We start from the raw sequence: 72,089 nt of genomic DNA, 5'->3' as shown, positions 1-72,089 counted from the left end.
TTGGTTAAAAGTTTGTTACACTCAGAAAGAAAGTTCTGTATGGTCTCCTTGCACGTTGGTATGCGACAGAAATGACAGCAGTTTTCTGCTTTTTTTTATTTGGTTGCGTTATTCTAATATGTGTTTTGTTTTAACTCGATTCAGGCGATATCTTAGATAGATCTGTCTATATCGTGGAGCCGGGAATTTTAGCAAGTACTGTTCAGAAAATCTAAATTTCTTCTCTACAAATATAATATCTTTATAAATCTTATACTGCTTATATTGGTCTATAGTCCAGATCCAATCTATGCGCCACAAATTGTTCTTAGCATTCGTAAGATTGGAAACCAGTGTCTCTGCTGGTTTTCCCGCCACATCCATTACATTAGTGGCAAGAAGTCGCCATTTACAAGGAAAGGCATGGTCTGAAGTAAGCATGTAAATGGCAAGTTCATCAATCAGAAGGTTAGCTTTTGGGTCCATGATAAGCTTCCTATATAGGCTTACTACCTTCCAGCAATAGATTGCATATAAGGAAGCGAGTCCTAATTCATATCTCACTACAGACATCAGTGTACTTTGTGGAATACCTAAAGTCCTCCTCCGAAATATTCCCTCTAGTCTTGTCCAGAATTGCTGCGTCTTTGGAAATGTGGTGTCTGATCCATATAACATTATTGCTGTGACTTTTTGTGAGTAAAAAGTCATGATGGATGAATACGAAAACTTGCCAAATGTATATTTAAGTATCAAAGCCTGTGATGTGGCTGTTTGCATTTTATTTCTAAGGCTTGCAGATATGACACCCCTTACAGTGGTTGCTCACGTTAATTCCTGGAAATTTGTATTGCTGGATTATGTCAAGTTAATTCCCATTTAGTCACCATTTATAATTGCATGTCTGAACCCGTTTAATGGGAGTATTTATTAAGATCTTAGTTTTGTTGACATTAAATTCCAAGTGATTTTCATTTGCATAATTTTCCAACGCGGTTATTAATTTTTGGAGGCCATTCAGTGTTTTTGACATTAAAAGCAAATCATCGGCATAAAAGAGTCAAACTACCAGATGATTTTGTGGAGGGTCAGATATTATAGAAGAGAATAAATTGCCCATGTTAGCAATGAAGAAATTAAATATGATGGATGCAAGGACACATCCTTGCTTCAGGCCACGTTCAGTTTGGATTGGAGCTGAGAGTTTGCCATCTGATGCTAATCGTATAGATGTTTGAGTCTGTAGTTGAGTGATCAAATTCAGGAAGTTCATAGGGCAGCCTGTAGTTAGTAATTTTTGAAGCATAAGATGTCAGCTGATAGAATCAAATGCCAACTAAAAGTTGACAAACGCCATAAATCTTGGTTGTTTGGATTTATTGATCTGTTGTTGTATGGCAGTTATGGTGAGAAGATTAATCGATGTGCCCATACCAGGTTTGAAGCTTGTCTGATGTGAATCAAAACGTTTGTTTTGGTTGATCCAAAATGTTAAGTCCCTAAGGATTAACCTGGAGAACAGTTTACCCGAGGCATCGAGTAGTGCTATCGGCCGATAGCTTCCAGGATGTTGGTGGTTCCCTTTTTTTGAAGATGGGGACTATTATTGATATGCACAAGCTTTTAGGAACACGTTGAGTTGTCTTTATCTCCTGAAAAATTGAAAATAATATTTCTGCCCAATGCTTTGTGTTGGCTTTGAAATCTTTGGACAGACAACCAGGCCCTGGAGCCCTTGAAAGGCTCAGTCTGGCAATATAGGTCTTGATGTTATCAATATCAAATATAAGTGGAGGATTCAATGGTACAAGAGCTTTGATGCGAAGAACATTCTCGTCTTCACTGGAATAGAGATGCGTAAAATATTCAATACAGCTTTGCTCTGTTACAGCATTTATTTGTAATGATGGTTGAGAAGTTAATGAAGTGCTGTTGAGCAAATGCCATATTGCTCCAGAATCTTTAGAAGCTAGAGCTCAAAGCATGGTTTTCCCGACTTGCTGCTATAAGTATGATGTTCTGGAAGCTACCCAATTTTTATATTCAGACTTAAGCGCTTTTATTATACAAAACCTGTTGTTATCATTAAAAGGCACTTTTCATATATATTTCCGGAGCTGTGTTTTTTTCTGCTTGAGATCAAAGCCATATTTATGCTTGTATTTATATAGGGGCTTATGAAATGAACTAGTCACTTCGAGAAACAACTGTAAGATCGATATATAATCCTCATCGAAAGACAGGCGCACCTTGGTGTTATAAATACTAGATTTTAGCAATTCATGCAGATTTTGTAGTTCTTCTGGATTCTACAATAGACTATTGCTGCCACTGCTCCACTCCAACTATCCACTAGGGTACTGAGTCCTGGTATATATTTCACAAATGATTGTAGCTTGTTGATGTTCATGGTGCCACGTCAAACGAGCCAGCAGATCACCCTCTACTGCACCATTGAGCTTTACCATTTGTCAATTCTTCATTATATTTGACCACCTATATGCTCTGATCGTATGATGTTGCTTGGAATCAAATAGACTCTGCAAATTTAAATCACCTGATATGATGATGGTTGAAACTGCTTGATCAGCAGCAATTAAGACTAATACTGATTCCATATCGTCAATGAAATCATCGTCTCTGATGGCCAGGTTGCAATACAGATTAATTAATGGAACACAATATTGGTGTATTTTTATTCTAACTAGCTGTATAAAGTTGTTTTGGGTGCGCTCACTCGTGCAAAATTATGCCCCTGGAATTTTTCATAGCAACAAGTAGGCCATCCATTGGTCATCCTTTATATTGTGTCACAGCTGTTACCATCGTTATGGTATGGTCATCTCAAACTGGAACCAAGGTTAGCCACGTTTCCTCAAGGATTATTATGTCAAAATTATTGAGGTTATTGCATTGGTTGTCGAAAAGATGCGAGTGGCCACGCGTATTCCAGGATACAAGCTTTAAAGTTAGTTCTTTAAGTAGTGTTGATGGTTATAAATTGGAAAGACATTATGGCTGTGGTTAGGGATTACCTTAATTTGATATATATCCAAACTGTTTATTTGACGAATTTGTGAGCCTTCCTAAAATAGAATTTTGCAAAATGCTAGGGTAATTGACGTTAGTAAATGTCCCAATTCTGGGTAGAGTGGTGCTATACTTCTCAAATGATTCATAATTGAATGGAAAGCCCAGGTCAAATATTAAAGGTCTTGCTTGCCATATTAAGTTCAGAATGGCACCCGATCGTATCCATAGTCTGGCACTGGTTAGATCAGTCTCATGGAGGAATTCTACTAGGTCAATATCGGAAGTTGACAGATATTATAGAGCCGGTATTTCCGAAAAAATGTTCAGTACTGAAGATCGATTGAGGTCATATTTTTCTGACTGACCAGATTGACATTGTATTATCACAGTGTGAAAATGTGTCGTTTTGCTCTTTATTAGATGTAGTTTGGGTCTGAAAGGGAGCACCAGAGGGCGTTAAAGAGAGACAACGATGTATTAATTTCTCTATATCTGTTAGCCTTTGATCGAGTATTTAGGAAGCTTCTTCATCCAATGAATGGTTTTGCTGATTAGAGGCAGTTTTATCTTCCACTAAAATGCCTTCATTGGTGAGTTTAGTTGAATTTAGTTTTTGACTATCGATTACATCTATTATGTCATCTAGTGGCTCATATGGTAATGCTGGCATTGTAGCATCTTGTACTTGTTCCTTAGATGCTTTATTTTTTCTTGTGATATTTTAGTATCTGTTAGTAATTGCATCTAATTTTTGTTTGTTAGGTCTAGTTCAGTTCTTTATGAATTGTTTAGAAACAGGCCAAGTAGTTGAAGACACTGCTTTAATATTTTTAGTTTTTTTTCAATTGTGGGAGAGGTTTTACCTTCTTAGAGAGTGCCAATGTCGGTTTGGAAAATATATCAAAATCCACTCTAGGTTCCAAATGAGTTACACTTTGTACTTTGGTCGTCTCAGGGTCAATTATGTTCACTACTGCAGTTGCAACAAGTAACAGAGAGTCATTTACAGGATTTTGACTTTCTTAATCTCTATTATATCTTCAGTTGCTATAATTTGAGAAGGTACATTAGTCTGGGTCACCACACACGAACACGTTTTAATTGGGCAATCCGAGCAAGTGTTCATTGGTTTCTGAAGTCGGTGACTGTCTCTGATTTAAGTAAGGTTCAATTGGTTTCCACTTGTTGTATCACAATTCTATTTTGAAGCTCTGAGTGCATATTTCGCCTGATGTCAACAGACTCAAAGTTTGATCATTTTCATTAACGCTAAATTCATTGACCTTAAAGTAGTGTGAAGCGAGAGGTTCGTTGATGTAGACCTCAACTGAGTTACATTATTTGCAGGTCCTCTTTGAGGTGAGCGTTCCGAAAACAATTGAAAGAGGAGAAGAGTTAGGAGGTTCCGTCGCAAACATAATTGGATATTGTGACAGTGTGAAACGATGGGCTAGTTCTTGCTCGTTAATTCTGATTTTTTTCAGCAGTGTGGTTGTATCGGCTGCAGAGTTGGTAATTCACTGAGTTGAGTTATTAAGTGAGTGATACTAGGCAAATAATGTTGCAACTCAGACATGAAACTGATTCAAACGCTAATAATTCAGAATGATTTGAGACGTCCTGATTTGTGCGTTTTTGCAAAGGCGTATACAAATTTACTAGATCATTAGTGTTGGACAGCCGCAAATTCAATGCAGGTAACACAGTATCGTTTGTCGATTTTGCGGGTTCTTATGTAGGAGTTCCATAACGTTCACTCTCCACTTCTGTTGTTGGGCTGAGGCTGTTATACATGTCATTGTGCGATCACTCACGTCAGTGCTAATATGATTATTATCGCAAGGTTCCTCATGCACTGGTATAATTGTATTAGTATCCACATTTGTGATCTTAATGTTCGTATCCACATTTGTGATCTCAGTGTTCGTATCATTCTTGTTGGGTCCAGTCGAGTAAAAGGAGTGTTTGTCAGCAGACGCTGAGTACAACCTATTTTTCGATGTAGATGTTGAATTCTTGTGGAGGTACAAGAGTTGCTTGTCTTTATACTGGTGCGTTTCAACCTCTTGATTAATTTGAGTGTTTCTAGTTTGGAAGGCATGTCTGTTTTCAAGTGTAAAAGAGAGCACAATGTTTCCGCATGCGTGAGAAGATATACTAATATCTCTATTGGTTAAGTGGACAAACGTTCGTAAGTGAAACTAAGTGAACATGGACCAACTTAGAGAACAATGTGATATAGATATGTAAAAATGAAATATATTGGCACAATGACAAAGTAGCTCACCTGCCCTACCCAGCACTAAACAGCCACAAAACAGCACTTTCACACAGGGCTTCCCCAACAGCGCGTGTGCAATGGCTGTAGATGTTATGGGTTTGTGGGTAGTGAGGGGGCAGGATCCAGGCACTTAGAAAATATTTCAGTCACAGGCACTCATTACGACCCTGGCGTTGGACCATGGTGCGAATAGCACCATGGTCCATGCCGGTAACTTACCGACTCCCCCATGGCGGAATGGGGAATTACCGCCCCATTCCGAGGTTGGCGGGGCAGTAATTCCCCATGCCGCCATGGCCCTTCCCCATTCCCTTTTTTGCCCCATAGGGCACAATGGAAATGGGCAAGGCGCTAAGTACGGTTCAGCAATTTAGCACCAAGGTCCCTTTGCGGGTTGGATTTTAATGCCTGCAAAAACAGGCATTAAAATCGCCTAACCCACAAAGGGACCTCGTAACCAGGCGTTAAGGGGTTAACGGCGCCGCCACCTTTTACGGCGCCGTTAACCCCTTAACGCCAGGGTTGTAATGAGGGCCACAGTATTGAAATCCTAAAACAAACAAGAAAAATCAAACATAGTGCAATCACATTTGAAGAGGTGGGATAGCAAAGTCCGGTTTGACAATCCAACAAGGATGCATACTGTAGTAATCTCACAGTAAAGTTCCTGGAGCAACAGCCACAAAACAACCCTTTCACACAGGGCTTCCACAACAGTGTGAGCGCAATGGTGCGTGCTCTGTAGATATTATGGGTTTTTGGGTAGTGAGGGCGGGATCAAGGCACTTAGAAAATATTTCAGTCACAGTATTGAAATCCATAGTAATCTCGCAGTAAAGTTCCTGGAGCCTGTCTATGGCTAATAAGAAGCAGAGTGTGTGGATTTTTGGATTTTCTTCAATTCAGTCATTGAAGGTGTATGCTGAAAATCATGGCATCTTTGGAAGTATTGGATTGGCAGAAGTGGAAGATTTGTGGCATGCACTTTGTGGCTTAAACTGGCCAAGCCTGTTCTCATTCTGTCAAAGTATGGCTCACTTTAAATGGCCAGACATTGTAACTGTGCATTGTGGAAAGGACCGTTTGGGGTAGGTGACTCCAATGTATTTGCAGGTTGCCCTGAAGGATATTTTGAAAATCCTAATGGAACTGTTTCCTGCTGCAAAGATGCAGATGTCCAAACTTTTTCAGTCCACAAAAGAATCGAGGCAACATGTCAAGAATGCTGCATCTGCTTTTTTACATGCTGTAGGAATGTTATCTTTTGAGAATTACAACATAAGGTATGATGGTATCAATCATTTTTGTGAAGATGGAGTTCACTTTACAGATGTTAGAAAAATGCTATTTATCTCTAGCATGTTGGGAATGCCTTGAAAAATGTCTTGCAAGAAAAGGAAAGATGTAAAGTGTATAATACTACTGTACATAGAAGCAAAAAAAGGGAAAAAAGTTGTTTGTTAACAAACCCAAACAAACCAAAAAAAACAAGGTTCTTTTCAGAGCAACCATTAAAGAATAAATAACTGAAATTGGGTTTAAACTCTTTCCTGCCCCTTTGACTGGGGCCAATGTCCGTGGAAACCGCGGTATTCTGTGGACGGCACATGCACACCCAGGCATTTTAAGGATGCTTGGCATGGAAAGGTGAATATGGGGATTAACCAATCAGGTTTCCTGGGTGTGGTGTACAGGAAGAGAGGGTAGCAGGAGTTGTATTTGCTTGAGTTTTGAGAGCACTGAACATTGCTATGCATATGTATTTGAGTAGGCAGAGTGTATGAATGTTGGGGGACTCTTGGATCCATTGGCTGAAGGTCTCTGTTGAGCACTGTGGATTGGGTGAACATCGTGTATTCCATGAATTTGAAGTGTCATGGTGTGGAGTGCGAGGGATGAAGTGCTCCCATTTTGTGAGAATATGGTTCACTTAAAATATCAGACATGATTGCTCTCCATTGTGGAGGGAACAGTTTGGGATAAGTTACTGGAATTTCATTGCAGTTTGCAAAGAAGGAGACGGTTGGGTAGTTGATGGAAATGTTTCCAAATTCAGAAATTATTTTTTCTCGGATTGATCAGAGACAAATGTGGACACACTTGAATTTATTTTGTCCGTAAATGGCAAAAGCATGGCGCAACGTGAATAAAGCTCTGTGCTTTTTTGCGAGTTGTTGGCATGAAATACCGCTACCCCCAGCAATCACTACGGGTGCTGGAGATCGAAACTTCCTTTCCCCTCATCTTCATCTTCCTCTTGATCCTCATTATTCATATCTCCTTCACCTGTTCCCCTGTCCAGGCCCTCCAGTTTGTGTAGGTGGTGGTGGCTGGGGTGGCTGGGAAAGAGGGCTGGCCATAACAGATGCCATGATGGTCTCCAACAAGTTCTGCAAAACAGATCTGCAAAGCAGCAAATCAGGTGCTCTCTCGTGGATAGCCAGACTGCGAATGAGGAAATGTAATAAGTGGGTCCCTTCAGAGAAACGGTTCGCAGACACTTGTGCTGTCTGAATACTTGGGAGTCGCAAAAGGGCCTTGAAAAGTTAAAAAAAAAGTTGCCAGAACAACCAAGAATGGGTCTGGGAGCTGTGAAAGCTTGAAACACCTTAGATTGGTGGAAAATGCACTTTTAAACTGTTCACGGAGCGCAGACAGTGTCCGCGGTTAGGCCCGCACATCGCACAGGTAAGGTCACATGATGACTTCCAGGGACATCCGTGGACCTGTCGGCTCTGCACAGACACACATCGGGAGGGAATGGGCGTTTAAAAAAAGAAATATGACACAACACTATACAACACATTTAGACACATTTAGAGTATAAAAAAATATTTATTTATGAAAGGGATGGGTATCGGAATGCGAAATAAAAATGGGAGAGTTCGGAATTAATGTAAAATAATGACCGGGGGAGGAAGGGAGTGAGGTTTCATCAAAGCGACTTTGATTAAAATGTTGGGAATATGATGGGGATAAGCGGGGCAGGTGCAAGAAGGACAGTGATACGGAACAATTGTAATGATATGATTTTTGACATTTTATAAAAGTTCCTTAAAATTATTACTTAGTTCATCCAATTTTGCAGACAAGTCATGATTTGATTATGTACAGTTTGGGATAAGGCTTCTCTTTGTGATTCTTGTGATTGTGTATAATTGATATGATATGATATGTTATGTTATTTTTAATGGGCTTAAATGAAGAGGTTTCTAAGCGCGGACCCGGGAATCGAAACCTGTGTTGTTCCATGTCGTCTTGATACCAAGGCGAGCACGTTACCCCAGAGCTAACCTCCTAACCTCCCAAAATAAAAATGTGGCGTGCTTTCTTCATGAAAACTATGTACTGTAAGACAAACACATTATTATTTCAGTGAGGACTGTACAAAATACATGATTTGTTTATATTAAAGGTTGTATTGTGTATACAGTCACTAATTATAGTCACTAATTTCTTCTTTTGGGAATTTCTCCTCTAACCACTTAAGCGACTTTGCCATTTCTGTCAAAATGAAAACATAGTGCTTTTTCCTTATAAGACATGTTTACATCATGAATGCTAATAATAACGAAATTAATACAGTGTACTTACTGTTTGATGAGAGATTGTTTTAAAATAGGCGTTTGGTGTATGTTAGTCTCTGTGAACAGTTGTATTGAAGTGATAATATGAGGTGAACAGCTATGGTTTATGCTTGGTGCATGCATTCCATTATAGTGTGTGTTATACATACAAAAATAATGTGTACATTTTCAAGTAATGATGTGTACAAAAAGGTATATTTGGTTGCAGTAAATATAAGTAACATTATTTTATGGATATGTTTGTTGGTTGATGGGTAGAACAGTTTTTGTTCTCCCCTTTGCGCTTTTGGGCTTTGTGAATATTTCCTCCTGTCCATGGACATTCGTATTGTCCACAGACTTTATATCCTCTACATTGGGGGTGAGTATAATATGAGGAATTAAGGGTGGATTAAGAGTGCACTGGTAAAAACCAATGACATTCACTGAAAAACCTTTGTTAAAAGGATGTTATGTTTAAGTTGCACTACTAAAAACCTATGAAATTCAGTGAAAATAAGTTGTTAAAAGGGATGTTATGGTTACAAGTAAAAGCTAAAAGCCATTCACCAGTTATGGTAAGCTAAGCAACCATAACCCACGCCACCACCATGCACTGCTACAACTAACAACCTTGACATCAAAGGTGACATGACAAATGTCACTGATGACAACACTGATGACATCACATAACAAATTAATTCTGATGAAAAGTCGATAAAAGGGGTTGTGTGTGCAGTGTTGGTAGCAATATATCACGGATGACCGGTGGACCTCTCATGAACTATTTAATGTATCAAAAATGTACTCATTTAAAGAAAATGTTAAGAAATTGAATATTCTTGTTAATAAAACAACCTAATAATACATGCACATAGGGAATGGGTGCAGTATGCACTACAGAAGTGCAGTAGTTATAATCTGGTCATATCAGTCAGTAAAATAATCAATGCAAGTAGAATGTTGACTAATGAATAGCTAACAATACAAGACTTACTACACACTTGTTGTAGTGCAAAGAATACATATACAGAGACGCAATGCATTGGAATATGAAGCACATACAGTGAAACTCCAGTAAGGAGAGAAAGAGTATCACTAGAAAATAAGATTTGAGTTTATCAACATGTGTACAAATGAATTGTGTGTTTGAGGTGTGCTTATTTCCCCATGTATGTGTACCATGAGCGGATGCCAAACCCTAAGGAAGGTACCTTAACAACATAGGACAAGGTTAACATCTAGATATAAAGCATCTTTTCAATTTTAAATTCTTACTGTCAGTAAAGGAAACCACCAGGCCCAGATTTGTCAGTGAACAAAAACAAGTGATGTCATCAGCAATGACATCGATGACATTTGTCCTGTCATCTTTGATGTCCTGGGTGTTATGGTTGTTTAGCTTACCATAACTGGTGAATTTCTTTTTTTTTCTTGTAACAATAACATCCCTTTAACAAAGTTTTTCCACTCAATTTCATAGGTTTTTTGCTAGTGCAACTTTACTCTGCTACAAGTTCCCTATATTATACGCCCCCACCCCAATACAGCAGATATATTGTCTGCTGACAGGAGGTAGTCGGCAGGTGGCATTTGCAAGGCTCAAAATCTTAGGGGAGACCCAAAAAGATATGCCCATTGCAATGGAATGCACCAATCACAAACCATAACTGTACACGTCATATTCCCAGTGTAACTCTGGGTACAGGTTGACAACAGAAGCTGCTTACTGGATTACACATTCTTATTACATAGTTAGTGTATTGCATTTTTTTTATTAGCTTTCATTGGATAAACATGTGTTGTGAAGCAGAAGTTATTTTTTTCTCACAGAAGTGGAAAGCACACTAGAATGGTTGGAAGAGAACTTCACAAGAGATGAAATGAGCGATGATAACATCTCCAACGGTATGCAATACATATTTTACTGTCTACAAATAATGTACTTTGTACACACCATACTAAAATATTTATTTCTAAGTACATAGTGCTTATGATGAAAGCACTCCCCAGTTTCATCCCATTTTTATCATTTTCAGTCCCCACAATCAGAAACAGAAGTCACATCCCCAAATGTAAATAGTCAAATCAAGAACTTGTCAACAAAATTGCATACAGTACCTAATAACGTCAATGAACTTGCACAAAATGTTCCTTATCACTGTCCCACTTGCACCTGTACCCTTTTTCCCCGGCAATTATCCCCATCCAATTCTGAACATTTTACTGAAAGACGATTTGATGAAACCTCAGTCCCTTCCTCCCCTCATGATTATGCTACACAAATGCCTAATTATCTTATTTACATTTCCCATTCCGATAACCCATCCCTTTCTTAAATAAATATATTTTTTGTATGACAAATGTTTTCTTTATTGTTATGTGGTAGTGCCTTGCTTATTCCCTCTTATTATGAGCCAGCGGACAATGCGAATGTCTGAGACGTTCACACTCAAAATGGAGGTGCCCCCAGGCATAACACACTTTTAATTAGTCTGCGGGCACCGTGCATGCAAAATGAAATTTCCCACCCGAAGGGTTTCTGGGGACAGACATCAGGCCTGCAGACATCCAGGGACATCATCATTCAACCATGCGGTTAATGGCGCAGACAGTTTAAAAGTGCTTTTTCAGGCAATCTAGGATTTTTTGAGCAGAAACTTTACCCATGCACAGCTTGAAGGCCCATTCTACATTGATCTGGTCACTTTTTACAACTTTCCAATGCCTATTTTCTACTCAATAGCTGCCGAACAGCACGACTGTCTACGGACGACTCCTCTAAAGGGGCCCAGCCATCACTTTTCCTCATTCTCAATCTGGCTGACCAGGAGAGAATGTCTGGAGAACACCTGCTTTCCAAATCTCCAAAAAACTGCTGCAATGGCATCTCATATGGCCATCTTTACTTCCCAAGCACCCCCACCACTACCACTTCAGCAACCTGGAGGGCCTCAAGAGGGGAACAGGAACAGTGATACAGAGGAGGATCAATCGGAAGAAGAGGATGAAGTGGATGAAGCCCCTATCACTAGAACTCAGAGTGAGTCCTGGGTGTGGCACTTTTTCACCACCATTGGAAATGTTCCAAAGGCACATGCGGGCAAGGTTCGATGCACTCAGTGCAAAGTTCTACTCAGTCATGGGAAAGCTGGCTTGGGAATACTTCCATGAGGTGCCACTCAAAATCGGCCGACCAGAGTGCTCTTAGAAAGACGATACAGAGCAGGTTGACTACCTCCACCCCACCCACTTCATCTGCTCCTGTCACCACAAAGGACACTCCTTTGGGGCAGAGGATCCCAGTGACAGCTCCGCAGGCCATGCCAAACGCTCTTGACCATTACCTTTCAAGGGTCACAGTGCTATGCATGCACTGTGAAGCACTGATCTGTAGGGGGGAGCAGTTTTGGAGTGCTTTCAAGGCTGCAGTCAAGGAGCATGAGAAACACTGCCAACTACCTGATTAAGGCCCGCCGAACATCTTCCTTTCCCCACCTGCCCCTTCGTCCCCATGGTTGGTGCCTCATTCCCCTTCCCTTGTCTAGCTTGCCTTTCCTGAGAGAAAAATGCCAAAAAATACAAAATAGAAAAAATACAAAAAATGAATTCCTTTAGGAGCCAACATTCACAGTTAAAAAATAGAAGTGCGGAGAAAAAACACTGGCCATCGCACAACCCGCATAGTCCACGGACAGTGCGGTAGGCCACAGACATCCAAACAGTTCTGGGCTTGTTACATTTGCAATCATTTTGTGCTCAAAAAAGGTGGCTATTGGGTTTTAGGCTTTTATATATGTGTTTAATGTTTGCTTTTACATAGTGAAGTAAGAAACCTTTCACTGATTTTCATCATTTCTTCTCACTTTCACAGAAACTGCTTCAAAGCATTTTGAATGTATTCCCAAAAAATCTGATTACCCACATCAGTCTACTCCATCTTACCGAAAAATGTTGGGCCTATCCAAGGAATGTTCTCATTGTTTGAAAAATGTCATGCCAACATCGCAAACAAAAGCACACACAGCTTTATTGACATTACGCCTCGCTTTTTCTATTGAACTGGAAAGCATCCACATCTGTCTGGGCAATTCGTGGAAATATTATTTTGGAATTAGGGAACATTTCCTTCAACTTTCCCAATGTCTCCTTCTTTGCAAACTGCAATGAGATTCCAGTCACTTTCCCTAAACTGTTCCCACCACAATGAATAATAATGATGTCCGGATGCTTCAATTGAACCATATTTGCACAAAATGAGAGCAAGTCCACCCACTTCATACAACGCACTCTGTACCAGAACACTTCCAATTCAGGAAATCCAAGATTTCTGGCTGTTCCACAATGCTCAGTATACACCTTCACCGAGTGGACCCAAGAGTCCCCCAAAATCCAAACACTCTGTCTGCTGAAAGACATTACCTTTGCCATTTTCAATCCTCTCAATCCTCTCAAAACTCCTACTAACAAAACTCGTGCTACCTTCTATTCCTGTACACCACACCCAGAAAACCTGATTGGGTGATTCCCTAGTGTTCGCAGATACCTCGACTGTCCGCACCCTGCACAGCCCCCTTTCCATGCCCGGCAATTCCAAAAGACCTGGATGTGGTACTTGCCGCCCGTGGACTACCGCGGTGTCTGCGGACAGGTTGTCCAATTAAATGGGGCGGAAGGGAAATTAAACACAATGTAAATTATTTAAAATTTAGTGGTGGCTCGTGGTGGTGCACAGATAAATGCCAATTGTATCCAGCTGCAGGGTATGAATGTGGTGGGAACAGATTGTTTACTTTGCAGAGAGCAGGAAGGGATGCACCCTTTGAAGGACACATTCATGAGAGTAGGGCATAAGGTTGTGTGATGCAAATAGGCAAGGAGAAGATTTAGAGCACTACTGACCTCACCTAAGAGGGGCCAACACCTTTGAATTACAAGCACACATATAACAAACAACAAATAAATCCCTGACATTCAAACCCAAGAGTAGTGCCCCGGACACGTCATAACTGGGCATCTGGGGTTGAAGGAGATAAGGGGGCGCTGCATGTGGAAAGGTCAGTGATTTGGGATAGGAGGAGCGGAGGTGATGCCAATACATTTTGTACAAAGTGTAGCTTGTGTGTGCCGCAGAGTCTGGTGTAATGAGAAGGCCTATTGTCTTAGAAAAACAGAGTTGGCCGTGCCAGTTTATTTTTATTGTGTCTGGATCAGAGGGGTTTATTTTATTAATGTGACAATAATATCAAACAACCAATCCTGTACCTGGATTCAATAGTGATGAAGTAGTGGCCCACGTGTAAGGGGAATAGGTTTAGATAAGGTGTTTTCAATCAGGCACAGGATTATAGGTGTATATTAGCATGTTCTACAGTTGGTAGACAATGAGGTTGGAGGGATAACATTGTAACCTACATATTCAAATTTAGCAGTTAACGCTATATAACGTAAAACGTCTTGGGAAGTGATGAGCTCCATGTCAGTTCGGTTCTATCTGCTGTCTGAGATCTTTTTGCATATAATAAACCTTGCTTTTCCTTGCAAAGAGGTCCATTTCTTATTTGGTCTTTGGGATTATTTTTATCATACAGGTTTTGAGTTGCTCTTCTCTTTACCGTATCACCAGTGGTATAACAAATTCCTTCTGTCAGGTCATGGTAAGCCAAGGTGAACATTCAGTGTCTGCAGTTTATAGGAAATTGGCTACGGCATCCATTCCAACTGAAGTTAAATGGAACACAAGAATTCCTCCCTCCTTGTAGTAATAGAGACAAAAAGCATCCCTATCAATGAAATTCCTTCAAATTTCATACACTTAGAAACATGCGTACAGTCTCTGCAAACCTGTTTCTCTAATGAACGACTTGTGTATGTATCTATACCAAATTGTAATACATTTCCATGTCAACAACTTCCCCAAAAGTAAATCATGGCATATTATGCTCATTTTTCAATTCAGTCAATCTTTCAAACATACAAATAGATTCACATGCCAAGTAGGTAATATTAATTATTTAAAGATGCAGATGGCACAAAAAATAACTGTAAACTCACTAACACTGGTGCTACAACCACTCAAGGCCACTATAATGCATATGTGAAAAAAAGAAGGTGATGTTTTTGATGTCAATGTAACAACACTTCCATTACTCAGAAACAATGATTGCCAGCAAATCTAACAAATGCATACTTAATATTCCTTAAACCCAAATGGAGTCTTTAAATTATTCTTTAAATTCATATCTAGAATAATATACAGTTACAAAAAGCAAGCAGGTATCTAACTACTTCAAACATAAACAAACACACGACACAAATATCCCTTAATTAAATTGCCATTCATTCATTTGACTTTAATTCGGCTCAAAGCCATAAAAGTTTCACATCACAATATAGCTTTTCAGTAAGTATTAACATAAGTGATAGCATAAATCACATATATCTGGAGGTCCACAATCATCTTGGGCTGGCGAAGAAATTACTCCATCAGGTGCTGTCATCATATACCCATTAGTGACCATGTGCCGAGAAAGCAATGCATACCTTGCTCCAGAGCGGCAGCATTTGCGCCCGACAGGCCAGTCCCTGGAGACAAACTTCTGCAGGGATTAGAACTTGTTAAGATGGCACTGTTTATCTGGGAGTTACATGGCCTGCTAGAGCTTAGTATATCCCTGGCCACTTTTAGGTTTCTCAGAGTTATCCTAACAGAGTCCAACTTATTCTCCACAGTCTATGGTATTCTAGTAAAGTCCAGAATATAATTCATGGCTACAAAAAGACACCCCCTCACTGTACATACCCAGTGTAAGCATTTATTTTGGAGTGCCTCCCTTCGTTCTCTTTGCTTGGGTGGCGGTTTCGGTACACCAAGCATGAATATTGAACTGGGGGGAGGAAGACAGTAGATTTATAGAAATAAACGTTCAGCTCTTCAGCCTGCCCCCTGGTTACATTCACTGATCTTTAAGTTTCCCCCAGAATGTCATCCACCTGTAGTCCCCGGGTCAGCTCCTTGTCGTTTAACACACTTGCAGTTTCTGGAATTGGTCCGATCCCCTCTAGCCTCACACTCTGACCCTTGCTTGACTCAGGAAGATTAATGAAAAGACCATGTGTAAGAGGACCTGCTGATCTTGATGTGTTGGGCCTGGCCAGAGGCCCATTTTGGTCCCCTGGGGTTTTCCAGGGGATTGGCAGCTTCTGATTTCTTCCCAACCATTTCCATTTCCATTAGGGGCATGTTCAGAGTTTTGAGGGACACAAGTTCGGCCAGCACCAGGCTCCAACTGAAGCTATGGCAACACCCCCTTTCCTCTGCATTCCCCTCCCCTTCATCCCATTGTCTGCAGAGATACCATGGTTCGCACTAGCCGCTTCTTACATATTGGAGACTGAGCCAAATGTAATTCCCAATGTTTTTATATTAATTACCATAGTCTCTGTGGCTGGTGGCAGCAGAAGTAGACCTTTGGGTCGATTGAGGAGTAGGTAGCTGGGGGCTGGAGCTCTAGGAGGTGGAGTACTTCCATGGGGGCTCACAAATAGCCCCCAGGTGGAAAACCTCAACATTTTACAAGGTCAGTTTATGTTGGGCATACTGCCAGCCCAACATTTATTCTTGTAGCAGTTTATATATATTTACATACCTGTCTAGTTTGTATAACCAGTAGTTATTCCTCTTAGTAATTAAGCAAGTTGGTGTTCCACAATAGGGATTCCACCGACCAGGTCCAGATGAAGGCAGACTAAACCACAATCTGTCGAAACTGTAAAGAAGCAGCAGGATTCATAAATATGAAACACTGCCCGGAATTTCCTGCTAATAAATACTGACGTAGACCCATACAAAATCCTTGATATGCATTCTGCTGAAGTTGGTGAAATGCAATGGATTCAGAATGTAGTATGGATACATTTATCAAAGCATTCATTAGGGATGTGCTATTGTGAAACATGGTTGCAGAGAGTGTCACATGTATGAAATATGGAAGATTTCATTTATAGGGAGGTTTTTGCATTGCAGTACTTGTAGTAAGTACATAGGCATTCTTGTGGATCTTCCTGTGTGTTTATTGTAAATGTTTCCATTCCTGCACAGTAGACACATTCCTGCCTCATACCTGAGACACTAAGGGCCTCATCAAGAGTTGGGTGGTATTCTGGCTGGATACCACCCGGGCTAATAGCGTTACCACCACCTGGTCCGGCGCTATTAGTGCCGGATCAAGGGTTGGGCGGTAATGGGTATTCACCATTACACAAACCAATGGGGCAGTTCCGGTCCGATTAGCGCACGCTAATAGCGATGTGCTAATTGCACCCAAAAATGGGCGTTATGTTGCTGCATTTATTCCCAGCTTGGATCTGGGTGTAAATGCTGCCAAACTCGTAATTGGGTGGACCCTTTAATGCAGCGGTAATAGTGTTACCACTGCATTTTACGGGCTACCGCCGAACTCATGATGGGCCCTAAGTAGTGTTAGGATTATTTGTGGCATTTCTATGAAGGGCAAGCATTTGCAAACACAACAGGTCTGAGCCGTTCGAGTAAATGTTGTGAACAATAGGATGCAATTGAAAAAGAAGATTGATTGTCACTCTAGCATAACAATTAATTCATGTTGTGTTGTTGAATTTAAAGGGCCAAGAGAGTTCTGTTTGTGAATCGTTTGATGGGCATACAGATTTTTCTGGAGAAGAGTCATTTGTGTCTTTGTTTTCGGATGGTTGTGCAGTAGACTTTGTACTAGACATTTTTTTGGTTGCATTCTTTGATGCAAAGGAGTTGGTCATTGTATTTTTAAATGTATTGTTGGGAGATCTTTTAAATATTCTGTTTGCATTAGTTCTCTTTTTAAAGGTTTTCTTTTTGCTGTACAGGGTACATATCTAAATGGGAGGATGTATAGTGCACGTAGCCTGCTGTATTTCAGTATGCAAGGAATATCAGCGTTGACTTTGTTTCACTCAAAGTTAACTAGGAATAGACCATTCAGTATACATAGACGTGAACATACTATGTACCCCATACCTTCTTTAAAGACTATGCTGTTAACGTCAATCGGTGCTTGATCTAGGGTTAGACCTTGTGATATGTGAACAGTGACAGCATATGCAAGAGAGAGAGAAAATTGATCTCTGCTTGATTATATGTCTTTGAAAAGAAGGAAACGTGCTATTGTGCATCCATTTATTTTTTTCTTCTGCATGTTTATCAAAGTGGATGTTGAAAAACTAAATGTTGTTGTCATGTGGTTATGTTTGGAAGCCAACAACTGTACCAATTGCTCCATTGACTTGTTCTACGTCAAGGTTGTGTTTTAGAATTACTCTGCAGTTTAGACACAACGTCAATATTTTCTCCAATCAAGCAGCATTGGAGATGCATTTCTCTAAGCTTTTTAGTTGTGCTGTTGCTTGTTGACACATAGGAAGTGTCATGCCTTGCACTTCTAATTTGTCTGTGGAGCTGATATGCAGTATGGGTTGCATTTCTTTTTTCAACATTGTCTTGTTGAATTGACTACAGCTTGCAAGGGTTGGCTTTAAGGACATGCATTTTGCATTTTGTTAAGTTAATTGTTCCATGACATCAGGATCAGATGTGTTTTGTCCATATATGTCATGGATTAGTTTACTATTTAAGATGGGATTTGTATTTTTAGTAAGCAGACCAGTTCTAATGATTGTTAAAATGTGAGCATAGGTGAGGTTTGCAGAATGAAACATGTTTTGAGTTAGTTCTCTGTAGTGAAATTATTGCCAGAGATTTACATTTCCAATGCTGCTGAGCGTATTGCGGCATTGTTTGCATCCTAATGTTTTAATAATAGGTTTACCTTTTACTGGTGTTAACTGTAGGAGGTCTCCAAAACAATAACATGTTTTCCTCCAAACAGTTCTTTGTAGTTGGTTTTTAGGACTACTTGCATTCTGAGATGAAATAAAGCCAACATGAGGTCGGAAACCATATTTACTTCATCTATTAGTAGCACTTTCATTTGTTTCAGAATTCTGCACACTTCATTAGCAGCTTCTGCTGATAAATTGTAGCATTCTAATTTGTTTTCGGTGTTCTACAGGCAAGAACAGTAGTTGGTGTAAAGTAACGCCTCCTATGTTGTAGGCAGATAAACCTGTGGGGTTGTTACTACATACAAAAGGTGGTTGTTTGTTATGTTTTGTAAAAATATACTGATTATTTTAATAAAGAATGTTTTACCAGAACTAGATTTACCACTTACATACAGGAGCATACATACAGGAGCAGAGGTTTATAAGTTTTACAACTACAGGTTTTAGTTTTGTGTTTAAAACCATGTTCAATTTCTTGAGTGACTGCTAGATGAATGTTGAGTTGTACATCATTTAGCTGTGATTCGAGCACTGACAAGTCTTCCTCAGATTACTTAGATTGCTTCATGGTATTTTCTATCTCAGTCATTGCTATTTCTGCTCCCTTTAGAATGAGTGGTTCTCCAAGTGGTTTTTGGCTTCCAGTAATGGAAGGTTGACTGACCTCAGGAGTGTCTTTATCTAGTTGAGTTTCAATGTCTTCCTCTTGTTGGCGTTAATTGTCCAACATTTCGTTGTATTATTTGAAAGTGTCATTTGTTATACTGCCTTCATTTGCTTTGAATGCACCAAACGACTTATAGTCACCTAATAATCATTTTTCTTTTCTCCAAGGTTTAAAGTTGGAGTGGGACCATGTAATACAATTTTCTATGTTGTGGAGATTGAAATGATAGATGTATATGATTAATTAGAGTGGGTTTGGTGAGTTTCACTAGGCTTCCTTCACAAGATGAGACCGAATATTTGTCAGTTGTCTCATTTGGTGTGACATTGTTATTGTTGGTTGTAGTGTGAGCAATATCTTACAGACATATGTTTTCCAAAGCAGTACTTCTGTATGGGTAGTATTTGTCAATTGGGCACAATTCATGGAATCCAGCGCAGAAGCAGTGCAAGTGCCTTGTGCACAGACAGAGCGTGCGACACACGTGTGCCAGGCGCCAGTTACGCTCCCAACAACACCCCTTGTGCAGGAAATAGCATGTGAAATGTCCAATACGGTGCAAAGGCCCTGCACTATCCTTGGCCCAGCACACATGCCCCCCTCCATTATAATCGCGTAAAAAATCAGAGTGTACCTCGCTCGCGGCAGTCAAATTGAGTGAAAATGGCCCGCGTATTCCTGCAAAATCCCGTACCCCGCTCACACCAGTCAAATTGTGTGAAAAGTGCCTTCCGTACCCCCGTGAAATCGCGTACCCCACTCGTGCCAGTCAAATCACATGAAAAGGGCCTTGCATACCCTGTGAAATTGCATAATCGCACGCACAAGCCAAATCATGTGGAAAGGGCTGCGCGTGTGGTGATGGGGGTAAGGGGTCCCCTGTATTTTGGGCTGCCTGCGGGGCATGGTCACAGGTGTTGGGGGGTCCCTTGTGGTATGGGCTGCCTGCGGGGTATGGTAAGTGGTGTTGGGTGGTCCCTTGTGTTGTGGGCTGCCTGCGGGGCATGGCGATGGGTGTAGGTGTGTCCCCTGTGTTTTGGGCTGCCTTTGGGTCATGGTCACAGATTTTCGGGGTCCCTTGTGGTGTGGGCTGCCTGCGAGGTATGTTCACGGGTGATGGGCTGCCTGCGGGGTATGTTCACGGGTGTTGGGCTGCCTGCAGGGTATGGTCAGGGGTTTTGGGGGGTCCCCTGTGGTCTGTGTTTCTTGCGGGGTATGGTCAGGGGTGTTGGGGGGGTTCCTTGTGTTGTGGGCTGCCTGCGGGGCATGGCCATGAATATAGGGGAGTCCACTGTGGTGTGGTCTGCATGCAGGGCATGGTCATGGGTGTTGGGGGGTCTCTTGTGGTTTGGGTTGCCTGCGGGGCATGGGCACGGGTGTTGGGTGTCCTCTATGTTGTCATGTGGAAAGAGCCCTGCGTACCCCGCGAAACCATGTGCCCCACTCGCGCCAGTCAAATTGTGTGGAAAGTGCCTTGCTTACCCCCGCAAAATCATGTACCATGCTTGCGGCAGTCAAATCACGTGAAAGGGGCCTTGCCTACCCCTGTGAAATCACGTAACCGCACGCGCCAGCCGTGGGAAGGGCTGTGCGTGTTGTGATGGGTGTACGGGAGTCCCCTGTGTTGTGGGCTGCCTATGGGGCATGGTAACAGGTGTTAGGGGGTCCCTTGTGGTGTGGGTTGCCTGCAGGGCATGGTCACAGGTGTTAATGGGGTCCCTTGTGGTTTGGCCTACCTGCAGGGCATGGTCACAGGTGTTGGGGGTCACCTGTGGTGTGGGCTGCCTGCAGGGTATGGTCAGGAGTGTTGGGGGGTCCCCTGTGGTATGGGCTGCCTGCGGGGCATGGTCACGGGTGTTGGGGATCCCTTGTGGTGTGGGCTGCCTGTGGGGCATGGACACAGGTGTTGGGGGGTCCCTTGTGGTGTGGGCTGCCAGTGGGGCATGGTCACAGGTGTTGGGGGACCCCCTGTGGTGTGGGCTGCCTGCGGGGTATGGTCAGAGGTGTTGAGGGTCCCTTGTGATGTGGGCTGCCTGTGGGGAATGGTCACAGGTGTTGGAGGGTCGCCTGTATTGTGGGCTGCCTGTGAGGTATGGCCAGAGGTGTTGGGGGGTCCCCTGTGTTGTGGACTGCCTGCAGGGTATGGGCAGGGGTTTTGGGGGGTCCCCTGTGGTGTGGGCTACCTGCAGGGGGTGTTCGCGGCTGATGGCAGCACACGAGGGCCTTTTCACGCTATTTGGCCTGTGCGAGTGGGGTACCTGATTTTGCAGGGTACGCGAGGGCTTTTCCACGCGTTGCAATGGTAGTATTTAGATGGGAATAGGAAAATTGGGAATGGTACAATATAATGAGTTAGAGTGAAGGAAATGCTGGTTCAAAAAGTGTAGTCTGGGGTAATATGTATTGGAACTATGCTGTTGTATTTACATGCATAAACCTTTGAAATTCATTGAAAAAACTTTGTTAAAGAGATGTTATGGTTACAAGTAAAAATGAAAAACCATTGCAATTCGCAAGTTATGGTAAGATAATCAACCATAACTTGTGCCACCTCTGTGCACTGCTAAGACTAACACCCAGGACATCAAAGATGACATCACATATGGAATTAATGTTGATAAAAGTCTCTAAAAGGTTTGTGTTTATAATGTTAGTAACAAGATGTCAGGGTGATTGTAACCTATCATGAACAACTTAATGTATTAAAGAATGTACTCATCTGAACAAATCATGATATTGGAGTGTTGTTGTTAATACAGGAACCTATTCATATATGGCAAATTTCAAGGTTTTTTTTGGTTTTACTTGTAACCATAGCGTAGCTTTAATAAAGTGTTTTCATTGAATTCCATAAGTTTTTGTTTGTGCAACTTAACCATAATGTCCCTTTAACAAAGATTTCTCAGTGAATTTTATAGGTTTTTACTAGTGCACCTTTAATCTGCTACAAGTTATACTCATCAACCAACAAAAAGATGTACATAAGATCATTACTAATGTTTACGCAAATATACCTTTTTCTACAAATAATTACACAAAAAATTCAAATTATTTTTGGATTTCGCCCACATTATAATGGAATGCACCAATCAGAAACCATAACTGTACACATCGGCATACAGATCGAGAAACACCAGGTGCTTATTGGAAAACATATTCTCACTAAATAGTAAGTGCATTGTATTTACTTCTCTATTATTAGCATTCATTATATGAAAGATTTGTTTTGAGACAGAAGCATGTTTTGTTTCTCAAAGAAATGGCAAACATACTTGAGTGGTTAGAGAACAACTTCCCAAAAGAAGAAATGCCTGACGATAACATCACTAAATGTATACAATACATGTTGTATTGCAAACACATAATGTCATTTGCATACACCTCACTAAAATAATAATGTATTTTTATTTTATAGTACATAGTTTTCATGAAGCACCACACACCAGTTTAATTGTACACAATCCCAAGAATCACAAAGAGAAGCCCTATCCCTAACTGTGGGCCTCATTAGGACCCAGACGGTAAGGGGTTTACGGCGGCGTAAACAGCGCCGACCCTTACCGCCTGATTCCGAGGTCCCTTAGCGCCATGGAGGTTTTAACACCCGCAGGTGTTAAAATCCATGGCGCTAAGGGACCTTGTTGTTAATTACGCCACCGTAATTTACGGTGGCGTAATTAACGCCTTCCCCACTCCCATTATGCCCTATGGGGCATAAATGGGAATGGGGAAGGGTAAATGGGTTAATGGGGACTTACCGCCCCACTCACCTCGGAATGGGGCGGTAAGTCCGCCAACCACCATGGCGTAAACGCAGTTTACGCCATGGTGGTAAAGGTACGACCCAGGCGGTAACTTACCGCCTGGGTCGTAATGAGGCCCTGTAAATATTGAAATCTTGAACTTTTCTGCAAAATTGGATGAACTAAGTAATGATTTTAAAGAACTTTTACAATATGTGAAAAATCATGTAATTAAACATGTTTTTTTATCACTGTCCTACTTGCACCTGTCCCTCTGGTCCCCAGAAATCATCACCATCAAATTCTGAACATTTTTATCAAAAACTCTTTGATGAAACCTGCCTTCCTTCCCTCATCATTATTGTACAGAAAGTCATAATTTTCCTATTTATGTTTCCCATTCCGATACCCCATCCCTTTCAGGAATAAATACATGTTTTATACCATAAATATGTTGTATTTCATTGTGTGATATTTCTTTATTTTTTTTAAACCCCAATTTTTAGACTGCCAACACTATGGCTGCCTGCACTCAAAAAATGGAGGTGCCCCCGGACAGGAACGGTGTCCGGACATGTCTGGTTTTGCATGAAACACTTTCAATTAGTCTACCTGTTCTATTGATACCCAAGCATATGCGCCCTGCTGTTCCTGCCCCATTGGTGTCCGCATATGTCATCATGTGACGTCATCAGTGATGTCATCAATGACATTTGTGATGTCATCTTTGATGTCCTGGGTGTTAGTCTTAGCAGTACACGGTGGTGGCGCGAGTTACGGTAGCTTAGCTTACCATAACTGGCAAATTTCAGGGGTTTTTCAGTTTTACTTGAACCATAACGTCCCTTTAACAAAGTTTTTTTCTCTGAATTTAATAGGTTTTTAGTAGAGCAACTTAACCATAACGTCCCTTTAACAAAGTTTTTTTCTCTGAATTTCATAGGTGTTTAGTTGCGCAACTTAACCATAATGTCCCCTTAACAACGTTTTTTTACTAAATTTCATAAGTTTTTGATAGCGCAACCTAACCATAACACCCCCTTAACACATTTTTTTACTACATTTCATAGGTTTTTAATAGCTCAACCTAACCATAACACCCCTTTAACAAAGTTCTTTCACTCAATATAGATATAGATAATAAAAAATTTGATAAATGTTTACTAGATTCCCTTAGTTTATATACATATAACATACTGAACCCCCTACCTGTGCTAGTGGTTCTGATGTCCGCAGACTATGCGCCTGTCCGTGGATGGACTCGGCCAACATCAATACTATCCAAAAACTCAGGGTGTCTCTTACATTGTTGGATCATGCAATAGAAACACTGAACAAGTTAAAAAAGCAGCACATAAACACATTACATTTAATAATAAATAAAAAATGGAAACTGTATATGTAAGACATCAACCGTCCATTAAAATAGCATATGAACCAGAATAGAATATACCAAACTAAATAAATATGCCTCCAACATAATTACCTCACAGAAACTGCACAGCAAAAACCAACAGCAGACCTACACAGCAGTAACAGCAAAACCTACCAAGAAACTAGTAAGCACACTACATTTATTTTATATATTTATAAACTTTCTATATTAGGTTTTGTCCAGTACTTTGGAATGGCTGAAAGAACATTTCCCACGGGATGCAATGAATGAAGAGAGTGATACTAATGGTAGACACAACATTTCTCTATATAAGCCAATTAATAACCAATCCTCTGCAGCGAATGGAGCTAAAAATGGATATGTTAAAGAAAAATGTCATTATTTTAAGACACTTTGTAGAGGACCACATAAAAGAAAACATTAAATATCACTGTCCCACATGTACCTGTTCCCCCTCTCCATGTCCCAGTCAACTATCCCCAAACCCTCCCCAGCAAGAAAAACGTTATGATGAGACTTCCGTCCTCCCCTCCCATCCATCATGTCCAAACCCCTAATTCTCCTGTATTTGCTTCCGTTTCTGCACCCCCCTCTCTTTTGTAATGGTTATACTGTTATACAATAATAACATTATAAGTTTGTTGTTAGTATACTCCTGTGTCTTATTTTGTTTAAAAAAGGCCATCAGGATGTCCGCGGACAGTGCGGCTGTTCGGAATGTCCATAATTAACCAAAATGGGGGTGTCCTAAGGACACTATACCTGTTCGCACTGTTCATAGTTAAAATGGGGTTGTCCGCAGGACACTAAATCCGTCTGCATGTCAGTAACTATTCAAATTAAGGTGTCCTAAGAACATTCCCCCTGTTTGCAATGTCCGTAACCAGAATGAATATGTCCGTAGAACACATATCCCATCTGAAAAGTTCTGAGGCACATTTATTTTATTTGGGGACTTGAACAGTGTCCGCAGAACACCCGTGTGCATGCGGACCACACTCTTGGGCCCTATGAACAGTGCAGCTGTCCATAACTTTCCGGCGCACATGTATCACACTTTTAATTAGTTCAGGGACTGGAATACTGTCCGTAGAACATCCACGTGCATGCGCTCAATCGACCCCGTACATTTGGTGTTCTACGAACAGCTGTCCCATTCGCAAATGTGTCTGTGATGTCATCATGTGTCCGCACCCACACTGAGCATGGGTCCTTGTTCGCGGACACTGTCTGAGCCCCCGAACATTTAAAAAGTGTTTTTTTGAGCAATCCAAGGTATTTTCCAATAAAGGTTCACAATTGAACATATCCCAGAAAATGTCCCTGGCGATATACATATTTTTGGAACTTTTTGAGCCCTTTCTTGGTGTTCGAAGTGTCAGCGGACGGCGTGGGTGTCCACAGAGCGCGCCCCAGAATCCCAATAAAAGGACACACCCCAGAACTGATCCTCATTCTGTTTTTCTACTACTGCCGATTGACCTGCTTTTGCTGCTTTTGCTGATTTCTAAGAGCTCTCCTAATGGAATCCATGGCTGCTGCTAGTGCTGCTGATGTCTCAGCACCACCCCCACCCCTCGACCACCACCTCCTCACCAAGGGCCTGCAGAGGGTAACAGGCAAGAGGATGCAGAGGAGAGTGATGAAGAGGATGAAGAGGATGAGATGTGGAAGTCCCTAATACTAGCACTCATCATGAATCTTGGGTGTGGAGGTTATTTACCATTGTTGATGGAGTACCAAAAGCACGTGCAAACAAGGTATGCTGCACTCAGTGCCAGATGGTGGCAAGCCTGGTTCGTACAACAATGAAGCGACACCTAAGGTCGTTCCATGGTGGGGCTGTTCGTAAGGTTGTACCTTGCAATAAATGTAGTAGGTTGAGTTCCCATTCAGCATCCTCCGTTTTCACTCCTCCCACCACAAGAGACACTCCTGTGGGACAGCGCATCCCTCCAGCTGCATCACGGCCATACGCGATCCTGTTGACCCTTACCTTTCGAGGGTCACAGTAATGTGCATGTACTGCGACGCAGTACTCTGCAGGGGGAGACATTTTGAAGTGGTTTCGAGGATGCAGTCAATGTGCATGATAAGGACTGCTACCTACCTGTATAAGTCCCACCCGTCTTCACTTCATATGCCCTTTCTTATCCCTGTGGTTGGTGTCCCTTCCTTACTCTCCTTTTCCCTCTTTTCCTTGTGTGTCATGTTTAAAAAACCAAAAAAACAACAAAAAACAAAAAAAGCCTTTTTTCAGAGCCGCCTTTCACAGTTCAAAAATAGAAGTGTCAATAAAATGCTGCATGGCCCTGTGCATTTTTAGAGGTCGGCGGACTGTACGCTGACTTTTTAAATGTTTGGGGTGCTGTCCTATCAGAACCATTGCACTTTTCTCCAGGCAGAAGTGGTGGCTATGAAAAGAGCCTTTTTGTGGGTTTTTTGTGTTTTGAAAATTTCAAATGGTCAACACCTATTGCAAAATGTATTGCTATGATTCCAAAAAGGGTTCCAATGCTTTTTGTACATTTCGCAGTAAAATCTGATTGCCAGCATAAGCAAGATGTATTCCATCTCTGCGAAAAAGGTGTGTGCTACGGAATATAATATTTTCATTGTGAAAAGACGACATGCCAACATCTCTCAAAAAGGCACAGACAGCCTAGTTGATATTGCGCCTTGCTGTCTCCATTTGTGGACCAAATGAAGAAGAACGCAGCCACATTTGTTTCTCCAAAGTAAAAACTTACTTAGGAGTTTGGAAACATGTCCATGACTCCCCAAGTCCTCTTTTCATTGCAAATTGCAAAGAGATTACAGACACATGTCCTAAACTGTTCCCTCCACAATGAATAATAATAATGTCTGGATGACACTGTGTCACCAAAGTAACACAGAGAGCTACCAAATCCAGCCACTTCATTCCACGCACTCCATGCCAGTGCACTTCCACATGAGGGAATCCAAGATGTGCAGCCACTCCACAGCGATCTGCATGCACCTCCAACCAATTTATCCATGAATCTCCCAAAATCCAAACAATCTGCTTTCTGAAACACACAGCCATAGCTATGTGCTCTCCTCTCAGGAAAAATACTTTCTGACAAACTCTCTCCTTACACATCACACCCAGTAAACTGTATTGACCAATCCCTTGCTCTGCTAAGTCTCATTTGCATACCTCACAACCTCAAAAACCCTGTATGTAATACGCGGTGTCCACGGACAACCGTGGCATCTGCAGACAAATCATGCAATCTGAGAGTGGGGAATGAAAATTTAAATAGTGTACCCCATTTCCCCTTGGTTGGCTCTGAAAAGACCATTTCTTTTTAAGATGCTTCAGAAACACCTTTTATTTTGTATTTTTTTCTCATTTTCCTCCAAATATCTTCACATTAGCTTCTCCAAAGCAATCCTTATATTCCAAAACAGCATGGCATTTCCCATGAAAGATAAAGAAATGCCATCTGCTTGAAACTAAACAACATTACCAGATTCAATGTTGTCATTATTGCAAAAGAACATCCCAGCTCTAATCATACAAGCAAACATGCCTTGGTTAATTAGACACCTAGCAACATTCTGCTGAGGACAAAAAACAGAACTATTGTCCCATACTGCCATAGGTAACAAATCAGAAAAAATAACCTTGGCATTTAGGAGGACTTTCATGACTGCCTGAACCAATTTTTGCAGATCTTGCAACAAAGTAGGGGCCCTGACATAGCCCAAATACACAGTGCAGGACAACTACATCTGGACTATTGAACCTAGCCATATCCTGACAAACGTCCAACATTGCCTGCAAATTAAAACCAGGCACAGTACTCCACACAACCTCCACTCCTTTTACATCAAAATTCTTTGCCACATTCCTACATTTAGCATACTGCTCCAAACTATCAAACATATCTCCGAGCACCAACACCCTGACTTTCTCCACCCCTGCCATCTTCACTATACACATCCTCTTTCAATACAAACCACAACCTCAACACCTGATTGGCTGATCCTAACAGTCCTATTTCCATGACAGATATGTTGAGAAGTCCTGTATGTGGCACGACCTGTCCGCGGACAGCCGCAGTGTCCACGGAGGGCGTAACAATGAGGCAGCCCTTCTACCCTTTCCACTTCACTCTCTGCACCATTCCCTCATTGGCTACTGTTAACCAGTCACACAACCATCCACCAATCACATGCAAGAACTCTACATCTAACTCCATCATGACAGATCAGCACTTTAGACGTACTATTGATCACTCACTACAATTGGCTTTGACTGCAAAGGACCTACAGTAACAACTACTATAAAACTCCTCAAGATTTCTACTTGCAGATTCATGCACATCCACATGCATGAACACAAACTACAGGTATGAATATTTTCTGCACAGTACATGTACAGATCTTGTATGAATGCATGTAAACAGAGTAACTGCCACTTACCCTGTATTACCTGTAGAATAAACTTACCGTTGTTTCTCCCATCTGCTATGATCAAGTGTAACTTGAAAACCTGTGTGCTCTCCAAATTTTTGTTTACACACACAGCTATCTAAAAAAGTGTCATTTCATATTAAAAGATGAGAGAAATAACAGTATCATTGTGGAAAAGGTTTCTGTAGTGTATTATAAAATGACACACAGCCAGGATGAGTACATGCATCTTTATTCATACACACAGATAGACAATATCATTATAAAGGCTCCCAGCTGAAACACCACTGCCTCTGCTTTATTTCCCACACCTTCACAAATGCATACATGCCATGCTTTTCTGTACAGTTCCTGCCATTTTCCCTGTAAAAATATCAAAACAAATATTTCTTCTATCTCCTAACATCCAATAACACAGCCCTAAGAAGCCAAGTCTGCTCTGTACACTTACTATTATACTCATTTGTAAAGCATGTTGAACTAACTAAGTAAAATATACAGGATGCACATAGGGAAAGGAAAGTGCACATATGGAAAGGAAAGTGCATGTACATACTATGCTCAGTTATCAGAAAACACTACTACTGCAAAAACAAAAAAATCAATGTCACTTATTTACTAACTTCTTTCTTTTAAATTTACAGTGAAGAGCACTCTCCTGAAAAGCAGCAGTGTCTGAATTACGCACAAGAATTTAGAAGAATCCTACTCTAAAAGTAAGTGTAATACTACCATAATGTTCTAACTGTTACTCAAACACACTAGAATTCTAGTATTGTAGAACAAACAAGTGTATTAACCCTGTACCATTAGATGTGGTATTAGTGCTTCCCCTCACCAGCTGCATAATTTGTATTGTCATCTCAACCCCAGTATAGTAACACACACATACACGAATAGCCTTCCCAACTTGATGTAGCTGCCCATTGCACAATCACACACCATCCTTCCCATCATACTCAGACACTCATGCACAAAGCACACATACACTGCACAACAGCCCAACCCACACTTTCTTTTTTTTCTCCAACAGACCCCAAAGAATGCCTACCAAAAAGCAACGCAGACTTAGAGCAAATCAAAATAAAAGTGTCCAGAATAAGCATCCATCTCTAGCAGAATTTGTACACAAAGTTCAAACAAAACAGCTAATACAGTCATTAAGCGAAACAAATGAAGCTTCTGGTACAGAAACTGTGCCTCCTCTTTTAAAATGTAAAACAAAACAGAAAGTGATTAACAAGACTTCAGCTACCACTACTTCTAACACTGCACCTATAAATCGTGATGTAGTGGCAAGTAACCATACAAAAAAAATGTTTTTACAAAAAATGTTCCACCAGAGAGTCCTTCAGAACCTTATAAAAACAGGAGAGAAATGATGCACAACCCTTAAAACCTATCGTAGAAAATAAATCCTATAAGCTCTCATAGACAGTGCTATCCTTCTCAAAAGCAAGTTATTTTTTTTTTGTTTTAAACAGAATGAAACCACTAACAAAACTAACTACAAAAAATACTTCTCAATAAATGGAATATCAACGAAAATAGCTTTTTGAACATCTGTGGAAGTGAAATGGAGTCACGCCACAAGCACAGAACCATATTTTAATGAAGAAGGATACAAACAAAAGCAAATAAACCCAATTGCCGTACATAGCAGTGGACGAGGTTATGAAAAACCTAATGATACCATTATGGAACAAGAAACGCTGCTCACAAAAATATCCCCAGGAAACTCAGTATCACCTATCCATTCCACTGAAACAAAACGTCCAGTCTACAAATGGCTGTGCACATCAATGTGTAACATTGCCAAAAAATCTTTCAAATCTTTACGTCAGTTCCTCAAACAGTATGTAAAAAGCAAAGACATATTCAAAATGAAACTACTACAAAATATGGATGCCTGTCCAGTGCGCAAATACACAGGACGACAAGGACATTCATTAGCCTGCATTTCAGGACCTATTTGAAAAAAGCACCTTTCATCAAATCATAAAAGTCCTGCTTTAGCACTAGCCAATTTAAATAACAATCTTCTACATGGTACAGCCAAACAACTACTTGAAGAAATAGAGCATATCCAGAGAAAATATTTTGGAAGTGATAGCCACTTACAAAATGCAATAGCTTTACAACAAACTAGCAACTACTGTACAAATAGCACCCTTCTATTACACACATACAAAAAAGAAATACTAAAGTTTAAAAGTACATCCGCTGAAGTACCACACCAGGTGTGTGTGTGTTGCCGCAGGACTTTTTATGATAGTAGCACAAAAACTGTAGACATAACATACAAAATAGAAGACAATGAAGATTCCAAATGGTTCCAATTAGCTCTCTACCTTATAGCAGAAAGCAAATATGAAATTACTGACCGCTAAATACTTTCCAATTACTGCACTGCAAAAACTTGACAACAACCAAACCCCTTCACGTGCTATCACAAATAACTTTGAATTATTTCCTCTACCAAAACGCTTGCAACAACAACATGTATATGAGAGCATCATAATTCAAACAGTGCACCCATTTCAAGCAATAATACACCTTCAACCAAAAACAACAAAATTAACTCCCTCTGAATTAGTGAAAGGCATTTGTGGCAAAGTAGTTTATTTACCTTTAGATTTCAAAGAAAATGTACACACTCTGGAAGTGCACAGTCCATTAGATCAATCTTTAATTGTCTTAGTAAATGGCGTACCTACAAAAGACAAAAGAAATTGGCAATAACTCATGGACTTCTAGATCCTGCTACAGAATCCAGCAATTTTAGACGATCGTATTTTAGACTATCATACAATTCATCCATTACACACTAAAGACACCATAGATGATGCACTGGAAATATACTAAATACGACAAGCCAAAGGATCTCCAATCAGCATATGGGGAAAAAGTATAGAAGCACGTGCCTTTACTCTACTCTTTCCTACTGGAAAAGGAGGAAGGTACGATGATTGACCCACACAAATAACAGCATTAGAATACCGCTCTTTATGAATGTATTCTGAAGACCCCAAATTCAGACAAAATGGGGAATACATATTCCACCTTCTCTTTGAAAGTGAACTAGCAACTCTATGCTACGGAGTTGCACACACATTAAAATCAGGTACCCATTTTCAAAATATGTCAGCTACGCAATAACTACAAAAAGTGCAAGATAAAGATGAGATTTTACAGTCAAGTATTACAAATCTTTTAGCATACATTTGTGGTAAAAAAGAACACTGGTTCTGATGTCACAGAGAGGTATGCTGTATGATAAGAAACCTTGGCCCACCCACTTGGTTTGTTACATTAAGTTGTGCAGAATATGCATGGGAAGATTTACACAATTTCCTACACATAGAAAACAAAAACAAAACAAACATAGACATAAAAACACCAGGAGAACTTTGCTCTCTAGATCCTGTAAATGTATCAAGATATTTCCATCATCGCTTCATTGCTATGCTACACTTTATTTGTAATAAAACTGTTCCTCCCCTCGGAGAAGTACAACACTTCTTTTGGAGAAAAGAATACCAAGCCAGAGGAGCACCACACATCCACATGCTTTTATGGATTAAAGATGCTCCTAAATTTGGTCAGGACAGTGATGCCACTGTTTTGCAGTTTATCCAAAAATATGTCAATTGTGAAATTCCTTCACAAAGAACACATAGTGACCTTCATGCACAAATTTTACAATTTCAAAGACACAAATGTGGGAAATATTGTTGTTGCAAATATAAAAACAAAGGGAAATACTACACCAAATGCCACTTTGGTTTCCCAAGACCAGTTACAACAACATGTCAAGTAAACAACTTCATGTCTTTAATTAGACATAGTGTCAAAGGTAAAACACCTGAGAACACATATTACATAAAAAGCACAGAAGAATCAATATATATCAATGATTACAATGCAATCATTGCCCTCCGATGTTATGCAAACATAGATGTGCAGTACATTGCAGACAATTCCACTGCAGTTGCACGATATGAATGATATGTCACAGCCAACTTAACCAAAGCAGAAAAAAAACAGAGGTTCAAGACCTCTGGGATGACATATCATCTGACAAATCAGTGTCACAGAAATTGTACAGCTTAGGCATAAAAATGTTCTCTCATAGAGAATTTGGCTGCTATGAACAGTACTGCCTTGTATGGAAAATCTGAAAATATAGTATGGCTAAGTCTTGGTCCTGCTAAAGGTAGAAAAATAGTTCTCAAATCATATGAGGACATAGAAACAATAGCCAAAACAGATCCCAACAGCCAAGACATTTTGAAAAACAATTTACTAGACACATACTACCCAAAGAGGAGTACCACTTTGGAAACCATGTGTCTATACCACGTAGCCCAAATCTTCACATACAAAACTAATATAAAACCAGTTGAAAAGAAAGGTAGATAGAGAGTGGCAAATTGTGAAGGCAGCTTAGTGAAACCTACCAAACAAAGCTTTATAAATCATATCAAATTGTCATTAAAAACCCCTCAACATAAAGAACTGTATTACATGTCTCTCCTACAACTTCTTAAACAATGAAGGAAAGAAGAAGAGTTACTAGATACCTATGACTCCTATGAAGAGGCTTTCAAAGCAAATGAAAGTACTATAACAGATGTAAACTTTAAACAGTACAAAACAATGTTGCACAATAAACAGAAACACGAAGAAGAACTCCAGGCCCAACTAGATGTGGACTCTCCCGACAGTAGTCAACCTTCTGTAACAGGAAGCCAAGAACCACTTGAACAGCCACTAATAGCAAATGAGGCAGAATTAGCCAAGACAGAAGAAAAAAACACCATGTGTCAGTATGAACAATCTACAGAATACTTTGCTGTACTGAAATCACAACTGAATAATGAACAGCGTAGCATTTTCCAAGAAATAACAAAACAAATTGAGCATGGTGTGCAACATGAAAATAAAAACTGTACCTGCCAAGACTACAAACCTATACTGCTATACGTCAGTGGTCAAGCTGTTTCAGGCAGCACATTCTTAATCAAAATCATCAGCAAGTTCCTCCAACAATTGTCAAACAACTAACTGTCAGCTGTTGTAACTGCCCCCACAGGTTTAGCTGCATACCACATAGGTGGTGTCACTTTACACCGATTACTACTCCTTCCAGTAGAACACCAAAACAAATTAGACTATTACAAACTTTCTACAGAAGCTGCAATGGAACTATGCAGAGTTTTCAAACAAATGAAAATGCTACTAATAGATGAGGTGAGCATGGTCTCCAACATAATGTTGGCTTTGATTCACCTCAGATTACAAGAGGTCCTCAAAATAGACTACGAAGAGCTCTTTTGATGAAAACACATTATTGTTTTCGGAAATCTTCTTCAATTAACACCATAGAAAGTCGAACCTATTTTCAAAACCTTAGAGCACAAACTGTGCCATAAAACTCTTGACAGCATAGGAAATGTCAACCTTTGGCAACATTTCCAATACAGAGAATTAACTGAAAACATGCGCCAGTCTGCAGACCTCACATACGCCGACATTTTAAAAAGTATTAGAGTTGGTGTACAATCGATATTAAAAACCAGGCACATCCATGCACTCTATGGCCATAACTCATATGCTACTGATGTCATGGAACAATTAGCACACAAAAATGTCAATTGTATGTCCTTGATGCCAAGTCTTGCAAGCTGTTCAAAATTCAATGAAACAATGTTGAAAAAAGAAATGCAACCAATAATTGCAAACTTTGCTCCACAGGCAAACTGGACGTACATGGTATGACAGGACCCATGTGCCAACAAGCCACAAAAAGACTAGATACCTTAGAAAACTCTATCTCCAACACAGCTGGTTTGGAGAAAATATTAAAATTATAGTTAAATTGCAGAGTAATGCTTAAACGTGACCTTGACGTGAAGCAAGGACTAGTTAATGGAGCACAGTTGTTGGCTTTCAAACATACCCACGTGACAACAACATTCAGTTTGTCAATATTCTCTTTGACAAACTATCAGAAGTTAAAAAGATAGGACGCTCAACAGCCCGCTATGTACGCCGAGAACAATTTTCACTAACTCTAGCATACGCAGTCACCATTCACAAATCATAAGGTTTTATCCTAGATAAATCATTGATAGATATTGGTAGCACAGTCTTTAAAGAAGGCATGAGCTATGTAGCACCATCACGCTTATGTTCACTTGATAGATTAAGTCTAATCAACTTTGATGCAAGTAAAGTAAATGCTGATGTTCCTTGCAATCTAGAATACAAAAGGCGGCGTTCACTCTATACCCCCATCTAAAAACCTGTCCTGTTCCGCAAAAAGCAAAACGTTGTAAAAGAAAACTACTTCATACAGAAACGATACAGGATCGCTCTGCAGTTCCTCCAAAGAAAGTAAAAGAAGCTAATACTTCATCAAGTACCTCAACCAAAGAAGAATCTACTGCTCAAAGTAATTCAACTACTTCTTCAAAGAAGCAATACACACTCCAAACAAATGACTTCCACACAGAACTGTCAGGTCCATTCAAATTTTCAAATACAACTTGTGTAAATTGCTACGCAAATGTAGCAATAAATATTCTATTCCAATTGCCACCAATTATTGAAAACATTTACTTACACAGTACAGACCAATCGTGTTTGAAAATGTTAGTCCTTCACAGAAATGCAGCCAACAATCCTAACAACACTTAGGGCCTCATTACACTGTAGGCGGTAAACCATGGTGCTATTAGCACCATGGTTGCCTGCGGTACAATACCGGCACCACCATGGAGGAAAGGGGAATTACCACCCCATTCTAAGGTTGGCAGGGCGGTAATTCCCCCTTTCTCCATGGCCCTTCCCCATTCCCATTTTTGCCCCATAGGGCATAATGGGAATGGGGAAGGAGCTAATTACGGTACCGCAAATTGCAGTACCGTAATGAGCACCAAGGTCCCTTTGCGGGTCCCAACTTTAACGGCTGGTCTGCACCAGCCGTTTACGGTCGGGTCCCGCAAAGGGACCTCGTAGTAAGGCGGTAAGGGTTAACGGTCACCGGTACGTTAACCCTTACTGCCTTCTGTGTAATGAGGCCCTTCGTGTTTGTGGAATAAGGCAGGAATTGGAGTACTGTGCTGCAATGGTCAAATTCACTATAAACTCACAAGAAGATCCACAAGAATGTCTAATGTACTTACTACAAGTACTGGAAAACAAAAACATACCTATCTTCTAGATTTCATACATGTGGAAACATACATGCACTCTGCAGCCATGTGGCACAGAAACAAGTCCCTAATGAACGCTTTGTGTATGTATCCATACATAACTGTGAATTCATTCCGATAATCAATTCCAACTTGCAAATACAGACACATAGTAAATACGTAATAGTAATGCTTTTACGTTACAATGCAGGTGGTACCAAAAACAACTGCAAGCTGACTGGATTCACACATGGTCAAGTATCACTTGGTAAGAAAACCTTCACAACAATAGGTATAATCTACCACGCAGGAGCCACAACCAATGTAGGTCACTACACTGCATATATAAAAAAGAATTGTGGATGGATTGAATGTAACGATACTAACATTACTCTAAAATATCTTGTTAACGCTTATTTAATATTCTTAAAACCAAAATGTAATACCTAATCTGTGCATAAACATTAACAAAACTTCAATTTCAAAACTATAAACAGTTAGAATATGCCAACGGGTATCTAACAGCCCCAAGATTCTGCAATAAGCAAACAGATAAATGAATACCACTAACATCAAACAACAAATATACAGTTACAATACGCCAACAGGTATCTAACATCCCCAAAAATCTACAAAAACCCAACAGATAGATGAATAGCATGAAACTACAAATAAACAATTAGAATATGTCAACAGGTATCTAACTGCCCCAAAAAACTGCAACACGCCAACAGATAGAATATTAGCAAGAACCAAGAAATAAACACTGAAAACAATGAAAGAAATATATTGTACATAAAAAGTTTTTTTTTTTTTCCAGCATGGATTTTTTTCCCACAGGCCCAATGATTTAATAAACAAACACAGACACTGAGCAAATTGCACAGTTCACTGGTTTGAACGATAGTACTTCTAAAATACTAAATCTGAGGGTCGAAAAAATACAGAAAGGTCAATTATGCAATGCAATAACTCATTATGAACTACCTATAGTAACATATGATCGTTTCTTTCATAACAGAGAGTGAAAAAGAATGTCTGCTCCAATTACCCATGTCAGGAAAAAACTGCATACAGCCAGAAAAAGTCAAACAGTAGGTATATAATAAATGGATTCACAAACACTGCTGCATAACACACCCATTCAAGCAAACATCTAACCAAAATCCAAAATGTTTACTTCCATGGGTATATTATGCTGCAGTGCTTTTTACCAAACTCTACAATGTTAACTGCATAGCCTAGCCAAAACTGTACATACAGACTCTAAAAGTGAAACAGTATACAAACTGGTGGGTTCTGGATATTTGATGGGTGTTTGATTCTATGGGTGTCACCGCAGCATAACACACCCATGCTACCAAACATTTTGACTGTGGTTTGTGGACTGCTTATAGGGGATATTAATTACAATCAATGCTCTACTAACAACCCAAAGCCAACATCATACTAAAGTAAAATAGCTAGTAGTGCGCCCAGTATTTAGTATGTCCGCGGACCCCCCTTGACCACGGACACCACAAACATATCAAGAGCTCCTGCCACCTAAACAAATACAGCATTTGACCCATCTCTTACTTTCCCACCCTCCCCAAGCACTCCTATAAACCAACACACTCCTCAAAATTCAATTTTTGCTCAGTTCGAAGCCACGCTGTCCTTGGATGTATGCAGATCCAATATGGCGGGCGCATTGAAAGAATGTTGCGCACCTCACGCCTCATCCCAACCATTTACAGAATACATCACGTGTCCGCAGACATGATGCAAGCAGATTAGCCAATCGGTGTCCTGTCCGCGGAGCGAACAGGGAAGTGTGTCCGCAGAGCAGAGCGGACACACATATCACTAATTTTTTTAGACCTACTTTTCGGTCATTTTAAAAAGAACTACAGGACAGATTTCTGCCAAATTTACAAAAGTCACCGCTCCTGCCGCAAATTTGGTGGAAATCCGTCCAGCCGTTTCATCTGCTGTTGGTGTCAGCAAAGTTTTTTCTCCATTCAGTCAATGGGAAAAAAAGACATTTTGGGACCACCCTATAACTTTGCCTCCCCCCCCTTGACCAAACCTCACCACTTTCAGAGTAGGCCATATACTTTTTTTGCAAAGTTTGGTGAAGATTCGTCCATGGGGAGCAAAGTTATAAGCCACCCAAAAAGTGTTCTTCCTATGGGTTTAGCAACTTAACCATAACTACATGGCCACTACTGCAGGCCATGTAATGTATTACATGGCCAGCTTCTAACCCTGTAGTAAGCTTCTCAATAAACATATTCTCTTTTTTAACCACTCTAGTAAATCTCATGCATTGCAGCATTCATCACTTGCTCACATGAAGCAGTAAACAATTACAATACTCTGTGTTTCAAAATGTATCTTTTTACAAGCATGTTGATGAAAGTAAAAAAAATGCATATCTGCGGTTATAGCAGCAGTGTGTCACTTTTTCATAAAAGTAAGGAAAACCACATAAAATAGATGTTTAGACCATTAGTGTGAGCCAGTTCAATATGCTGGCAGTACATGTGTTGGGAAATCAGAAAAGTTTGAAGTTACAATATTTATAGTAAATGGGATAAGTGTTACATTTAGGTTACTTTGTGTAGAGGTGATACATTTGTAGATGTGCATGCACGCAGACACATAATGATTAAATATTGACACGTGGAGGGCCCCTCCAAACTCAGGAGAAGCAGGTGATCAATATGTGCATGTGGAATTATCTGTATGAATGGCGGTCATGATAGGAGATCATATTAGGTATAAAATGCACACATAATGGTGTACATGTATGGGAATTATTTTTTTGATTTAGTAAAGGAAATGAAATGTATGAGTTGTAGTTGCTCTATTTATCGAGGGGTGTTTTCGCAATCATGGCAAAGGCCTGTCAGCAGTCAGGGAACAGATTGCATAAGCTGGTCAACAGGGTGGTTGCCATCAGTTTGCAGATGGCTTAAGTGCTTGAGGGCAGAGCGAAGATAAATTCTCTGGTAGACAGGAGAGTTCATTGTTTTAAGGGCTAGGCATTTACAAAACCAGTGGGGTTGTTTGAACAGATGGCTTCACCCAGGACACTTACAGAGATAAGTAGTAATACATTTCAGGAGAGTGATAGTGTTGTCAGAGAGTGGGTGGAACTCATATGAATAGGAAGGGTCAATAAATAGTCTTCCAAATCGGAAACTGGACAGGTTTGGACAATGCAGTTAGTGAACACGAATAGGTCAAAGGGAATCTACATTTCTTTCTCTCATCTTCATGTGCTTAGGTATTTTTAGGGCAGGTCTGTGTGCGTCATTAATAGGAATTTTGTTATTTTGTAACTAAGATGCAAGGCTGCCACCAAATATGGAGAGGTTTTTGGGTAGGGGTGTGTTGAAAATGTAAACCTTGTTCTTATAGGGGATTGTGTTATAATGTCTGCGTGCAATGAACTGTGTGGGTTTTAGATTTCTCTGTACAGGGCAACCAATCATGTTTGGGGGATGCCTTTGTAACATTATGTGGAGGAGTGCATTAACTGGTGCACACTGTACATAATATGTGTTCTTTGTGTGGTTCAGGGAGACCAGGATTAGTTTGACTGTTAGATGTCATCTAAGCCCCCTCCCAGCCATTGTACAATTAACTTGCCTTATGGACAAAAGGCGAACATACTAATTTCAGAGGGAGGCCTAATTTGGGTAAAGGGGTGGAGTTAAGGGTCTACATCTAGTGAGCCAGATAGGAGCCTTAGGCTCTCCGAAAATATCAGGGGTCTCCTGTTAGTCCAGCTCAACTGTGATTCTTCACTGCAGGGACCAGCTTGTTCACAAAAAAGAAGCAGTTTTCAGGCACCAAGAGGCCTGTCTGACCTTGAGGCAGAGGTTCTGCAGCCCAGTTGTGAAGTAGAACCGATTGGTTGAGCACCAGTTTGGAGCAATTTGAGGTTTTGACGTCCACGTACGTGTGTCTATGTCAAGTAAACCAAGTGGGGTGTAATATGAGAAAAAGGAAACAGGGCTTTTAGGTAGGGTACGAAATGTGTTTGTGATATTAGAAGGGACTTAGCAGGTTGAAGAGTGAATCATTCCGAGATTGGAGGTAAGGGAAAAACGATGCCGGTAAAGGATTACCGGCATTCCTTACTGCTACGGGCTATTCTGACCAACCATATCTCTATTTACGGCACCATGAAGTATGATGCCGTAAACAGCGGTCTAGGGTCACGCACGCAACACACCATGCAGATATTAGCGGCATGCCATAAACCGGAGCAGATCCCAAGTAATGCGGACATGCAAATAACGGCCTCCTGAAGCCCGAAAAGTACCTTACCGGCATGGAGTAAATACCGGTATCTCAGAGAAGGTGTTAAGAACCCTGAGCAGTGTTTCCAAGAGCCACAGGTGCACACAATCAGCACAGGTGGAGGCAATGGAGTCTAGCACAGCACAAAAGGAGCACACTCACACACCACACCCCCTCACACACCAAGATGATACCAATAGTAGTAGCATTACTAGAGCTGGAGGCCCTGCTTGCAAGGCAGCAACAACAACAACAACAGCAACAACAACAACCACAGCCCCCACCACAGAGGATGCACAGGAGGAGAAGGAGGGTGAGACCGGCCCAGCATGCCCCACCAGTGCAGCCACCGTTACCAGGCCGGCGGCCCCCAATCCCTCGCATCAGAGCAAGTCCTTACAACCTAACCCCTGAGCAAATCCACACCCTGTACCGGCTTGACCGTGACACCATCACCACCATAGTGGACCTGATACATGACGACATAGTAGATCCTCATAGAAATACGCACCTCCATCCCCACTCTACTGCAGGAAGTGTCTGTGCTCCACTTCCTTGCCACAGGCATCTACCAGCACACAGTGGGGCACATGCATGGCATATCACAACTCTTATTTTCCCGGATACTGAACCAAGTGCTGGATGCCCTCCTCAAGCAAACAAGGGACTACATATCCCTACCACGGACTCCCCAGGAGATACTTGATACAAAAGTTGTCTTCCATGCAATGGCAGGCATGCCAAATTGTATAGGTGCCCTCAACTGCATCCACGTGGAGTTGGTGTCCCCGCATGCCATGGAGGTGACGTATCGCAACCGCAAGCAATACCACTCCATGAACGTGCAGATGGTATGCAACACGAGCAAGATCATCACAAATTGCTGTGCCCGATATCCAGGATCAACTCATGACTCTTTAATCCTGCCGAACTCCACGCTACCACACTACATGGAGCGACATGCTGGACGACGTGCCTGGCTGTTGGGTGAGTTGCCTGACTGGCCCATGGCAGTGCATAGGGGTTATGAGTTGGGTGCCTGCATACTCCACCTGGGTGGGAAGGGGGGGAGATGCATACTCCACTTGGGTGGAAATGTTGACACCAGTGGACAATGTGCACCTCACCGAACACTGTGCCCCAGAGCCAGTGAAACGGCACATGACTACCGAATCGCACAGTGATGAAGTAAGGCCGACACCTAACACTACATGACTAACAGGTGACCAGGCTACATCCCACAACACATGCACCACTCATCGGTTGCCCTCAGACACCGTAAGGGCATCTAGCACTATGCACTGCATATGCACTATGTCGCTGTCTCCAGCATATCACCACACCGGAGAGTAATCCCTGGGAGTGCATTGAACCGAGCCCAACAGGGATACCACACTGTGTCACTGGTACTGCACACCCATAGGAGTGCTGTAAGTCACCATAGTACGGATAAGTGCAGAATGACGAATATGCTACTGACTACAGCCAACACTCCCTACTACCAAATCTCACAGAACACAGCACTTCAAAGATCTTACCCCAAGACTGCTGCATGCATATACGATGCATGTAGTACAAGATGTGAGTGCACACCATAAACCATCTTGAAGATGCTACCCCCTCCATCATTCCATTGCACAGGACACATAGTGGGCCAGGAATGGGGTCAATGCATCCAGGGTCATGTGCGCATGGGCAGAAATCACCTATTGCCATGTAAGACTAGTTCAGTTGTCCACCATGAATGTACAAACACTTAACTTCATTCCCCTCTCATGCAGGTGATGGTGGCTATCCCTTGACACCGTGGCTCATGACCCCTGTCTGAAACCCACAGAACAGGCACAAGGAGGCCTACAATCGTTCCCATACCCGTACACGTGTGGTGATTAAGCAGGCCTTTGGCCTGTTGAAGGCACAATTTCCTTGCCTCAGCCGGTCGGGTGGGGCACCCATCTACAGCCATGAGAAGGTGTCCGAGATCCCCATGGCATGTGTAATGCTGCACAATATGTGCATCCGTCGAAACGTGCCCCTGTCCCCTGACATGGGACTGCTACCACCAGATGATGATGAAGGGTAGGAGGAGGAAGAAGGGGCAGGAAAGCATCATGGTGCCGATGCACAGGAGGGACATGCCGTGTGGCAAGCATTGATTGGACAATATTACTGACACACAAGTCAGCAGAGTGTGGGGATACATGTAAACTGTGCACTGTCAGATATCAAAAGACACATGCGCAATGATGAATGTCCACACTGGTTTACCTTTGCAACAAAAACGGTGTATTGAAATTGAAAATTCCTAAGTGAATAACAAACCCTCCACCACCCCACAAACCTCCGCCGCCCCCCAACCCCCCCACACAGCCTCACCCCCCTACCCCTACCCCCCAACTCCCCAACACTAGTCCCATGGTGTCCATGTAGGCCACATATGGCTGGTGGGCAAGTTACTCCACGCTCCCGGGGCCAGAAGGAGCCATGTCCCGGCGGCGCTGGGAATGGAATGACAGGCGCAGTGGGCTCGTCCCTGTCGAGTTACTGGTCGACAGGGTGTCCTCATGCTCAGCCTGTTGTGAAGGACATGCAGCCTCCAGGGCATCTGCAATGCGTCAAAGGACATCACATAGATGGTTGGTGCTGTCCGTCACCACCTGCCGCATTGCCCTTAATTTTTCCCGCTACTCCTAGCTGCTCTGCTGGTTGTCCTGCATCAGATCGGTGATTAGGGCGGTGAGCTGTGCTGCACGCTGCGCATCAGCCGATGGTGTGTCATCCCTCCAGGGGATTGTGCTGCCATAACCTGCCAGGGCTTCGCCTGGGGGACTGGGCACAGGAATGGCTTGTTCCTGTGGGTAGGAGCTGGCCTCTGGAGTGTGGACGACTGAATATGTGTCTTCCTCTGCCGCTCCACAGGTGGAAAAGGGGCGGTCCACAGATTCCAGGGGGGCCGTGGCTGCCACCTCCCCAGCCACAATTGACTCCTCAGACCTTGGCGTTGCCGATGTTCCTGGCGCCAATGCAGGGAGGGAGTGGGGGTGGTGCACCCTCCATGGGCCTTGCAGGAGCCGGTGTTGTGCTTCCAGGTGTACTCTTCCTGGCTGGGATGCGGCAGACCCTGCCTTTGCCCCTGGAGGTGGAGGGACAGCTGGTCTTGTGGTCCTCGCTGTCATTCTCACTGCCTGTGTGGGTAGAAGAGAGGGACGGCATGAGTGATGATTTGAGAGCCGACTTTCATACATGGCTACATTAACATATTCAGTCATTTGGGGGGTATGGGCATTTGGGTATGCAACAGCACTACATTAAATTTATGGGTGGGATATGCATGCAGGTGTCGGTGTCACTCATGTTGGCCGGGTACTGTGCTATCTGACTAGCACACTGTCCACAAGAGCTGCCCAGTGTGCCTCATGGGATGGGCCATTTCATGCACTATGTGTAATGTGCGTTAAGCCCTTTCACTTGGAACTTGCTTGGGACACAGTTGCTTCGGCATGAATTTAAGTGGGGGGGACCATGCTGTGACTCCTTGGCCAGGCCATTCAAGTGTATATCATGGCATTGGCATTGGCAGTGTTGATTTTGGACACTCACCTCCATCAGCGGACGACGGTGCCCCACACTCCATGTTGCCGACCCCTTCAATTGATTCTTGGCCGATCAAGCTGGCACACGTCTCCTCCCATGGCATCAGTTTGATGGGGGAACTTTTGCCCCCTCCAGTCTCCTGGGCCTGGCTGCGGTTTGCTGAGAGGATGCTCCGCACCCTCAGCCGCAGGTCGTCCCACCGCTTGCGGCAGTCCTTGGGGGTGTGGGGTTACTGCCGACTGCGCTCACCCTCTGGGCCACTAGTGCCCAGATGTTTTTCTTCCTGCGCACCGGCTCTCTCCGCATGTCTCCGCTGAAGACGGTGTCGGCATGCTCCTCAAGGGTGTCCACCATCATCTGCAATTTGTCGGGGCTGAAGTGATTCTTGCGGAGCCGGTCTGCTCCCTTCTTGGGTGCCTTTGGCATTCCTGGTTCTTCTGTTTGGCTTTTGGTCCCAGAGGTCCTGACTGGTGAGGATGGCAATGGATTGTGTTTTTAAAGATGGCCGCTGCGCTCCTTCCCATTCCTGTGCGATGACGATATTTCCGGTTCCACTATTTAGCAGTGGCCGTAATTTACGGCCACTGCTATTGCCGCTTTATTCTATGGCGGTAGTGTTATGTACGGTGCGCTTCATGCCGGTAAGGGCTTTTTGGGGACCTTTTGCGGCATAGCGCTAGGTACTTTACCCGTATGGCACAAGGCTTGTGCCCGCGAAGTCGTAATAGGCTGCTTTTAGCGGTCTATTACCAGCTCGGACACGGTATTTGCTCCATGCCGGTAATGACCGGTACTTACTTCCAAACTCGGAATGAGGGTCAATAGTGTTTAGAAAGTAGATGAATCATTTTATGTTGTTAAGATTGTTATTATCTAGTTTGTTATTTTGAGGTGTAGTCTTTCAGAGCAGTGTGTTACTGGTGGGGATAGGCTTGATACCCTTCAGGTTGCTTCTAAGGTTGGCTGGAGCCCTCACTTTAGAGTGAGGTGGCATCTTATGGTAAGACCACCCGCAGATACCTTTCTCAGGCATATTTTCGTAAGGCCTTACTTGTACTAATTACGCAGGCAGACCCAGCAAATCAAGTTTCTTGGTTAGTCAAACGTAGTATGCATTTCCTCTGGTCATTTCGGGGAAGATGGCTCTGTAGTAGAAAGGGCCATACTAGTGAAAAAAGGAAGAGATACAGTGGCGTTGTAGTGGATAAGATTTCACTCTTGCTATGCTTGAGTGATGGTGAATTCTCAAAGGAATTGAAAGAATTTGGGCCGGTGGGTTTTACTAAGATAATGGGCCTCATTACAAGTGTGCTGGTCTAAAAACAACGGTGCCGGTAAGTTTACCGGCACCATTGTTTCTGGACCAGCACACTATGGGATTGTCCGCAGGAGCCCCTGTGATCAAGAAAGCAGACAGCGGCCCTGGTAAGCAAGCCATAATGGAAGCATCAGCACTGATATTAATGGTGCCAGTGCTTCCATGTTCCCCATTCCCATTGAGTCCTATTGGACTCAATGGGAATGGGGAATTACAATTTACCGGCGGCTGACTTTCTGGAACACCGGGGTTGTAATCCCCAGTGTTACCGGCAAGCCAGGCGCCGGTTAGCGCTGGATTTGTAATGAGGCTTGTTGTCTTTTGTGCACGATTGAGGAATATATAGTTATTGAGGTGGTTATGATAAAGCAGTGAGTGTGGAGAGTGAGTGTGGTGAAAATCTTTTAAGGGACTGAAAAGGAATTGTTGGGTAGTAACTTGTGGATTGACAGGTTGGGGTTTTCTTTAATAATGTCAGGACTTTTTTGTTGAAACATGGAAACTCCATTGAATCATTTATGTTGAGTGCTCGCCGGACATAAAATACATTTTGAAATATTATCGGGAATGGTTGAGGGAAGAGAAAGGCAAGATATCTAAAGCTGTGACCTGGTGAGGGGTCCTATGATGAAGATATATTGAAAACTCTGCATACTTTCTTAGAGACCAAAGATAAGGGGTAGAAATTGGACAATAGACTGAATATCTTGGAGCTATAAAGGTTATATGAGCAGGGTGGGAAGGCCCAGGAGGTTGTGACTATGGAAGAAGGGAAGATGAATGAAGGTCTAATATTTTGTTCTGCACCACCCTATGTCGGTTCTATCCTTTGTCATCCACAGAATTGTATACAAATCCAGAGTTTTAACCTCCATATTCTAAAGTGGACTTTTAGTGGTCATGAGACGGTCAGGAGTAACACATCCATCTGCACCAATTTTCAAGGGACAGGAATATGAGGGAAGCAGAAGGGTAATGTCTTCTTTAGTAAAAGTTGTAGGCGAGCCCTGAAGGGAAGAGGAAAGAAGAAAAGTCTATCTTAAGGGTAAATCCAAGTTAACATTGGGAAGCGAAGAGCCAGAGCGAGAAAGGGTTGTAAGGAGCAGGCATGAAGAAGAGTCAGCTAGGTGAGAATTTGTTCCCCAGTTTCAGGATAGAGGATAGATTACAGACAGTAGTAGAAAGGCAAGAACAGCAGAATTGGTAAGAAGCTGCAAGTCTAGTAGAGAGCGAAGTGGCATGGGTACAACAGGATGAGAGTAAAAAGCAGGAAGATGAGGACACGCAAACACAAGAAGTGGATGAAGGAAGATGGAGACATGGTAAGATTCTCGTATGGCTTGATAAATCTGTCATAAAGAGAGTAAGTGTGGACATGGAAAAGGAAAGCACCACTGTAGATGCGGAGGTAGAATGAAGGGGAAGAGTGAGACCTGCTACGGCATCCCTGAGGGTGTGATTGTCCCCACAAACGGATCAGCGTATGTGTTAGAAGCGACATAGGAGGAACAGGATGATGACTGGGAGACAGACAACGAGCAAGGAGGACAGGAAGCAGAGGCTACATCTCCCACTCTAGTAAGGACTCTGCAAATGGGGTCTTAGGACACACCGTGGAGCCTGCATGGCCATAGGGAGAGGGTGAGAGCAGATCGGGGAAGCCCTAGTAAAAGCAAATGTGATTCAATGCCTACTGCTGCAGAAGGGTCGGGGGCGTATTATGTCCCGTGGTCACACATGGACCGGAATAACTTAATGAAGACGCTTCATTTGTTCACTGCAGGGATGGGAAAGTGGATTTATGCTCTAGAAAAACAAACTGCAGGTGTCATGTTGGCAATTGGGCACATGAAAAGTATTTTCACGCCCTTGATAGGAGAATGGGCAGACGAGTTGTAGAAGGAAGCGGGGTATCCGGGAAATCAATTAGATTTAGACACGACTACCCACGATGGAACTGCTTTCAATAATTATAGGGCACATGTTTGGGGAGCACTGAGGATAATGTAGACAGATACTGCAGACATAAATTCCATTTTGGCCAAAACAATGAAGTTAGACGAGGATCCCACTGCCCACATGCAGTTGATTCAAGAGATGTGGAGAGCAGAGACAGGTTGAAGCATGGGACAAAAATGTGACTATTTTTTCTCACATGTTGAAAAAGTAACTTCCTAAAGAAGTACATCATGACCTAGACAAGGTCGTAGTGATGGAGGCAGGAGAGAAAGGCACACATTGTGCATTTTTGTAAGAGGCGTCAGGAAAAGGAAAAGGAGCGTATGGACCAGGTACAAAAGGCTGAAGCCAAGCTGGTCCAGGAAAAACTAGCAAAGATTTGTTGAGAGGGGGCACTGATAACCAGCCCCATAGAGGGAAAGCAGGTACAGTTGGAACAACGGACAGATATGTACCTGGACCAAGACAGATGAGAGGATTTACACGGGGTAGGGGAGGATTTTCGTGAGGCATCTGGTCATTCAGCGAATTTGGAGGAATGGGGTGCCCGGTTCAATGGGCCTATGGGAGTGGGGTATGGTGGAATGTACGGAGTGCAGTGTTGGGTGTTTGGAAGAATGGAGCATGTTCTATGGAATTTTTGAAGTCAACCACAGTATTTTAACGCAGGTCCCCTCCAGACGAATACCCAATATCACCCTATGCCTCGTACTCTGTGCCATTGCAGCAATTCCAGGTTGATCAGAACCTTGGAACTGGAATGAAACAGACTCACGCTGTGATCATGTCAGCCCAAGTGCCAGTACATGCCAGTACATGCTTGGGAGAATAATCCTCTACCGAATGGGAAGAGTTACCCATTACACTGGAGCATGTGTACTCGGAGGAAAACCTTTTTCGCATCCTGGTGCTCAAATGTATCAGGAATAGTCCAGCCCACAGGTATATGAGTCTATCGGTTACTACAGATCCAGAAAGAGGAAGCCTGGATAGGTGTACATGTAGGTAAACAGACATTCTCTTTCATGATCGACACAGGGCCATGAAATCATATATTAAACAAGGTGGATTTCGCCTATCAGGCAAAGCAAAGGACATGCAGGTATTTTCTGGGGCTGTCATATCGGTCCCATACACTGAAGATTTGCGTTTCAAGGTAGGTAATCAAACTATATTTGATCCGTTGCTATGCTATAGTGCAAAGATACGCTGCCAAACCTTTTGGGAAGGGACCTCCTGAGCAAGCTTAATATGTCTATCACATTTTTAAAGTGCAGCATAGTGTGCTCAACTCCAGTATTGTACCCATTAAGAGAACCAGCACTTTTCCCCACGTATTGCAGTGACAACGCGACTAAGTGGGAGCCAGTACATTCTGCATTATTCCTGTATGGGTTAAATTGGGTACCTGGAATAAGAAATCGGACATGACGGATACCCTGCAAAAAAATGTTCCTGTCTGCCCAGTCACAGGAGATAACACCAGAAACTATTGTTGCCATTCTTCTAGAAGCTGTGGTTGTGAAGAAGAACAGGGTGGTTCTTCAGGCACCGATGAGAAAGGAGGCAAATGTTGCATGGTGTTGTGTATTGATCCAACCTCATCATTAAGAGATGTGTACGATGTGCAATTGTTCGAAGATGCAGAAGACACAGGTGAAATGGTTTTTGAGATTGGGGTGCCTTGTCAGGTAATGGTGGAGCAAAGGGAGGTACCACAGACTATACTCATCATGAGAAAAACATTGCCATACTGGAAGGAAGATTTGGAGAATGTTCAGACCACTTATGGACCAGCAATCCCCATGGTGTGGGGTTAGTGAAAAGTGTAAGGGCAGTGCAAATAAAATTAAAACAAGGAGCAATTTTGCCAAAGCTTAGGCAATACCCCATGTCTAAGGATGCAGACAAATGGATATTTGAGATCCTCAAGGCATTGTTGATGCATGGCATTATACAGCCTTCCGTATCCCCATGTAACACAGCCATTCACCCTGTCAAGAAGGCAAAGGGATCTAGTTGGAGGATGGTTAAGGATTTACAGCCCCTGAAAAAACATTGTTGAAGCAGAATTTCCAATGGTACCAAGGGTGCTGCGAATCTCCAAGTGGGCTGCCCGGTGACATTGTACGTTGAGCATGCAGTTTTTGAAATGTTGGAGAAGTCGAAATCAACTTTGACTACACAGAGAGTTTCTGGGTACAAGGTTATTTTGTCAAATGCTTCCATATACGACCAGTGAGGTGTCATGTAGTTAACCCAGTGACTTTTCTGGCTGACCCAGTGAGTCTGGTGATGATGTTCTTGATTGTGTGACCTGTGAGGGAGATGAGGGAAAAAGTACAAGTGTTAAAGAAGATGCTTTGGAGACAGGAGGAACACTTTTTGTTGATGGATCATTAATGATTGATCAGGACACTGGTAAGATACATACAGTAGCAGCAGTTTTAAGTCTTGTGGGTAGTGAGTACGGGGTAGAGTTGGAGAAGTGATTGCCATCACATTACTCTACGCAAGCAGCTGAATTGGTGGTGCTTATTGGGGCGCTGGAAATAAGTAAGGAGATGGCAGTCACTATCTACTACAACTCTGCATATGTTACCACAACAATACATTCTGGGTTATCTAGATGGCAGAGAATAGGGTTTATAAGTTTTGATGGGACCCCTGTCTAGCATGGTGCGCTGCTTTCATGATCAATTGACACATTAACCTGCAGGTAGGGTTTGTTCAATGCGCTGCGCATACTAGCAAAACTGATTTTGTAGCACTTAGTAACGATGCCGCGGACTGATCGGCAAAGGCTGCTTCTTATTTGCCCCTCCCAGATATCCCAAAAATTGAAATGATCTCCTAAAAGGCACAGTTGCCGGTCCTGTATACTGCAGTCCCCTTGTGACAAGTTATTGAACTGCAGGGAAAAGTACCACAGAAGGAAAAGGAACTTTGGGTGTACACTCTCGCCCACAGATTTGTTGTGGATGCAGGACCTGATGGGGAAGGTAGTGATGTCCGTAGAGTTGCTTCTTGTGGCTTTGGAGCAACGGTATTTCCCAGCACATACTCCTCAGTGACAAATTGCAGCAGAACTTCAGGAGGATTGATTTGTGCCCAACCTCGCTGAGCATTTGAGTAGATGTATTGGTAATTGCAAACTCTGTAAGAAATTAAATCCAGGAAATACTATGAGGGTGGTAAGAGGGGTTATACCCCGACCTTCAGGTCCTTTTAATGAATGACATGTTGAATTAATTGATATAGTACAAAGGTGCAGCACCTATGCTTATTAAATTGTGGTTGTCTGTCCATGTTCCCAACACCTTCAAGCTGGACCCTGCGTGCACACAGATGCAAAATCAGCAGCCAGATTCATGATGAGGTAGGTTTTTCCACAGTGGGGTATTTGTGAATTGTTAAGGTCCGATAATGAGACTCACTTCTTTAATGCTTTTTTCACTGAAGTGACTTCACTTTTGGGGATAAGGCACAGGTTGCGCTAGGTGTACATGTGTCCTGATTTGCATAAGTCATGGTTATATTGCCTTCCATTGGCACTGTTTTGTTTGTGGAATAAGCCTGAAAAAGATCAACACCTGAATCCCCATGAGGTGGTGACAGTTTGTAAAATATCTACACCTCTCACCCACACGCATAGGTACTGATGCACATAAGTCAGCAGAAATTCTGGGAAACGAATGTGGGGAATATCTTAAGGCTTTAACCAAGAGTATCAGAATTGTGTCCTCAGAGGTTACTGCATCTTATCAGCAAAACAAGATCGACAGCGGCATGGGACAAAACAAGCTTCCAAATCCTGGGAGGCTGTCTTTGTTCGCTCTGTTGATTCCACGGACCCCATAAGGTCATCTTCTCTACTCCTGCGGCTGTGACAGTGGAAGGCATTAAAGCATGGATAGATCTCCATGATGTTTAGAGGGACACTGGTACATCACCACTGATGCCTGAGGAAGAGGCGTCGACTATTAATTAAGTTAAGTGGAATCTAAGGAATCACAGTTGGTTCCAGCTGACAGGGGGGAGGAGAGTGTATGAAACCTGAGAATTGTTTTATAAGATTGTCTTAGAATTTAGAATTGTTTTTAGTAGAAATTGGTTGTAGAAGGACAATGTGTTCAGATTTTTTTTTTTCTTTTTGGGTCATGTTTGTTGGACCAAAAATGTGTACGGGGAGGAAAAATTGGAATATTTGTTTACAATGGACACAGAAATGCAACAAAGTTTTGTAATTGATTTTGCATCTGATGATTCTGATGGGACTTTAGACATTGTAAATGATGCACACAGTGTAGCAGCTGATAATATTTTCTAACAGCACATGAGGAGAGTGGGAATGGAGAGAGTAACTGAGTCATGTTACATTTGCTCCCTCATTCCCCATGCCTCTGGTGTCCCTAGATTATGTATTCCTGATGAGGTAGAAGTAGCAGATGCATGTTGTCTGGTGCACCTCGCCCTATGCAGGGTACGAGGGCAGTTTCATGGGCAATCTGCATCAGCTTCTGTCCTTCCGATCGAAGACGAATGTTCAATTTTCAACTGGGGAAGATCGCAAATATGTTCATTATATGCAAAGAGTGACCCTTGAGGGTCTGATAATCGTGAACAACAAATGGAAGCAAGGGGTAATGAGTTGCAAGGCTGGAGGGATGGTGGGCTTCTCTGAAGAAGGGGTGGCACAAACTAATTTGGCATGTGCATAAATGTTGATAAAATATGTGAATTTCTTGACATGGCTCTAGGTGCCTGAGAAACCTGTTAAGATCAGGTTACTTACATATTTCTTCTGTGTTTTAAGGGCGATGGCATGGTGGCAGTGGGCATAAGTCAAACTTCAGCACCACTCTGCATATTTCTGATTTGGCCTTTTGAGGGGTGTGCAGAATCACCACTTTGTATGTGCCCGTCCTAGTGATTCCGCATTGAGTCCACATACATTTGTTACCCCTTGGTCCCGGTTCCTCCTGCAACCTTGTGTCATCGGACATGGAAAATCTACGAACTTTGTAGGACTCTGCGGGAACATTCATGATCGTTTTTGACTGTTTAGCCATACTGAAACTTTTTTCTCCTCTCTATTGGCCTCAGGCATGCAATCCTCTTTCAGTGCAAAATGGCTTCAGATAACCCCTTTACGAGTTGCTATTATTTGTCAATTCCTCTGATTTAGTGTTCAGTGCCATCAAACAAGATCTCAGGGCTTTGCGTCTCGTAGCCCTGCAGAATCACTATTTCTTGGATCTCCTAACAGCCATGGAAGGTGGGATGTGCCAAAAATTAGGCAAAATGTGCTGCACATATGTGCCTCCTAATGACTCTGATAATGGAACTTTGGCTCATAGCAATTACTGAACTGTAAAATTTGAAGGGGGGCATGAAGAGGGAATTACTGATGATACTTTTTTGGACTCTCTTTTCTCTTGGATGCCGTCGTGGATGAACATCATCTTAAAAGTACTTTCACCAGTTTTGATTTTATCTCTAGCACTTTTTTGTTCTTGTCATTTATGTCTTTGATATTTCCCGGTGCCTACGTGTAATGCAATGTTTCTTGTAACCCCGTCTAAGGCTAGTTATAGGACCAATTCTCTTCAAATGGGCACTCACACTGATTTTGGAATGACTGGGGGGGTTTCCACCCTTCCCCAGGTTGGAGTTAATATGTAGAACAATGGGTAGATTGCAGAACTAATGATGAGTCAAATTGGGGTTGTCTAGCAGAGGAATATGTGAAAAATTGTTGTGAAGATGTGTTCCATAAATATAGTGAAACTGATGATTTGGAAATTGGTGTGTTAGTTAAAGGATTAACTAAAGGGGGGAATGTTGAGAAATTGGAAAAGTTCAAACTTTGCGCACCGTACCACTGACTGGGGGTAGACACGGCATCATCGTCATTGCTACAAATAGTACAATATTTATGGTAAATGGGATAAGTTTTACATTTAGGTTACTTTATGTTATTTTGTGTACAGGTGAAACATTCAGGTGAATCAGGCAATCAATATGTTCATGTGGAGTTCGCTCTATGAATGGCAGTCATTAGGGGAGATCATAATAGGAATAAAATGCACACATAGTGGTATACATGCCTGGGAAGAATGTATTTTAATGTAGTAAAAGATATTAAATATATGAGGTGTGGTTGCTCTATGTATGGAGGGGTGTTTTCGCAATAATGGCAAAGGGCGATCAGCAGTCAGGGAACAGGTCTCGTAAGCTGGTCAAAAGGGTGGTTGTGGTAAGTTTGCAGATGGCTCAAGTGCTGGCTGGTGAAGGGAAGATATGATCTCTGGTAAACAACCGAGTTCAATGTTGTAAGGGATAGGCATTCATGAAACCCACAGGGATGTTTGAACAGATGGCTTCACCCAGGACACTTACAGAGATCAGTAGTAATACATTTCAGGAGAGTGATTGTGTTGTCATAGAGTGGGCGGAACTCATGTGAATAGGAAGGGTCAAAAGTCCTAAACATCGGACACCGGACAGGTTTGGGCAATGCAGTTAGCAAACACAAATAGGTCAAAGGGAATATAGGTGGCTTTCTCTCATCTTTATGGGCTTAGGTTTTTTTAAGGCAGGTCTGTGTGCGTCATTAACAGGAATTATGTTATTTTGTAACTAAGAGCCAAGGCTGGCACAAAATATGGAGATGTTTTTGGGATGGGGTGTGTTGAAAATGTAAACCTTGTAATTATAAGTTTTAGGGGATTGTGTTATGATGTCTGTGTCCAATGACTGTGTGGATTTTAGATTTCTCTGTACAGGGCAACCAATCATCTTTGGGGGGATACAATTGTAATGGTATCTGGGGGAGTCTATTAACTGTTGCAAACTGTATATAATATGTGTTCTTTGTTTGGTTCATGGAGACCAGGGTTAGTTTGACAGTGAGATGTCGTCTAAGCCCCCTCCCGGCCTTTGTACAATAAACATGCTTTATGGACAAAAGGCACACTTACTAATTTTAGTGGTGGGGCTAATTTGGGTAAAGGTGCAGAGTTAAAGGTCCACATCTACAATTGCATACATCTCAACATCACCCATTCCAAGCTATATGTGCTTAATAAGTCTTCATTTTTTCCTTTGCATGCTGTCACTTCCAATTCCACATTTCCCATTATAAAACTACAAGTGCCAGAATGCAAAGAAAATAACAGAACTGGACTTCAAGATTCGAAACTGTGACATGTATATCAACTAAACATATTTCAAAACGTTTCTTTTTGGGAGCATTTTGATGAACGTTCAAACATGTATATATGCATTTATAGCAGCACTGTGTCACTTTTTCAGAAAAGAAAGTAAAATCAGAAAAATAGATTTGTAGACCATTTTTAATTGGCACTCAATGTGTGCCAGTTTAATATATTGACAGTACATGTATACTTCCTAACATCACCCATTCCAAACTTTAGCGGCATATGCAGTGCTAATGTTTTATCTACAATTTGGGACTTGTACTCCAATCTTTATAATCGGAAAAGTGTAATTACAAGTACCAGAACGCAAACAAAATATCTAGGACTACATAAACACCTACGGATTAGAATGCATCATGTTGGCAAGTATGCATATACTCCTAACATATTAAACTTCCACACTCCAACTACCATATAAAAGTGTACTACAAATCTTTTCCATCACGTTTCCTCTCTTTTACAAAATGTTACACGTAGAGCTTCTATAAGTGCACATAAGCATTTCTTAACGTTCACGAACATGCTCCCAAAAACAAACATGTTTAAACGTCCAGCAATTTAATTAACTGTTTTTCCAACAACTCCTCCTACCTTCATAAACAACAAACTTGTTTACTGAAAGTACTTCACCATTATCACATATCTGCTCAAAATTTCTTCTACAATTACATCAAAGAAGCACATTGCAGAAGACAAAACCCATAAAAAGAATACACTTCACATCCTACACAGTAAGTACATTAATGTACCAAGTATATAATAACAACAGCACAGTTCCACTATATATTATTCTAGACTACTCCTTTTGAACCAACATTTCTTTAACTCTTTATATTGCACCATTCACACTCTTCCTATTCACATCTAAACAACACAATTGCAACATCCACTGTTTTCCTGAAAACAGTACAATGTCCCAACTGATTCAAACACACCTCCACTCCCTTACTCACTAATCCAACATCATCACACCTTGACAGACTCTTACTCTCACAACCTTCCCAACCAGATCTGAAATGCCATCTCCCAATCAAACAGCACTGTATTAAGCTCTCCAATCACACCTACACACCCATTCACAATACATTCATATACATTGCAAAAGTTTCAAACCCAAACTTTCTCTTTTCCAACAGACACAACAAAATACATTCTAAAAAGCAACTCTGTAGAAAAGAAAGGAAAAATAGAGTTTATAAGAAAAAAACTGTATAGTCATTTATAGAAAACATTAAAACACAAGCGCTAGGAACCTCACGCAACAAAACTAGACCATCCATGACTAAAAAAGGTAAGGCCTCTCATGCAAAAACTAAAAGTAGAAACATCTGTACAAAGAAAAGCAGGCCTACTAACGAAACTTACACTGTATCTAACAGCATTAACTTAGCCCTTGTAAAGCAATTCAAAAAATGTATGTTACAAAATAATTTGCACCGTAGAGCCCTCCACAATCTTATGAAAACAGCTGAACAGTCACAATCTATCCTTAAAAACTACTGCAGGAGACTAATCCTCAAAACTCCAATTGACAGTGCTTTTCTACTAAAGAGAACATTGTTTATATTGATTTCAAACAGAATCAAACCACTAACTAAATTAATCAATAAATTACAAAAAGTACTTCTAATATGCAAAGTTTCAATATAGAGAATTTTTCAAAATTATGTGATGGTGAATGGATTCACAAAGGCAGCACAGAGCCATATTTCAATGAAGAAGCTTACAAACAAGAACAACAAAAAACAATAGCCCTAGACAATAACAATAAAGGGTATGAAATGGTAGAAGACACAACTATGACAAAAGAAACCCTTATAGATACAAGGTCCCCATCAAACTTTCAACCAAATGCTTCTTTCACTCAAACAAACTTTCCCGTATACAAATGGACATGCAGCTCAATGTGTAACATACATCAACAATCCTTCAAATCTTTATGACCATTCCTCAAATCACTATGTGAAACTAACAGACAAAAATAAAATGAAAACTTTACAAACCATGGACTCTTGTCCAGTGCACAGCCAGACTGGACTTTGAGGACATTCACAAGCCTGCATTTAAGGAACTGCTTTGAAAAGCACCTTCCACCACATCAAAATGTTAGCAACACACCCTTCTACTATATGGAATCTTGAGCATAGACTATATTATGCCAAAAGACCGGCTCTAGAACTGCAATATTTAAATAACATTCTCCTGTATGGAACAGCCAAAGAACTGCTATAAGAAATAGAGTGCATCCAAAGTAAATATTTTGGAACTGAGTGCCTTAGGACATTTTATAACTTCAGAACACATTACCGAAACCTCATAAACGCCAATGTTCTAAAAAAGACTATAGCTTTTTCAAAACACATTTGCTGAAATACCAGACCAAGTAACATATGATACGATATGGCATACAAGTATGGCATACAAGTATGTGTATGTTGTCACAGAACCGTTTATAAAAAGACCTCAAAAATTGTATTTATGTAGCCTACAAAATAGAGGACAATGAGGAATCCCAATGGTTCAAATTATCATTATACCTAACAGCCAAAATAAATACAAAATAACTGACCCCTTGATAGTTTACACGTACTGAAACACAAAGCTTCACAATAACAAATTCCATCACGTGCTATCAATAATCACTTTCAAGCTATACTACGCCTTCAAGCGAAATCAGCCAAATTACCTACCTCCGAGTTACTAAAGGGCATCCATGGCAAAGTAGTATATTTGCCATTAGATCTCAAAGACAATGATGAAACTCTAGGAGTAGGAAGACCAATAGATCTTTCTTTGATTGTACTAGTTAATATGTACCAACAAAAAGACAAAAACATCTGGCAACAACTAGTCGACTTAAACAAAGATAGACAAGCCCTACAATATCTAAAAGAAAACAATGAATACTATAAAGATATAAACATAAAGGAACATTTAAGAGAAACCACCCAAATAATTAAAGACTCCCCAGCAACCGGCCAATTTGAATGTGTAGATCATGTTAATGCAGCCAGCATTTTATACTATTATACAATTCACCCACAACACTTCAAAGACACCATTGATGATGCATTAGAAACATATCAAATGCATCAAGCCAAAGAATCCCGATGCCTAAGGGCTGCTGCATGCTTCATAAATGCTAATAAATAAATAAATATCCCCAATGAGCGTATGGGAAAAAGTGTAGAAGCATGTTCTTTTCCTCTACTCTTCCCTACAGGAAAGGGTAAAAGATATGGTGAAAGGTCCACACAAATTAGTGCATCAGAATATTGCTCTTTAAGAATATATTCTGAAGACCCGAGATTCAGACAACATGTTGAATACATTTTCCACCTCCTCTTTGAAAGTGAAATAGCAACTCTACGTTATGGAGTTGCACACACATTAAAAACAAGCTCTATGTCATGCATGCTGGACGCTACGCTCGTAGAACAGCTAGACCGTTCTATTCCAAATGGAGGTTATTCGATACGTTACCGGGAAAACGACGTTTGCACTTTTCACGTCGCTAACTTCACGTGACTTTTGCTTCGTCACGTGAACTACGGTATTACGTATTTAAGCAGCGTAGAAACTTCACTCGCTGCTTCTGATCGAATCTATTGGCGTTGTGTAGCTGAACCTCTGATCTGCATCCTGCATATTTCTACAGCTACTTTTGGGCCTTCAATAGCGTGTGTTCACCACACGCTGATTCCTGGAGCTATTCCTTCGCGTGATAATTCACACGCGTTCTCTGTCTTCAAGCGTGGCTGGTCCGGACTGCGTAAATCCTGCCCGCGTGTACATCCACACGTACACTCTGTCTTCATACGCGGCTGGCCCGGACTGCGTAAATCCTGCCCGCGTGTAATTCCACACGCGCACGTTGTCTCTAAACGCGGCTGTTCCGGACTGCGGGAACACCGCCCGCGTGTAATTCCACACGCGCTCTCTGTCTTCAAGCGCGCCTGGCCAAGGCTGCGTAAATCCTGCCCGCGTGTAAAATCCACACGCGCTCTCTGTCTTCAAGTAAGGCTGGCCAAGGCTGCGTAAATCCTGCCCGCGTGTAAAATCCACACGCGCTCTCTGTCTTCAAGTGCGGCTGGCCATGGCTGCGTAAATCCTGCCCGCGTGTAAAATCCACACGCGCTCGTTGTCTTCACTCGCGGCTGGCCCGGACTGCGTGAATCCTGCCCGCGTGTAATATCCACACGCGCTCTCTGTCTTCAAGTGCGGCTGGCCAAGACTGCGTAAATCCTGCCCGCGTGTAAAATCCACACGCGCACGTTGTCTTCACACGCGGCTGGACCAGACTGCGCAAATCCTGCCCGCGTGTAAAATCCACACGCGCACGTTGTCTTCAAACGTTATTTTCTTCGCGGCTGTTTATAACCGCGTGTACTTTGTTTTTCCTTAAAAAGAGCGCTATGTCTAACTCCTGCATCTGTGGAATTAACAGAAGGATTGATCCCTATAGTGGGAAGGAAGCTTTTCAAGGATTATTGGAAGGTGACATTGAACTGAACTTTTGGACGCTATCCTGTGGTGAATTCAACCCGTATCTAGCGTGAGCCTCGTTCCGTTCGGGATAAGTCTCCCTTACTAATTTTCCCTTCCTTGTCGTTTGTTCTTCATTCAAATCCATCAAGAGACTTCTGGATTCTTCTACCCTAAACTAAAGGTCAGTGTGAACATTCCTGTCATTATCTAATTCGTCATACTCAGGTTGGAGCAGTTATTCATGATACTTTAATTTGTCCTAGGCTGGCTTTCTATACCTTACCCACGCCCTTTCCAGTGATCCATCGCCCTGCCTGTTTTATCAGCCAGAGGGTTGTATCATTTGGAAGGTCTTCAATTGACTTCACAACTATCAAATCGTGTGAACAGGGATCCGGAAGACCCTACCTCCTGTATCCTTTTGAGTATTGTATCCTTTTCAGTTAATACTTTGGTACATTCTGACAGAATCAGAAGCCATGGAGGGTACGGATCCTTTAGCTGTTTTGACACAGTTGATCAGCGATTTGAGAAATGAAATGGTTACAGCACAGGACATGTTACGGCACCGTATGGACGTTATGCAAGACGCCCTACATGGTAGTCCTCAGGGAGCACAGGTGCCGATGGCTACTGCATCTGGATCTGGGACTACGGCACCCCCACAGGAAACTATTAATGTGGTTATGCCCACTCAGTTTCCCTTGGCCCCTCCGGAACGGTTCACGGGTGATCCCAAAACCTATAGAACCTTTGTAAATCAGTGCCGACTCCATTTTCTTTGCCGTCCTACATCTTTTCCTGATCTAACCACAAAAGCAGCCTTCGTGCTTTCCCATTTAGGGGGCACAGCTGCTGCTTGGGCTAACCCTTTGTTGGAAACAAATAGCCCTTTGTTGTACGATTGTGACGATCTCTTGACTGCTATGAGTAAAGTCTTTGACATGCGTTACTCTACTCAAGCCACAGATTTAGAGTTGCTTAACCTACAACAAGGCAGCCAACCCCTTATGTCTTACGTTGCCCGGTTCAATCAACTGACGGCGGAAACCCAATGGCCTGACAGCAAGAAAACGGCTGTTTTCTACAAGGGTCTTTCTGAAGAACTGAAAGATGCCTTATCTACAGTTCCTGTGGTTCCTACGGGTTTTCCAGAGTTGCTCGATTTGGTTCTACAAATCGACGCCCGAAGGAATGCTCGAAAGGGAGAGAAAAAGCCCTTCATGCCAGTCTCGGGGCGGTCAGAGACACCAGCAGTCATCTCTAACGACCCTGAACCCATGCAGATTGGCGCCGTGAGAGGCCGATTGTCCAATGCAGAACGGGAGAACCGAAGAAAAAACCACTTATGTATGTACTGTGGTTCTTCCGAGCATTTATTGGCAGCATGTCCTAAAAAACCCATCAAGCGTGCGGGAAACGCCAAAACTCGACAATAGCAGGAGTCCCTATGTCGAGTGTTTCATCGGACTCCAGTACCATTCCTAAACATGCACCTGTAATAGTTCAGGTGACGTTACGTTGTGATGAGCGAGAAGTGGTTTCCAAGGCCATGGTTGATTCTGGAGCCACCAGCAATTACATAGACATCACTTATGCCAAGCACTGTTCCTTACCCCTTGTAAACAAAAAAAGACCTGAAACGGTGAACACCGTGGACGGATCTGTTTTGACTTCTGGTATGGTAACCCAGGAGACGGTACCTGTTCAGATGACGTTATCGAATAATCATTCAGAAGAAATCATCTTCGATGTTATTGCTGCTCCACAGTACGAGATCATACTTGGTCTTGCATGGTTAACCCTTCACAATCCTGCTGTTGACTGGGTTTCGGGATCGCTCCAATATCCTTCGATTCATTGCAATGAACATTGCTTTACCAGTCAGGAGGTGTCAAATAAACAACACATATTGGCCTCTATGGTGGAGGATTCAACTATCAGCGTTGTACATCAATGCGACAATATCATACCATGCGAATACGCTGATTATGCTGATGTCTTTGATAAAGGCCAGGCAGAACAACTACCTCCTCATCGACAGTACGACTGTCCTATCGAATTGATTCCTGGTGCCAAAATCCCTACAGGCCGTGTTTATTCACTAACACCTAAAGAAGATGTTGTGTTAAAAGAATACATTGATAAAGCGCTAGCAATGGGCTTTATACGGCCCTCACAATCACCTGCTGCATCTCCTCTATTCTTTGTTCCTAAGAAAGAGGGAGATCTCAGACCTTGCATTGATTACAGGGCACTTAATGATATCACCATCAAAAACCAATACCCCTTACCACTAATAAACGTTCTATTGGATCAATTAGGCACTTCCAGTTATTCCACCAAATTGGACTTGCGAGGTGCATACAATTTGGTTCGCATTCGTGAAGGCGACGAATGGAAGACCGCTTTTAAGACACGGTATGGTCTTTACGAATATTTGGTGATGCCTTTTGGTCTGTGCAATGCTCCCGCCACGTTTCAATTCTTCATGAATGATATATTCAGAGACATAATGGACCAATTTGTGGTTATCTATATGGATGACATTCTGATCTACTCATCATCTTTATCGGAACACGTCAGACATGTTTCTACAGTCCTACAAAGACTCAGGGAGAACCATCTTTATGTGAAAGCCGAAAAATGTGTCTTTCATTCACAGGAAGTGGAATTCCTTGGTTACGACATTACCAATCTATGTGCTCGAATGAGTCGTTCCAAGGTAAAGGCCGTCTTGAATTGGCCGATTCCGCATAATGTCAAGTCACTACAGTCTTTCTTAGGCTTTGCGAATTTCTATCGCAGATTTATCCATTCCTTTTCCAAAACAGTAGCTCCTTTGACGGCTTTAACTAGTACTAAAGTTCCTTTCTGTTGGAACCAACATGCCCAAGCAGCATTCGAAAAGCTGAAGGAAGCATTTACCACTGCACCCGTGCTTCAACATCCGGATCCTGATCGCCAGTTTGTCGTTGAAGCGGATGCATCCAGTGTCGCTATTGGTGCAGTACTCTCACAAGTTTGCACAGAAACCAAGGAGGAACACCCAGTGGCTTTCTTCTCTCGCAAACTCACCTCATATGAACGGAACTACACCGTCACTGAGCGGGAACTACTGGCTATCAAAGATGCTTTCCGAGAATGGCGTCATCATCTTCTTGGGGCCAAACAACAGGTGTTGGTGTACTCTGACCATAGAAATCTCCAAGCATTCAAATCCATGAAATGCCTTACGGCCCGTCAGGCCAGATGGCATGTCTTTTTTGCCCAATACGATTTCCAGGTCACCTATCGTCCTGCCCGAGAACATGTTAAGTCGGACGCTTTGTCCCGTATGAGTGAAGAGGCGCAGGAAGAAAAACAAGTACAGATTCAGCTGTTGGCAGATCATGTAATATGTAGTTGTTCGGTTCAACCATCCCTAAAAACCGAAGTACAAGAGTGGGTAAAAATTCATCCACAAGTAGTCCAGGATATGAATCTGGACGTACATAACGGTTTACCATTCACACAAGGAGTACTTTATCTACCAACTCCTTCAATGCGGAATAAAGCCCTCAAATGGAATCATGATTCCTTGATTGCAGCCCATCCTGGACGGAAGAAAACACTGGAGCTGCTCAAAAGGTGGTGCTGGTGGCCATCCATGGCAAAAGATGTTATAAACTATGTATCTTCTTGTTCTGTATGTATCCAATGTAAAAATACTCCTGGTAAACCAGTGGGCTTACTCCAGTCCCTACCTGTCCCTAACAAACCATGGGACATGATATCTATGGACTTCGTGGTAGAACTCCCCCCAAATCAGGGATATGATACCATATGGGTCGTAGTGGATTATTTCACTAAATTGGCTCTTTTTATTCCCTGTATTGGTTTACCAACTGCTGCTGTTCTGGCTGAACTATTCATCCAACATATATTTCGTTTCTTTGGTCTACCATCAGTAATCATTACAGACAGGGGCTCACAGTTTGCGTCACGCTTTTGGAGAGCTTTAACATCTGCATTACTGATTGATGATAGAATGTCCAGTGCTTATCATCCTCAAACTGACGGACAGACTGAAAGGGTCAATTGTACTATGGAACAATATCTGCGGTGTCTGTGTTTGCAATACCAATCGGATTGGCTCACGGTACTGCCGGCGGCTGAATTCGCCTATAACAACTCTTATCATAGTGCCATAGGCACTTCACCGTTCTATGCTCTCTATGGACAACACCCCCGATCAATACCTCTGGATTCCGGTCTATCCTTGGACACGCCTGCCGCAGGCCGTACTTTTCGTGATCTGAAGAGATTACAGAGAAAGGTGAAGCAGCAATTGGAGCAGGCTAAACGACGTGACAAGTTCTATGCCGATGCTCATAGAGTACCCGCACCTGTCTATAAGGCTGGTATGAAAGTCTGGCTGTCCACTAAGAACTTAAGAATTCCAGGCAAAAAGAAATTGTTGCCTAAATACATCGGTCCGTATGTAGTGCTCCAAGTTCTTAATCCTGCTGCTGTACGTCTGGCTTTGCCACAACGATGGCGAGTGCATCCTGTATTCCACGTGTCACTCATTAAGCCATTTTCTGAAGCTACTAGACTGCCTGTACGGCCTGTTGCTATTTCTGTGCGGGGTTCAGATGAATACGAGGTACAAGACATACTGGATATGAAACTACGTTCTGGTAGACCATATTATCTGGTGGATTGGAAGGGCTATGGTCCCGAAGATAGGTCCTGGGAACCTCTTTCTAATATTCATGCTCCTGCTTTATTGAAGCGCTTTCACACAAGAAGGGGAGAGGTTGTCCCTTTGGGGGATGGCACTGTCATGCATGCTGGACGCTACGCTCGTAGAACAGCTAGACCGTTCTATTCCAAATGGAGGTTATTCGATACGTTACCGGGAAAACGACGTTTGCACTTTTCACGTCGCTAACTTCACGTGACTTTTGCTTCGTCACGTGAACTACGGTATTACGTATTTAAGCAGCGTAGAAACTTCACTCGCTGCTTCTGATCGAATCTATTGGCGTTGTGTAGCTGAACCTCTGATCTGCATCCTGCATATTTCTACAGCTACTTTTGGGCCTTCAATAGCGTGTGTTCCGCCACACGCTGATTCCTGGAGCTATTCCTTCGCGTGATAATTCACACGCGTTCTCTGTCTTCAAGCGTGGCTGGTCCGGACTGCGTAAATCCTGCCCGCGTGTACATCCACACGTACACTCTGTCTTCATACGCGGCTGGCCCGGACTGCGTAAATCCTGCCCGCGTGTAATTCCACACGCGCACGTTGTCTCTAAACGCGGCTGTTCCGGACTGCGGGAACACCGCCCGCGTGTAATTCCACACGCGCTCTCTGTCTTCAAGCGCGCCTGGCCAAGGCTGCGTAAATCCTGCCCGCGTGTAAAATCCACACGCGCTCTCTGTCTTCAAGTAAGGCTGGCCAAGGCTGCGTAAATCCTGCCCGCGTGTAAAATCCACACGCGCTCTCTGTCTTCAAGTGCGGCTGGCCATGGCTGCGTAAATCCTGCCCGCATGTAAAATCCACACGCGCTCGTTGTCTTCACTCGCGGCTGGCCCGGACTGCGTGAATCCTGCCCGCGTGTAATATCCACACGCGCTCTCTGTCTTCAAGTGCGGCTGGCCAAGACTGCGTAAATCCTGCCCGCGTGTAAAATCCACACGCGCACGTTGTCTTCACACGCGGCTGGACCAGACTGCGCAAATCCTGCCCGCGTGTAAAATCCACACGCGCACGTTGTCTTCAAACGTTATTTTCTTCGCAGCTGTTTATAACCGCGTGTACTTTGTTTTTCCTTAAAAAGAGCGCTATTTCTAACTCCTGCATCTGTGGAATTAACAGAAGGATTGATCCCTATAGTGGGAAGGAAGCTTTTCAAAGATTATTGGAAGGTGACATTGAACTGAACTTTTGGACGCTATCCTGTGGTGAATTCAACCCGTATCTAGCGTGAGCCTCGTTCCGTTCGGGATAAGTCTCCCTTACTAATTTTCCCTTCCTTGTCGTTTGTTCTTCATTCAAATCCATCAAGAGACTTCTGGATTCTTCTACCCTAAACTAAAGGTCAGTGTGAACATTCCTGTCATTATCTAATTCGTCATACTCAGGTTGGAGCAGTTATTCATGATACTTTAATTTGTCCTAGGCTGGCTTTCTATACCTTACCCACGCCCTTTCCAGTGATCCATCGCCCTGCCTGTTTTATCAGCCAGAGGGTTGTATCATTTGGAAGGTCTTCAATTGACTTCACAACTATCAAATCGTGTGAACAGGGATCCGGAAGACCCTACCTCCTGTATCCTTTTGAGTATTGTATCCTTTTCAGTTAATACTTTGGTACATTCTGACACTCTATCTTTTTAAACATGTTCCGTACCCAACTGCTTCAAAAGATAAAAGACAAAGCTGAAGTTTTGCAGTCAAGTATCACAAATCTCTTGGCAAACATGCGTGGTACAAAGAAATACTGATTCCAATGTCACGCTGATGTACGTCGTATGCTAAGGAACCTAGACCCACCCTAATGGTTTGTTACTTTAAGTACCCATGCAGAGTATGCATGGAATGAATTGCACAACGTTTTGCACACTGCAAACCAAAATAAAGACGGAATCGATAAAAAACACCAAGAGAATTCTGTTCTCTTGACCATGTCAATGTATCAAGGTACTTTCACCGTCGCTTCATTGCCATGCCGCACCTTATCTGCAATAAAACTACCCCTTCGCTCAGAGAATTGCAACACTTCTTTGGAGAAATGAATGCTTTTGTGGATAAAAGATGCTCCTAAATTTGGCCACAATACTGATGTCACTGTTTTACAGTTTATTGAAAAATATATGACCTGCGACATCCCTTCAGAAACCACAGATAGTGACCTACATACACAAATCTTACACTTCCAAAAACATAAGTGTGTCAAATACTGCCAAACGTAGATATAAAAACAAAGGCAAATACTATACCAAATGTCAATTTGGCTTCCCTAAACCAGTTTGCACAAAGTAAATAGCTTGATGTCTTCTGTAAGACAGTGCACAAAAGACATGGCCTAAAAACACATACATCATTAAAATGGACGAAACATCCAAGTACATCAATGATTACAATGTGGAATGCAAACATAGACATGCATTACATTGCAGACTATTCCACTGCAGTTGCAAGATATGTCACAGCCTATCTCACCAAGCTGAGAAAACAGAGCTAAAAGACTTGGAATGACATATAAACTAAAAAAAACACTATCTCAAATATTGTACAGCTTCGGTATAAAAATGCTCTCCCATAGAGAATGTGGGTGCTATGAAGCTGCAAACCATTTAACAGGCACAGCCTTTTATGGCAAATCTGAACACATTGTCTGACTGAATCTTGGTCCAGATCATCCCGAAAAAGAGTATAACAATCCTACCAAGAGATAGAAACCATAGCCACAAATGATCCCAACAGCCAGGACATTTTAAAAAACAATGTAATTGACACATATTACCCAAACAGAAGTACTGCTTTGGAAAACATGGGTCTATTGCCATTGCCCGAAACTACGCCTACAAAAACAAGGTCACAACAAATGAGACAACTGGCAAATATCCAGTCTCAACTTGTGAAGGAAGCCTAATGAAACTCACCAAACTCAGTCTAATTAATCATATAAAGTTATCATTTAAATCTCCACAAAATAGAGAACTGTATTACATGGCCCTACTCCATCGTTTTAAACATTGGCGAAAAGAATAACAATTATCAGGTGACTATTACTCATTTGAAGCTGCATTCAATGCAAATGAAAACAGTAAAACAAATAACAGTTTCAAACAATAAAAAGAAATGTTGGACAATGAATGGCCAACATGAGAAAATAAATTAATGCTCAACTAGATAATGACATTCCTGAGGGCAGTCAACCTTCCCTTGCAGGAAGCTAAGAAACACTTTGAGAATCACTCATTCTAAATGAAGCAGAAATAGCCATGACTGAGGTAGAACATTCCATGTATCAATATAAAGAATCAGAGGAAGACTTGTCAGTGCTCGAATTACAGCTGAATGATGAACAACTCATCATTTATCTAGAAGTCACTGAAGAAATTGAATGTTTTTTTAAGCATGAAACTAAAACCTGTAGCTGTACAAATCATAAACCTCTGCTCCTGTATGTAAGTAGTGAAGCTTGTTCTGGTAAAACATTCTTAATTTAAATAATCATCAATTTCTATAAAACTTAACAAACAACATAGGAGGTGTAACTTTACACCAACTACTGCTCCTCCCTGTGGAACAACAAAACAAATTATAATACTACAAATTATCAGCAGAAGCTACTAGAGATGTACGCAGAATTCTGAAACAAATTAAAGTGTTCCTGATAGATGAAGTAAACATGGCTTCTAACCTCATGTTGGCTTTAATTCATCTCAGAATGCAAGAAGTCCAGTAAGAGGTCTACTTATTTTCAAAACATTAGAACACAAACAATGCTGCAATGCAGTTGTCAGCATTGGAAATGTAAATCTCTGGCAACATTTTCACTTCAGAGAACTAACTCAAACTATTTTTCAGTCTGCAAACCTCAACCTATGCACATTTTTAAAAAGCATTAGAATTGGTCTGCATGCTAAAAATGCAAAAATCCATCTTAAATATTAGACTAATACGTGAGCTATATGGATGAAAAACATCTGCTCCTGAGGTCATGGAACAATTTACTCAACAAAATCTAAAATACCTTTCCTTATCGCCAACACTTGCGAGCTGTAGTCAGTACAACAAGACAATGTTGAAAAAAGAAATGCAACCCATACTGCATATCAGCTTCACAGACAAAATAGAACGGCATGGCATGACACTTATGTATCAAAAAGCAACATTATGACTAAATAGCTTAGAAAAATGTATCTCTGATGCAAACAAAGTCAACACAGACATTCTTTACATCCTGGAATACAACACCCCCATCTAGATATGTACCCTGTACATCAAAAAAGGAAACCTTTAATACGAGAATTAATACAAACATTATCTGTAACAGATCTCCCAACAATACTGCTAAGAGACAACAACCAATTCCTGTTGCATCAAATAATAAAACCACAAAACTGTCTAGTACAAAGTCAACTGCACCTGCATCAGAAAAAAAGACACAAATGTCTCTTCTCCAGAAAAATCAGCAGGCCCAGCAAAGGATCCACAAACAGAACTCTCTGGTCGATATAAATTCAGCAACACAACTGGAGTAAATTGTAAGGCTAATGTAACAATCAATCTTCTTTTTCCATCGTCACCAATTGTTCACAAAGGCTCAGATTAGTTGTGTTTGCAAATGCATGTCCTTCATAGAAATGTCACAAATAATCCTGGCAACACTTACAGTGTCTCAGAGATAAGGCAGGAATTGGACTACTGTGCACAAATGGTAACATTTACCAAAAAGACACAGTAAGATCCACAAGAATTCATAATGTACTTAATACAAGTATTGCAAGCCAATAACATCCCTATGAATGAAATCTTCCAGAGTTCATACACATGGAAACACACATGTACTCTCTGCAACCATGTTTCACAAGAGCACATCCCTAATGAACGATGTCTATATATAACCATACCAAATTTTGAATCCATTGCATTTCACCAACTTCTGCAGAATGCAAATCATGGCATAGTATGCCCTTTTTGCATTTCAGACAATTGTTCCACCATACAAAGGAACTAAAATAGCCAATATGTCAAAACTAATACTCTATGCAACCATGTTTCACAAGACTACATGCCTAATGAACGATTTCTATATGTATCCATACCAAATTGTGAATCCATTCCATTTCACCAGCTTCTTCAGATGCAAGTCATTCCATATTATGCCCTGTTTGCAATTCAGACAATCGTTCCACTGTACAAATAAACTAACATAGCCAATATGCCATACTAATGTGTCTAAGGTACAATGCAGATAGTACCAAAAATAACTGTAAACTTACAGGCTTCACACACGGCCCAGGATCCTTTGGTAAGAAAACCTTAACAACAGTAGGTATAATATACCACACTGGTGCCACAACCACTTCAGGACACTATACTGCATGTCGCAAAAAATTGTTGGTTTGAATGTAGCAACACCTCCGTTACTCAAAAACATAGGTTATCAGCAAATCTAACAAATACCTACATAATATTCCTTCAAACTATATGTAGTCACTAAACTGTCCCACAATTAACAGTTAGAATATGCCAACAGGTATCTAACTACTTAAAAATACACTTCATTGCAAAACACTTAAAATACACCATCACAAATCTTATACGACAAAACATCTTCTAAACTCTAATGTACTTAGAATACGCCAACTGGTATCTAACTATTTTAAGCATTCCCTTAATCACAACATACCTCAAACAAACATACTATGACACTTACACTCACATAATTGTAATCAGGTTTTTTTTAATCCGGTATGGATTTTTTCGCCCAACGACCCATTGATTATTTATTGTCAATACAACAGCAGTAATGTTGTAACAAACGCAATACTTAGGATATACTGTTTATGAGGCTCTAAAAAAAGTAAATGTATATGAAAAAATGTTTACAATTAAAGCTTTTAAACTATTCTGCTTAACACATTATACTGTTTTTTTCCCACAGAAAATAACCCAGAGATTCCAGCTTCATAATGCTATGAAACTAATTAACCATACCAAGTATAATCAAATACGTATTCCATAAGCACTATCCTCAATTGGACTACAATCATAAGTACCATATACAGTTCAATTATATCATCCCACCATATTAAAAAAATAAAAAAACTTTATACTCCCACTACATTACCTATAATTACAATAAACACAGTACTACTGTGGTGATTGTGGCCATATTCCCACTACATTACCTATAATGACCATACACATATTACTACTGTGGTGGTTATGGCCATGCCCCCCAGAATATGGCCACTGACAACAACCACCATAATACAATTAACCATACAACAAGTAAGTACCATACACCATCAAAAAATAAAACTCACCCTGAACCTCCTGTAATCGAAATGATGTCTGAGGACACTGAATTTGACCGCAGGCTTGGATGCATCTGCAAACCCTTTTTTCCACGATAGAAAGAGCTCCATATCATCTTTATTCCGCTCCAGCACCCTTTCCATACCCTCTTTCACCCACCAAATAACTCTAAATATGTTTCCAAAGTCGTCCGCTCACGGCGCCGTCCGCAAACACCACATTGTTCGTGGACTGCTACGACACCTGCATGCCCTTTATCCACCTATAAATATAGTCCCATATCATCTGTTTTCCACTGCCCAACCCTTCCCAGCCCCTCTTTCCACCACCAAATAACAGCAAATGGGTTTTCCAGACTTTTTCCCCACCGCGATGTCCGCGGTCAGCTGCAACTCTCCGCTGATACAACATGTCGGGCGCCTCAGAAAATATGACGCATCTCATGCTTTTCATCATCCATTCAGTGGGTGCGTCCAATATCTGCAGACGTCATGCCAGCCTATGGACCAAATCGAGGCCCATCCCCGGACCGAACAGGGAAGCGAGGCCACAGACCAAGCCCAGATATCACAAATTTGTACCTACTTTTTGGACTTAAAAAAAAAAAATACTGGACAGATTTACATCAAATTTACAAATGCACACCCTGGGGACCAAGCCACTGCTCCTGGCCAGGGGCGTTGCTAGGGGGGGGCTAAGGGGGCTATAGCCCCTGATCTTTTGGTTGTAGCCCCGGATAGAATCTCAGGAGCTACAGCCAAAAGACCAGCAAGCCCCCAGTCCCAACAGTTCCGACATCAGTTTAGCCCCGGGTCTTTTCCAGACCTAGCAACTCCCCTGCTCCTGGCACAAATTTGGTGAAAATCTGTCCAGCGGTTTAGACTGTAGGCATGAGCAACATTTATTTTCCATTGCATCTATGGGAAAACACATTTTGGGACCTCCTCTACAAATTTTCCCTCCCTGCACGAAACCTCACCAGACTTTGCAGAATCAATTTGGCTGGGTCATGTACCGTATTTGAAAAGTTTCATGAGTATTTATCCAGGAGGGGTGAAGTTATAAGTCACCCAAAAAGTGCTCTTCCTATGAGTTGAGGAATTTAACCATAACAACAGGGCCGCTTCCGCAAGACTCTGTAATATATTACATAACAATGTGCAATGTGGGGGGGCGTGGCTAAGGAGCCATGTAGGAGGACATGATCTCCATTGGGCTCTTGCTGATCTTACAGTCATCTTGTGAAATACCATGCAAAAACTGAAGCAACTGTCTGTGGATACAAATAGCTGCTAGGTGAAGCTGATCTGCGGAGCGGGTGGCTGCTAGCACCCAGAAGAGTTTGCTGGGATGTTTGTTGCCGAACAAAGGAAGATGGCCGCCGCCTGACAGACAAAGGAACGGCCACAAATATAAATGGATTGTGTGTTTTGGGTAGAAATCCTGCAACCCTTTGTAACGTGAGAGCCCCAGACAGAAAGATCGCGGGCCGAGTATGCAGAAGAGGAGGAATGAAGAGAATCGAAGCACAGCTTGGAGGCGGCCTGGGAGACAAATCGGTTCCATGAAAGGCAGTGAGGGGCCCAAGTTAGCTGTGCCTGCACGAGAGAGAAGGTGAGATACTGCTTGTAGAGAGATACAGTGTATCTTTCCTCTTCGAGGCCGACCCGAGAGGATTAGCCAAGGCACGCTCTGGGGTAATTGGGAAGGCATGCTGAAAGGACCGGGATACGTAGTATCCAGCGCGGTTGCCTGAAGCGAAAGTTGCTATATACGAGGAGCCTGGGTGCAGCGGGAAGCATGCATAAACTGGACATTAGTGGAATGGAGCGGTTCTGGAGCTGACGGGCTGACTAGCTCTAATAACACTATAACACTCTGCATCTAGCGCATATGGCCTGGGCATAGAGCTAACGTGCAGACTGAAAAGGAAGTCACTACCCGATTGGAATAGAAGACCTGGAGAGTACCCGGGTTAAAAGGAAGTGTAAAGCAGCGA

Source organism: Ambystoma mexicanum, chromosome 2q, assembly GCF_040938575.1.
Source record: "Ambystoma mexicanum isolate Mex_15411 chromosome 2q, UKY_AmexF1_1, whole genome shotgun sequence".
In the NCBI taxonomy this organism is placed as follows: domain Eukaryota; kingdom Metazoa; phylum Chordata; class Amphibia; order Caudata; family Ambystomatidae; genus Ambystoma; species Ambystoma mexicanum.
Note: the sequence above shows the minus strand (reverse complement) of the source record.